This window comes from Aquarana catesbeiana, linkage group LG03 (assembly GCF_042186555.1).
Source record: "Aquarana catesbeiana isolate 2022-GZ linkage group LG03, ASM4218655v1, whole genome shotgun sequence".
Lineage (NCBI taxonomy): Eukaryota > Metazoa > Chordata > Amphibia > Anura > Ranidae > Aquarana > Aquarana catesbeiana.
Genome location: NC_133326.1, coordinates 246005600 through 246077688, shown reverse-complemented (window position 1 = coordinate 246077688; position 72089 = coordinate 246005600). Strand labels below are relative to the sequence as shown.

At 46.4% G+C, this 72089-nt stretch overlaps 1 protein-coding gene across 1 annotated transcript; it reads left to right on the top strand.

Moving 5' to 3' along the window:
* The first annotated feature begins 13055 nt into the window (after positions 1-13055).
* On the top strand, positions 13056-46353 carry ZCRB1 (zinc finger CCHC-type and RNA binding motif containing 1). The gene is made up of 8 exons (XM_073619938.1): positions 13056-13192; positions 33334-33422; positions 33529-33557; positions 38496-38607; positions 38691-38798; positions 38993-39102; positions 39190-39265; positions 46103-46353. The coding sequence occupies exons 2-8, from the start codon at positions 33339-33341 to the stop codon at positions 46232-46234; spliced, it is 651 nt and encodes a 216-aa protein (XP_073476039.1). The 5' UTR covers positions 13056-13192; positions 33334-33338; the 3' UTR covers positions 46235-46353.
* Positions 46354-72089: the final 25736 nt, after the last annotated feature.

The following is a 72089-nucleotide window of genomic DNA, read 5'->3' as shown; positions in this document are numbered from 1 at the left end:
CTGATGACAACACAGGGGAGCTTTTTTTTTTTTGTTTTGAAATCTCATGATGACTCAGCTTTCCCTAACCCTCCCCCTCCCCCTCCCCTTTTTTTTTTAATCCTTTCACCACCAAAACCAGTTTTCCCCTTTTTAACTTTTTCACTGCCAAACCAATTGTTTTTTTCCCCATTTCGTGCCCATATGTTAAATTATAAATAAAGGAAACATTGTTTATGGTTAGTGTTGGATGGAGTGGAGATGGAATAGACCCCCTGTCAGGTTTTTATTACTGTCTGCACCCGCTTTAGGGAGATTCATTCTCTCTATTTACCATTGCCAACAAAAGTGAAAGAAAATTCCAGATTTTGGGTTGTCACCAGAACAGGAATTAGAGGGGAAATCTTCCAATGGGGAAAATAGTTCAGGTGACACCCAGGGATTATGTCACTTTGGGGGATTTCGCTCACTTCTTTTTTGGCTATGGGAAAGGAAGTGAAGAGAAATCCACCCAATGGGGACACAGATGGCAAAGAAAAACTGACAGGGGTTATAGCCCTCCCTTACTCTATTGTAAATTAAAAATAAATGTTTGTCTTTAGTTCTGTTTTATCTTTTAGCTGGTATGCGGGGGATGGTGGGTGCTCAATCTAAAAGAGGGTGCAGCATATTACACATGGGGCTATGGGGGGGGGGGTGTAGTGTCTGCAGACACGAGCAACTGTCACTGCTAAAGGGGGGGAGGGTTGAGCATTCAGATTATTTAGAGAGTCCTTTGAACCCTTTCACTGTTGGACATGTTTGCACCTGTGCTTACTGCTGATTCCTGCTCTCCAAGCATTCCATAGTTTGTGAAATGATGAAGGCCCCAGTCAAACCTCTGACATATACCTGGATGGCAAACACCCAACAAGCATAGAGCAGCCCATTAAAGAGGAGGTCCGCCAAAATTTTTTTTAAAAAGGTAGCAGCTACAAATACTGCAGCTGCTGACTTTTAAAATATGGACACTTACCTGTCCAGGGAGCCCGCGATGTCGGCCCCCGAAGCCGCGGGTGCTGCCGCCGCCATCTTCGATAAGGGAATCAGGAAGTAAAGCCTTGCGGCTTCACTTCCCGGTTCCCTACTGCGCATAAGTGAGTCGCGCTGAGCAATCCAGATGGTCCCTGCTGTCTCTGGGATCTGTGTGTTTCCCAGCAGACAGTGGGGGGGGGGGGGGACAGGAAGAGGCATAGACTCCCGTGGGAGTTTATGCCCAGAAGTGGGTGCAAATACCTGTATTATACAGGTATCTGCACCCCCCTCCCCCTGAAAGGTGACAAATGTGACACCGGAGGGGGGAGGGTTCCAAAAAGCAGAGGTTCCATTTTTGTGTGAACCTCTGCTTTAATTTCAGTGCACTGCCATATGCGCCACAAGCGTGGCAAAGTAGCTTGTTCAAAGTGGTGCGTTCCAGTTGGTTTTATTTCCCATGCATTTTGCCACATTTGTTGTATTGGCGTCTCACATTTGGGGGGACATTTACAACAAATGGCACTACAAGCGTGAGGCACATTTTTTTGCATGTTCCAGGATTGCGTGCATTTCTGTGCGCATTACTGGAACGCGCAGATGTGAACGGAGACTGATATGGTGGAAATTTGTCGCAGCGGCATGAGGTGTTCCGCCATATTTCCATTTTTTTTATCGATTACCACCATACAAAAACATCTGCTGGGCTTTTTTTTAAAAGCAGGCAGACATGTGTAAAATAAAATGCCCATGTTTTCTTTGGATGGAAATGTTGGAGGAAAGTTCTTTATCTCCTTTACTCCTGATTATGAATAGCTGTAAAATGTGGCGTGAATGTGAGCAGACAGGGAATGTCTATGGCTCTGATCAATTAATATTGGACCTCTACAGATGAGTTCCTGGAAACCACAAAGCTTCCCAAAGCTGCAGAAGATGGAAGGGGGGCATTTTCTAAGAGGTGGCACCCCACAATTTCTGGGTTATGTGGGGTCTCTGGCACACTTTCTGTTCACTGTGGCTATGGAGATAAAGGGTCTTGCTGTGTAATTGGTGTATCTGTTCTTTAGCTTCACAGAGGGCCGTAGAAGCCCAGAGGACCCCCGCCACCAACAAACCTGTCCAGGGGATTGGCAGGAAACCTGCAGGTATCAGCAACAGAGAGGACGAGTCTGCAGAGCCAATCCAACAGGTAGGTAGGATTCACCCGAACAGTCCAGGTTTTGAAATTATGTGTCCGGTTTTCAGTCTGCCTGAAACCCGGACACATTATTCAGACTGGGCTGTGGCTTCCCAAGTAACTTAGATAGTTACACAAAAATCTGTTGTCATTCGGGAGCTGCGGGCCGCTGTCTGGGGGCAGGTTCGGAATCAATGGGGCACAAGGGGGGGCTGTGATGATGTCAGCAAGAGCTGTTTAGCCGCATCCACTGTTTGCCGTAGCGCGCTGCATTACCACTCTCCTTGGGACACCCAAAGATGTACCAGGTCTTTTATAATCCTATAGTGTATACTATGAACAAAAATGTGCTCTGTGCTGCTAAAGTGTATGGCTTGAAGAAAAGGTGGCAACCCTACCTTTTTGCCTCCCTCCTCCTAACTTAGAAGCCATTCTATCTATGAATGAACATTGATCTATGAATGGAGGGGCGGGACCTTTCGAAAAACCCAGATCAACTGCCTGTTTCTACTGCCCCTTTGCTGAAGACGTGAAACGGCCCTTCTATGACACCATCATTTCCCAACTTTCCTGTACTGTGTCAGTTTTTTTCCCAGATGCCCAGTGCCCTTTAGACTAGGGTCACACTAGTGCAGCTGCTGCTTGTTCCCATTTCAGTGTGATTTTATAGTGCAACATTGTCCATTTTTGATGCATTTTTGACACGCTTTTAATGTTTCATACATTTTTTTGTAGGAGAAGGACACTGGATTTTATTCACAAAATGCTGCCAAAAAACGCACTAGAACTCATGTACATATGTTTATATGTGTTTTCGGTGTGTTTTCATTGAAGTCTATGGGGCCAAAATTGTGTTACAACAGCACCAAAGTAGCACCTGAGACATATTATGTCTCTTCTGCATTTAAAGCGGACCTTCAGTCATTTTTTTAAACTTTCCATCTATTAAATCTTCTGACCTTATTTTAACTTTTGGTAGTAAAACATTTTTTTTTCTGCCAGTAAATACCTTATACAGCCCACTTCCTGTTTCTTGTCTGGACATTAGCCTAGGCTTGTGACATCATGCACAGCTCTCTCTCACTCTCATTAGAGCTTGAAGGGAGGGTCATAAGAGTGCCAATGAAAGCTACAGGGCTGCAGAGCTGGAGGTGTGCCTCTGTGTGTCTGTGTAAATCCAGGAAGTGAACAGACAGCAGCTTCAGCTGCCCACGGTTAACATGGATGCAGCCAGACTTAGTGGAGGGAGATTTCTGCATCATATTTGGCAAGTACAGAATTACAGTATATATAAAATAATAAGCAAAGTGGTTGGAGGGAAGCTTCAGATAGGCAAAGATGTTTTTATTACAAATTATGTGAGCAGACTGCAGTTCCTCTTTAAAGTGATGGTAAACGATCACCTTGTAAAACAACCCATTCAGTTAAAAAAGAAATGAAAGGCAAAACATTTTTGTATAGATAGTAAATATATTATATACCTTTTTTCTCTTTTTTATAAGTGATCAAATTCCCCTTGTTCTCAGCTGCATAAGAGCTGGGGGAGGAGAAGCAGTGGCACACTGAGCTTCCCAATGAATTGCTGTGCAGCAGGGGTGCATCAGAGCATGTCTGATCATTGGAGGAGAGCACACTGAGTTCCCAGCATAGCTAGAGAATTGACCACAGTGTGCTATCTTGCTTAGTGTGGTCAGTTTTTAATAGGAAAGCAGAGGGACTGACAGGAATGCCAGAGATTTCACATAAAGGAAGCAATACAAAGAGAACAGGATACTTTCTCATACAAGTACATGGTACAGCAGGCACATATCAGGAATAGGGTTGTCCCGATACCACTTTTTAACCACTTCCCGCCCGGTCAATAGCATATTGACGTCCGGGAAGTGGTTGAGTTATCCTGACTGGACGTCATATGATGTCCAGCAGGATAACATGCCTGCGCGTGCCCGCGGGAGCGCGTGCCCGCGGGAGCGCGCAGCGTGGCGATCGGCGGCGGCTCGTGTCCCTCGGACACAGCGCTTCCCCGATCTAGGTAAACAGCCAATTCTATTGGCTGTTTACCCCGTGATCGGCTGTGTCAAAATCACAGCTGATCACCTGTCACAATAAACTCGGCGGCGCGCTCCCTGCGCGCCGCCGAAGGCATCCAGAGTAGTGATCGAGGAAGGCGAGTGTCGCTTGGACACAGCGCTTCCCCGATCGGTAAACAGCCAATGAAATTGGCTGTTTACCAGGTGACCGGCTGTGTCCAATCACAGCCTGTCACAAATGTAAACAAAAAAGTTGCTGTTACTATCTGATCCCTGCTCTCTCCTCACACACCGATTGTGAGAGGAGAGAGCAGGGATCAGTGAGTTATTCAGTGTCTGTCTGACAATACTGTTTGTACTGTACTGTGCACAACACGACCCCTCCCAATAAAGAGGACCTGTCACACAGCCCAGCCAATCAGCCCATCTGTCAATCAGCCCATCTGTCAATCAGCCCATCTGTCATTCAGCCCATCTGTCAACCAGCCCATCTGTCACAGGCCCACCGCCATCGGTACCGCCACACAGGCTACCAGTACCGCCATTGGTACCGCCACACAGGCTACCAGTACCGCCATCGGTATCACCACCAGTAATGCCACTAGTACCCGCTACCAGTATCGCCACTAGTGCCGCCATCGGTACCACCACCACCCGTACCACCGTCAGTACCGCCATCGGTACCACCACCACCCATACCGCCACCTGTACCGCCATCTCCACCTGTACCGCCACCACCACCCGTACCGCCATTGGTAGCACCACCACCTGTACCGCCACCACCACCTGTACCGCCACCACCACCTGTACCGCCATCGGTACCACCACCACCCGTACTGCCACCGGTACTGCCACCACCACCTGTACCGCCACCGGTACCACAATCACCACCTGTACCGCCACCACCACCTGTACCGCCATCGGTACCACCACCACCCGTACCGCCACCGGTACCGCCACCACCACCACCCGTACCTCCATCAGTACCACCACCCATACCGCCATCTGTACCACCACCCAGGCCCGCCAATAAGGATTGCCATAATGTCCCAAAAGCTTTACACACCTGAGGAGGCATATGAGATTCTTACCATGTCGGATGATGGGAGCAGCGGGGAGCTCACATCATCTGGTTCGGAATACGAGCCAATGGAGGATAGTGGATCAGAGTCCGAGTCCGCTGAGGAAACCGTCCCTCCCAAAAGATTGAGATCAGGACCAAGATCAGGACCAAGATCAGGAGATCTGCCCACCACCAGCAGCGCCAGACCCCAGGAAGAGGAAGAGGAGCCCAGTACAAGCACTGGAATTACCACCAGCAGCGCCAGACCCCAGGAAGAGGAAGAGGAGCCCAGTACAAGCACTGGAATTACCCGCCCAACCCGAAGAACCCCGCCCCAGTCCTACCTTCCCGATGCCCTGGCAAACCCCTTATGGTTGCCTGCCAACTCAGGACTTGCTATCATCCCCCCTTTCACCGCGCAGCCAGGTGTGCAGCCCGACACTACGAATTTTTCTGAATTAGATTATTTTTCTTTATTTTTCCCCCAAGATTTTCTGCAGAATATGGTGGATCAAACTAATTTATATGCATCCCAATTTATTGCTGCTAACCCGAATTCTTCCTACGCCCGCATGTTTCAGTGGCGATGTGTCACACTGGATGAATTTAAAATGTTTTTGGGCCTAACTTTTAATATGGGGCTTACAAAAAAGAATGAAGCCCATGCATATTGGTCCACCCACCCCATCCAACACATGCCCATATATTCCGCTGTCATGTCCAGGACAAGATACGACATGATTATGCGTTTTCTCCACTTCAGTGACAATTCCCAGTGCCCTCCCCGAGATCATCCCAACCATGACAAATTGTTCAAGATACGCCCCCTAATCAATTCCTTTTCCCAGCGATTCAAAGAAGTTTTCATCCCAGACCAAAAAATTTGTGTGGACGAGTCTCTCATACATTTCATTGGCCGACTGCACTTCAAGCAGTATATACCAAGCAAGAGATCCAGGTATTGGGTGAAGTTAAATAAATTATGCGATCGAGCCACTGGATATATCTTCACATTCCGGATCTACGAAGGCAAAGATTCCCAGCTCCAGCCCCATGATTGCCCCACATATATTGGAACCAGTGGGAAAATTGTCTGGGAGCTGGCATACCCCCTATTTGACAAAGGATACCATTTATATGTCGACAACTACTATACCAGCCTGCCCCTTTTTCGTCACCTTTATAATAAAAAACCCCGGCCTGTGGTACCTTAAAAAAAAAACGTAAGGGATGCCCACGAAATCTGTTGGCAAAAAAATTAAGAAAGGGAGAATCGGGATTCATGAGGAACGAGGAGGTGTTGGCCATGAAGTGGAGGGACAAGAAAGATGTCCACATGCTCTCTACCATCCACAATGACACCGTGGTGGAGATCCAAAGAAGACGCAGCCCCATTGTAAAGCCCGAATGTGTCCACGACTACAATATGTATATGGGGGGGGTGGATTTAAACGATCAGATGCTACTAGACATGTGCACACTGAAATATTTCGTTTCGGAATTTCGTTTTCGTCTGAAAAATACATTTATTTAGTTACTCCCGAAATTCGTTTTTATTTATTTCATTTTTCGTTAAAAATTGCATTCGTCCGAAAATCAAAATTAAGGTCGAATCTGTCATTGAAGGCTTATGGTGTCTGTCGAATGTTCAAAGAAGATTCGATGTAGCAGCTAAACTGTACAACGCCGTATAGTTTACCTGCTCCGTCGAATCTTCTTAGAACTTTCAACAGACACCATAAGCCAAAGTACGTGTGTACTTAGTTCTAGCTATTTTACTGCTCCTCCTCTTTGGTTACAATCAGCCAATAACATTCATCATCATCATCATTATTTTTATTTATCTTTTCTCCCCTACGTCGAATCTTTCCTCCCCTACGTCGAATCTTTCCTCCCCTACGTCGAATCTTTTCTCTCCTACGTCAAATCTTTCCTCCCCTACGTCGAATCTTTCCTCCCCTACGTCGAATCTTTCCTCCCCTACGTCAAATCTTTTCTCTCTATGTAGAATAATCTTGGACTAATAGAGCTAAGGTTAGGCACATTCGACCACAGGTTTGATGGACACAGATTGTTATTGTCATCATCATGTCGAATCTCCTATCTATATCGAACTGTTGTAGCAACGAAAACGAAAATAAAGCATTTGTTTACGTTGGATCTTTCGTTTTTCGGACTCTGCACTTTCGTTATCGTTTGTTAAAACGATAACGAAAATACCTGAAATTCGGACGAAAATGCATTTGGACGAAAACGAATGCACATGTCTAGATGCTACAGCCCTACTTATCAAACAGAAAGTCTCGTTACTGGTACAAGAAAGTTGCCTTTCACCTTTTTCACATGGCCCTTTTTAATTCGTTTGTCTGCTACCAAAAAGCAACTCAAAACCAACAAGTCACCTACCTCAAGTATTTTGAATCGATCGTCACTGCCCTCATTTACCAACAAGGTCCCGCCCCAGGAAGCATTCGCTCGGATGCTGTGAGTAGACTTCACGAGCAACACCTTCCATATAGCATTCCCCCCACAGAATCTGGAAGAAGACGCCAAAAGAAATGCCGTGTATGCAGCAGAGGAGGAGTAGGAAGAGATTCCAGCTATTATTGTCCCCAATGTCCCTCCCAACCTGGCCTGTGCATCGGAGATTGCTTCAGAAATTATCATGCATTCATCCAATATTAGTTCCCTGTATTATTACCAGACTGCCATTTTCCCATTTGCCTGCTACCATGTTAATTAACTGACCCTGGCCTGTTTACCGACGATGTCTTTGCTTGCCGTTTCTGCACGTTTCTGACTTGCATGTGTACCAACCTCAGCCTGTTTCCAACGATGCCTCTGCCTGCCGATTTAAACCACGTTTCTGACTTGCACGTGTACCAACCTCAGCCTGTTTACCGACGATGCCTCTGCCTGACGATTTAAACCACGTTTCTGACTTCCACGTGTACCGACCTTGGCCTGTAATCGACCATGTTTTTGCCTGCCACTTGGACTGATCTTTTGGCCATCTACTTTAGTACACAGGGGTCTCACATATGTGAGGGGCTTCAGAATAGCGTTCTGAGTAGAGAAAACCAGTTTTTCGTTTTCTGTGCTCCCAGAACAGGGTCTGGTTGCCCGGAGGCTTCAAAGCGATTTGGGGGGGAGAAGCCTCTACCCCTGTCCCCCTGGCCCTAAGCTTGATGGTCCTTTCTGCTGTTTGGACCAATACTTTGGCTGTGTTGACCATATATCTGCCTGCTGCTCTACTGACTTTGGACAGTATTTCTGCCGGGACACCTCTGCCTGCTACCTGGACCTGTGCTCTGGCTGTGCTCTGGCTGTGCTCTGGCTGTGCTGACAGTATCTCTGCCTGTATGAACTATGGACAGTATTCCTGCCTGCTGCCTGGATGATTGCTTTTGCTGTCACTGACCTCATTCCTGCCTGCTGCCTGGACCGATGCTCTCCTCTGTGGACCACTGCACTTCTAAAACCACAGGTAATCTTTTGTTATTTGGTATGTACCTGCTATGTGTTAGAAATATGAAGGGCCTGCAAAAATGTGATCGGTAGTCAGAAAATGATATGTGTAATTAATGCTGCTAGAATGCCTGGAGGTGCTACTTGGATTTTGGGCCTCTGTATGTGGCCAGGCTGTGTAAAAGTCTCAAACATGTGGTATCGCCATACTCAGGAGGAGTAGCAGAATATATTTTGGGGTGTCATTTTTGCTATGTACATGCTATGAATTATAAATATCTTATAAATGGACAACTTTGTGTAAAAAAATGCATTTTCATTTTTTTTTCCACATTTTCCAAAAACTTCTGGAAAAAAATGAACCATTCAAAAGACTCATTATGCCTCATAGATTATACGTTGGGGTGTGTGCTTTCCAAATGGGGTCATTTTGTGGACAATTCAATTGTCCTGGTGCTCCAGCGCCTTCAAAAGTGTAATAGGTGGTTGAGAAAGGATATGTGCAATTTATGCTTGTAGAACGCCTGAAAGTGCTACTTCAGTGTTGGCCCTTTGTATGTGGCCAGGCTGTGTAAAAGCCTCACACATGTGGTATCGCTATACTCAGGAGGAGTAGAGGAATGCATTTTGGGGTGTCATTTTTGCTATGTACATGCTATGTGTTAGAAATATCTTATAAATGGACAACTTTGTGTAAAAAAAATGCATTTTCATTTTTTTTCCACATTTTCCAAAAACTTCTGGAAAAAAATGAACTGTTCAAAAGACTCATTATGCCTCATAGATTATACGTTGGGGTGTGTGCTTTCCAAAATGGGGTCATTTTGTGGACAATTCAATTGTCCTGGTGCTCCAGCGCCTTCAAAAGTGTAATAGGTGGTTGAGAAAGGATATGTGCAATTTATGCTTGTAGAACACCTGAAAGTGCTACTTCAGTGTTGGCCCTTTGTATGTGGCCAAGCTGTGTAAAAGTCTCACACATGTGGTATCGCTATACTCAGGAGGAGTAGCAGAATATATTTTGGGGTGTAGTTGCAATTATGCATATGCTGTGTGAGAGAAATAACCTGTTAATATGACCAGTTTGTGTAAAAAAAAAAAAAAAATCTTAATTTTCCCAAGAATTGTGGGAAAAAATTACAGTTTCAAAAAACTCCCATGCCTCTTAGTAAATACATTGGACTGTCTACTTTCCAAAAAGGGGTTCATTTGGGGGGTATTTGTACTTTCCTGGCTTGTTAGTGTCTCAAGAAATGAGATAGGCCTTCAGGTGAGATAGTACATCAGTTGTGTTCAATTTTCAGTGATTGGCACCATAGTTTGTAGACTCTATAACTTCACAAAGACCAAATAATATACATTTATTTGGGTTATTTTTACCAAAGATATGTAGCAGTATACATTTTGGCACAAGTTTATGAAGAAAAATGACTTGTTTGCAAAATTTTACAATAGAAACTAAAAAAAGTATGTTTTTTTCAAAATTTCGCTGTTTTTTTGCTTATATCGCAAAAAATGAAAAACCCAGTGGTGATTAAATACCACCAAAAGAAAGCTCTATTTGTGAGAAGAAAATGATAAACATTTTGTTTGGATACAGTGTAGCATGACTGAGTAATTGTCATTCAAAGTGTGAGAGCGCTGAAAGCTGAAATTGGTCTGGGCGGGAAGGTGCATAAGTGCCTGGTATTGAAGTGGTTAAAGACCGAGTACAAGTACGGATACTTTTTTTCAAGTACTTGCCGATACCGATTACGATACTTTTTTAATGTCATATGACAGTGACACTAATATGCAGCACTGATGATGCATGACTGTGTCAGTAGTTCTTTATTTTATTTTTTATTTTTTTACAATTTTATTTTTACAATTTTTATTTTTTTACTTGTATTTTACCATTTTTATTTTTTTGTTATTTTTTTTTTTTTTTACAATACTTTCTTTTTTTGGGGGGAAAGGTAGTGCATGGTGCCAGTGTGTTTTTTATTTTATTTTTTATTATTTTTACAATTTAACCATTTAAATATTTATTACAATTCTTTTTTTATTTTTTATTATCAGCCATGTTGGGGGGCTTTGATGAGATATCAGGGGTCTTAACAGACCCCTGACATCTCCCCTTTGAGACATGAGGGGTAGAGGAGCATGGAGGGGGGACAGGAGCACGGAAGGGGGACAGGAGCATGGAGGGGGAGAGAATCACGGGGGGGGGGGGAGCGGAGCATGGAGATGGAGAGGAGCACAGGGGGGAGTGGAGCATGGAGGGGGGACAGGAGAACAGGGGGGAGAGCGGAGCACGGAGGGGGGACAGGAGCAAAGAGAGGGGACAGGAGCATTGAGGGGAGAGGAGCACAGAGGGGGGGGAGCGGAGCATGGAGGGGGGACAGGATAACGGAGGGGGGAGCAGAGCACGTAGGGGGGAGCGGAGCATGGAGGGGGACAGGAGAACGGAGGGGAGAGTGGAGCACTAGGGGGGAGCGGAGCATGGAGGGGGGACAGGAGCATTGGGGGGGAGAGAAGCACAGGGGGGGGGAGCGGAGCATTGAGGGGGACAGGAGAACGGAGGGGGGAGCAGAGCACGTAGGGGGGCGGAGCATGGAGAGGGGACAGGAGCATTGAGGGGGAGAGAAGCACAGAGGGGGGGGAGCGGAGCATTGAGGGGGGACAGGAGAACGGAGGGGGGAGCAGAGCACGTAGGGGGGAGCGGAGCATGGAGGGGGGACAGGAGCGCGGAGGGGGGACAGGAGCATGGAAGGTGACCGGAGGAGGACACAGAGGGGACTGGAGAAGGATACAGGGACAGTCAGGGGTGATCGGTGCGGCGATGGGCAGAGTTACAAGCACCGATCTCCCTGTATAGATTTCAATATAGCAGCTAAAGCTGCTTTATTGAAATCTATACAGGGAGATCAGTGCTTGTGACTCTGCCCACCGCCACCCCGTTCACCCCTGACTGTCCAAGTATCGGGTCAAGCATTGGAAGCATTTGCGCGAGTACAAGTACTTGCGCAAATGCTCGGTATTGGTACCAATAACAATACTAGTATCGGGACAACCCTAATCAGGAATATGAAGTGTTTGGGGTAACAAGTGCTTTAAGCTCGTACAAACTATGAGAAAATCCAAAGAAAATAGAAAAATTCTGTACGAGGAAGGATCGTTCAATTTTCCTGTAGTGTGTACACAACTTTCGACATCTGATTCAGACTTTCCAAATGAAAATTTAGGAGGGACAAACGCCAACAGAATGAACGATTTTCGTTTAATGTGTACGGTTTTTGTATGAGAAAAATCAGATGTGAAAGACTGAGCATAGTCAGAAACAATAAAAAAAAGCCTTTGTTGTGCCAGAATCTTTGTACATTATTTCTTTCCTCGGTTCCGACTTGCTGTAAACATTGAAGAAAACCGGACTGGATGGTCTGCCTGATTTTCTCATAGTATGTACCCAGCTCCACACTTGGCGATTTGGAATCTGCCTGCGATTGCAAGTTGCTTGGCAAATCAATGCAAAACGGCACCTCAAACGTGGTGCGATCCAGCAGCGATTGTCAAGCGACAGAATCATGGCAAATCGTGAAGCTGCTCGCCTAAAAAGAAGCAGGAGCTTCTTTGGGGTAACAAACACATTCACAGCAATGCACTGCCCTATGTGTGAAATTTGACCGAAGAAAGGGTTAAAAACACCCGTGTTGCGGTTCTTCCAAAGCACTTTTCAGGTGCTTCCAAAGCGCTGCCCATTCGCTAGCTGACGAAGAAAGTGTTAAAAATGCCCGTGTTGCAGCGCATCCTAAGCACTTAAACAGAGCTGAAACGCCACCAAAACAAGCAGCGTTTTAGCGCTAACGCATGGGCGACCCCAGTGTGAAAGTAGCCTAAATCAGCCTCAGAACCTGTGTAATTCATATGTGTTCAGGTTTAAAGGATGAGGTAGCAACCCTAGTATAGCTCTGAGCAGCTGTATGTTTAGTGTTCAGGCGGGCGGGCAGAGGTTGGCTCAACCGCCTGGTTTTACTGCCACCGGCTGTATGTGTGAAGCAGCCCTTCAAGAAACATAAGGATAAAAAATGTCATGTATCTGAAACTGTTGTGCTGTGTAACAATCACTAAAGGGCAGGTTAATTCAATTATTACTGTAGTGTTCTCCATTACACCTCTCCTCCCTCTTTCCCTCACATTGCACTCAGCCAGGTTCTCGCTGATACTGAAGTGACCAGCCGGAGATGCACAAAGCGCCCCTTGTGGACCATGCTATCAACACGTCAGCCATTTTCTTGGAGACCTTCTATATATAGAACTAAAGGAAAATGGCTCCTGTACTGCAGACGGAAAATAAAGTTTCGTGTAACCCTTGAAAGCACTGCTCGCTGGAGGACTGGGCTGTAATACAGGAAGGCAAAGAGTAAAATAATGATGGTGCAGGAGTGAGCTCTGCATGGTGGAGGTCTTGTGGTAGAAACACTGGTAAGTGCTCACAGGTTTGAGGATCAGAGGGGGGAAATATGTTCTGACTGCATCTTGTTTTAGTCTGCCATGTATGATCACAAGCAGAGAGGATGTAATTACTATTGATGTTTACCTGATTGTTCTTTGTTCTGTCAAAGTGACATTTTAGTCCCCCCCCCAATAAAGGAAATCACATGCATTTATTAAATTATTGCAACTGCGATCTGTGTGTCTTAGGTTCTGTGTACAGGCTACAGCATTGTTTACTTCTCAGCCCCAGATCCAGTATGGCTCTATGCACCTTCACCTATGGGGCTGGCGGATGTGAACTATGGACTACAATGCTGAATTGGGATCTGATTCCCTCTGCTGCGGTAACAGGAGCGATTTGAGGGTGTGGGGGGTCTGGGAATGTGACCATGATTCATATAACAACTTAAGCCCAGGTTCCCACTTGTGCCATGCGGGAACTAGCGCAATCCCAGCACCGGTTCCCGCATTGCTTCTCTACTGCAGGCAGTTCACACTGCCCTCTGCAAACCACTGCAGGTGTCTATACAATGTTAATGACACCCCCCCCCCCAGATCGGTTCACAGATCGCAGTGCAAACTATGGATTCGTACAGGAATCGGATCGCATTTGTGAGAACACCCATGTGATCCAATTCCAATGCGAGGAAAAACAAGTCCCTGCACCTTTTTCTGTGCGAATCCAATGTGAGTTCAGCCATACAACTGTATGAACTTGCATTGCTCAGACATCGCATGTGATTGGCACCGCAGTGCAGGTGCGAATTGCATGCGATGCCTGAAATCGCACTAGTCAGAACCTAGGCTAAAGCGGACTTCCAGCCTGTATTAAAAAAAAAATTAAGTCAGCAGCTACAAATGCTGTAGCTGCTGACTTTTAATATCAGGACACTTACCTGTCCAGGGAGCTCAGCGATATCAGCATCTGAAGCTGTCCACCGGCTTCGGGTGCAAGCGTAGGCATCCTTGCTAAGAGAAATAGGAAATTGAGCCTTGCGGCTCCACAGCCTGTTTCCTATTGTGCATGCGCAAGTCGCCCTGCGCTTTCTTAATGGTCCCGCAGTCTTCTGGGACCTGTGTGTGTCTCCCAGAAGGCAGCGGGGGGAAGGAGGAGGGGCTGTAAATGACGTAGGTTGCCGCAGTGACCTTACATGGAAGTGGGATCGAATGCCTGTGTTTGACAGGTATCTCCTCTCCCCCCGAAAGGTGCCAAATGTGGCACCGGAGAGAGGGAGAAAGCAGATAAGCAAAGTATCCACTTTTGGGTGGAACTCTGCTTTAGGCTGGGTTCACACTGCTGCGGTGGCAGACATCGCATGTGATTCGCAGCGCACTGCTGTTCACATCACATGCGATGTCTGTGCTGTGCGATATCAGCCATACAGATAGTATGGCTGATATCGCACCGCATTCGGTCCAAACTCGCACAGGACCCTTTTTTTTGTTCGGACCAAAATCTGATCGCATGGGTGTTCACACCTATGCGATCCGAAAATGTCCGAATTGTCAGTTCGCATTGCGATATGCGGGCTTAACTGGGGTGTCATTAACATTGTATGACTCTCCCCAGCAGTTCGCATATGGCAGTGTGAACTGCCGTGCGAGCTGGTGCGATGCGGGAACCCGCAGTAAATTAGCTGCGTTCCCGCACCGCAGCAGTGTGAACCCAGCCTTAAGGCTAAGGTAGCTCATACTGTTTTTTTTTTTTTCTCCAATTCAACCAGCGGATTCTAATGAAAAAAATTATCCAATTTCCCTACTCCACACATTGATGTGGACAGGGGAATCCTCCCCCTGTGCTATTGTGTTCTGATGGCAGGGAGACTTCCCTTGTGGTCAGAATACACTGACCAGTGCTGCCAGATATATCCGGCTGGTGTGCAACGTACAAGTTGGAATGTGAGTTAGAAGGTGTTTTTTGAAAAATAGCAACCGGTACATTGTGCCAACGTGTTTCAGGGGAACAAGGATTCCCCCCTTCTTCAGGGCTGTTGCTTCATGCTGATAAATGGGAAAGGTTCCCAAATAGGTGTGTCAATGGCAAAAAAATCAGAGGGATAACTGTCAGCCCTGGTTCACACTTGTGCGATGTGGGAAACACAGCGAATCCTGTTTGTCTTCCACATCTCATTGCAATCTGCTGTGGGTGTCAGTGTTAGATTACGGACCCCCCCCCCCCCGTAACAGATTGCAAAACGCAGTACGATTGCATCATGTGCTGGGAAAAAAAGAGGTCCTGCACCATTTTGGTGAGGATGCGATTTGAGAAATACAAAAGGTATGCTTCAAATCGCACCGCACAGACATCGTATGTGATGTGCACAGGAATGTGGTGCGATTTCTTTGCAAACCACATGCGGTGTCTACATCGCACAAGTGTGAACCTAGGCTCAGAGTGTCTGCCTGCCTCTGCAAACTCAGCTGGCACTCTGACAGTTTTCCCTCAGATTTTTTTTTTTGTCATTGACACACCTATTTGGGAATCGTTATCAGCATGCAGCAACAGCCCCGAAGAATGGGGGAGTCCCTGTTCCCCAAAAAAAGCATTGATGTACCTGTTGCTATTTTCAATAAATGCCTTCTAACTCACATTCCAACTTGTATTGTACCAGGCGCTCATTTTTATTCACATTCCAAGTCAACATGCATAACCACCCTAAGCCTGGACCTGAAGGAAGCAGCTCTAAGAGGGCTTAAATTGGAAGGGATTTTTTCCCACTCGCCCACTTGATCAGTCACTGGTCACAAGTGGGTGATAAAGTCAGTCTAGCGCAGTCTCCAACCCTAACAGGCTATAGCCGGTGGCACTGATTGGGAGAAAACTGACCGGCTGGCTGTACCGAAGTTGATCTGTGTATATATATATATATATATATATATATATATATATATATATATATATATATATATATATATATATATATATATATATATATATATATATATATATAAAATAATATTCAGCTGGTCATATTTCAACCCATGTATGGCCTGCTGAAGTTCACACTTGCAAAAAATTTGAATGCTAACACAAATAAACGTGCTTATACCGCGCGTTCTTGAAACATTTATTTCACAAGCTTCAACTCCCCCCAGACTCGTCATGGAGCTTCATTTTTTTTTTCCCACACACATCAAAGCGACACAAACACTACATGTTTTTTTTTTCAAATGTGAACAGCTCTTTTCGAAGTCTCGGTTATCTGCTGTAAGCTGCTTTGCTAGCCATTTGGGGAGCGGCAAAAACACACCCCAAACACAGTGTCTAAGTGGTTAGCACTTCTGCCTAGCAGCCCTAGGGTCATTAGTTTGACTTTGAATCCCAACCACGGCCCTACCTGCCTGGAGTGCATGTTCTCCCTGTGCACGTATGGGTTTTCTCCAGGTACTCCAGTTTCCTTCCACATTCCAAAGACACATGCACATCTAAAGTACTCACGGTTAGGTGCATACAGCATTTAGTGTGTATAATTCTTTTTGAATTCAAAGGAACGGCTACACATTTATGCACATATGCATTTAGGCATGTTTCTAAGCGTTGAATCCTAAAATTTGCAGATTTGTGCGGTCCTGGATGCAGAGGTGTTGTGTGTGTGTATTTTTTTTTTTTTTTGTTTTTTTTATGTTCTCCACAGCTAAACGCAGCATAAAATTTTGCGGGTAGGCACAGCTATGTGTATGGGCTCATTGTTTACTATAGTGCTGTGTTTATATCAGGGCGGAAGAAAAAACGATTTTTTACATTTTTTTTATTTATCAAATTTATTTCAATAAAATGCTTTTGGAGTAAAAATCTATATAAAGATAGTTTTCTATTTAAGATGCATTAATAATCTTATTTATTCAGCATGAAATGGATTTTAGTTGTATGTAGCACGAGGCTATGTATTCTGCAATAATTACATCTTTGGTAAACTCATTCAATGAATCCAAGCTCTGCAAGCTGAGATAACATGCACTGGCAATTTTATTGTTTTAATTAAATAAAAGAATTTGAGTAGTTCTATGACTATGTGTGATTAACCTAAAATCGGTTCTGATATTGCTGTTTTACTAACCTGACAGCTTATTATTCTAAATAGGAAACCTTAATTTTGTTTGCAAATATTAATGATTTTAACTACCAGCTACAAAATATTTTCTAGGTGGTATAGGACCCCTGACAGGATACACAAATTTCACCCTAGCATCCCTCCTTTATGTTGGAGATGCAACACCGCTCATGGGTCTCTATTGCACATCTGGTGGGATTGCCCCTTAATCTAACCCTATTGGAAGGAGGTACATCGTCTTGCCTCACAAATCACAACGTACACTCCGGATTTCACGCCAGCCCAAAATCTTCTCCATCATACTTCCATTCCCCAATCGGCCTACTCAAAATCACTCACTCTACACCTCATCAACGCAGCAAAACTCTGTGTACCCACTCACTGGAGGACTACTCCCCCCCCCCCCCCCCCCCCCTAGTATAACCGAATGGCTCCGCAGAATCAGGAAAATAGCTGAGATGGAAGATTTAATCCATCAAGCTTGAGACACCAAAGCGAAATTCCATAAAACATGGGCTTGTTGGCTTCATTTCAAAGAATCAACAGACTACCGTACCATCATAACAGATTCCTCATAGCTTGACATGGGGCCTCACATCATTAAACATCTTATATAACGGACAAACATTTACGGTAAACCCGTCCTTCCCTTTCTCCCCTTACCCCCTCTTGTCATCACCCCCCCCATCCATCTACTTGTATTACAGACTAGGCTTAATGGACTACCACTGCACCAAGAACCTGCAATAATAATGGGACTCAAGCATATACCACGATATCCCACATACCACACGTCACATAACCGAGATACCGGCATGTTGGCAAAACAATATCAGATAGAAGATGCCCTCCCCACGTACAGTCAGTTCCCGATAGGGGTAGGTGGGAGACACGGCAATATACCCGGTATCCGGAAGATGTATATAGGATTCCACTACATTTCCCTTTGCTAGTCCACATGTCTTATCACGGTTCTAGAACCTTCTACAATTTTCAACGTTCTAAATGCTTGTTCTATGCATTGTTATGCTGTGGTTCATCTATTAATGAATCTTTTATTGTTCTGACCTCTGTACACCTCTTGCAGTCTTATTGCATACCAATGTTAACAATATACCCCAAGACTGTATTACTGCTTGGTTTACTGTTTAATTTTCTGTAACATGCAAATTTTTCAATAAAAATATTGAATTAAAAAAAGATGTTCACTACCAGCAAGAAAGATTCCTTATATTTAAAGAGCACCTGTCATTTCAGATCCATCATGGCAGCGCCTGCTAGCGGGCATCCACTCACCTGCTGCCGCCACATTCCCTCACCTTGTTGTGTCACTGCTGCATCACCAGCCGTCCCATTAACCACTTGCTGTCTGCCTACTGTCAAATGATGGCACTGTGTTGCTAGAACACGGCGCAACCCCGATCTGCATAAAGACCTGCAGCCGTGGATCTTTAACCATGTGATCAGCTGTGTCCAATCACAGCCAGTCACATGTAAACACGGAGATGCCGGTAATTGGCGTTCCTTGCCTCACGCTGACAGAGTGTGAGGAGAGGAGAGCCGATCAGCGGCATCTTCTCACAGGGGACAGCTAGGTATGTAATTGGGGCACTGATCATCAGTGCCCTGATTACAGTTAAGTGCCTACCAGTGCCAGCAATCTGTGGCCATTAGTGATGCAGTCAGTGCTTTCCACCAGTGCCGCCTATCTGTGCCAGCTATCAGTGCCCATAAGTGGCATATTTGTGCCGCCTCCTCAGTGCCCATCAGTGCTGCCTCCTCAATGCCCATCAGTGAAGGAGAAAAATTACTTATTTACAAAATTTACTGACAGAAACTAAGAAAATCTTTTATTTCCCTTATCGTCTTTCAGGACAGCACTTGAGAGAGTGACTCCTCCCCTTGCCAACAGGAAACACCTCTTCCACCAAACTTTAAAAGGAGGCTCCTTTCCACACATTGTCAGTTTTTGTGTTTCCTCCGGAGGGAACACTTCGTGGGGAAGTCAGGGCTCTCAGGTGCTGTCCTGGGAGCTCAGGTTCCTGGTTTTTTTCATCAAACACCTTTTACCTCATGAGAGCTGTTCCTCCCATTCCACAGCTGAGGTGAAGTGCTGCTGGCTGGGCTCCCTCTCCCTCTTCATATGGGCTCAGGGTGAGTCCGACTGTCGTGGGCATCGCTCCTAGGCGGCGGCAAGACAGGCGGTGGCCGTTTACTATATTTTTTTCTCAGGTCCACCGCCTGTTGCTCATTGCACCGCCGCCATATTGGGGATGGCAGCGGGGCTCCATCCGCCGGAAGTGAGGCATCCGGAGGGGGCGGCGCCCACGGAACAGGCGTGCGGCGTCATTTCCGCCGGAAATCGCAGAGGGAAAGGGGAGGAACGGGGCTGGTGCTTATTTAGCGGTTCTGGTCCGGCGCACTGGCGCTATTGGAGTCCGGAACCGGCGTTTAGCCACACAAACACAGCAAGCGCTCCTCGATGGAATCGATGGCGGCAGCGAGTGGGACAGGCACAGGCACCAGCAAGGCCCAGGTAAGGTGCAGTTGTATACTGTCTTCCCTGTACTGTGGGGTCTCTCTCTCTCTCTCTCTCTCTCTCTATCCCCCCCCCCCCGGTGGCAGGGGCCTGTCTGGGCACATAAAGCAGTTAGCTCTTACTGTGCACCTGTGGTGAGCATCCTTGGGTATAGGACAGGTTGTCTCACTGGGATGGTTTCTTCTTTTGTCTCATGGCAGGCCAAGAGCTCTGATCCAGTGGCAAAAAGAAAATGTCCTTCATGTAAATCCAAGCTACCTGAAGGATGGAAGAAGACGTTATGTCAAGCTTGTATTGATTTGCTAGTTAAAGAAGAAGCTTCTTCCGCTTGCAGCGACTTGATTGCATCAGTTAAAAAGGAACTTGATGCGACTATTCAATCATTTCGCTCTTCCCTAGCAAACCCATCCCTGAGTCAGCCTACTACCTCACAGTCCTCCCAAGGCTCACTTATAGTCCCGGTGATGGAGACCGAGGCATCTCCTACCCCAGAGGGACATTCCCCCTCTCAATCTGAGGATTCTGATGAGGGTGAGGAAGGAGAAAATTTACCTTCAAGATTTAAATTGTCTTTAGAACAGGTAGATGGTCTGTTAAAAGCAATCTATACCACACTGGGTCTGGAGGAGGAAAGAAAGGAGTTATCTCTGCATGATAAAATGTATGCAGGGCTTAGCGAGCACAAAAATCGCAATTTCCCAGTACACTCTGTTATTTCTGAAGCTATTAAGAAAGAGTGGGCAGAGCCAGAGAGAAAGCCTTTCTTTCCCAAAGCCTTAAAAAGGCGTTTCCCTTTTGATGAAGATCCAGCGGCGGTTTGGAACAAAAACCCCAAACTAGATGCCGCGTTTTCCCAGGTCTCGAGGTCTACAGATTTGGCATTCGAGGACATGGGGGTGTTGAGAGATCCCATGGATAAAAGGATGGACCAGCTACTAAAGAGGGCTTGGCAATCCATCATGGGAAATCTTAAACCTACTATGGCAACTACAGTGGTATCCAGAAATATGGAGTTCTGGTTAGAGCAACTTAAGGCCCATATCTCAGCAGACTCACCAAAACAAGAAATTTTGGATTCATTTTCAACTCTGTCTGCCGCTGTCGCATTTATATCGGATGCTTCAGCGGAATCAATTAAAATGACAGCTAGATCTGCTGCCCTAGCCAACTCAGCCAGAAGGGCTCTGTGGTTGAAAACTTGGCCGGGGGACGCGGCATCCAAAAACAAGCTGTGTGGGATACCGTTCCTGGGTGACTTGCTTTTTGGACCTGATTTAGATGCGGTTCTAGATAGAACTGCTGATAAAAAGAAGTCTTTTCCCATCAAAAAGAAAAAGCAGCCAGTTAAACGGTTTTTTCGTTCCCAAAGGGCTCAAGAACAAACCAAACCCCAGGAGAAAAGAAAAAATTGGGCATTGCAGAAGGGTAAAGGCAAAGGAAATGTCCTTTTCCATCCTCCTGCAGCCTCCGGTAAAGCACAATGACTTGTGCGTACCAGTGGGGGGAAGGCTTCAAAGTTTCCTTCCCCTTTGGGCCAGCATGACAGAAAGTCTATATATTTTGGACATGCTGTCCCAAGGTTACAGGATAGAGTTTTCGGATCGCCCGCCAGAAAGATTCTTTGTAACAAACCTACCAAGGGATCTAACAAAGGCTCTGGCCATGAAGAACCTTTTAAAGGATCTGAGGCACCAGAGGGTAGTGATACCAGTATCCCCAGAAGAACAGGGTCAGGGTTTCTATTCACACATCTTTCTGATAAGAAAACCATCCGGAAACTTCCGTCTTATCCTCAACCTAAAACCCCTGAACAAGTCAGTCCTATACAAAAAGTTTTGTATGGACTCAATTTTCACGGTCAGAAACATTCTGACAAAAGATTGTTTTATGGCATCAATCGATCTGAGGGATGCTTATCTTCATATTCCTGTAGCACCTCAGTCCCAGAAGTTCCTGAGGTTTGCGGTGAATATGGGCAAGGAGATTATACATCTTCAGTTCAGGGCCCTTCCCTTCGGCCTGTCGTCAGCTCCTCGTATTTTTACGAAGATAATGGCGGAAGCTCTCGCCCCTCTTCGACTCCAGGGGATTGCGGTAATTCCATATCTGGACGACCTCCTCTTTTTTGCCCCATCCAGGGAAAAGTTGCAGGAGGATTTGAACAAATCCCGCAGTCATTTGGAGTCACTAGGGTGGATAGTGAATGTTCAAAAATCAAATTTCATCCCAGCTCAGCAAGTACTGTTTCTGGGTTATTTGATAGATTCAGTGGAGCAAAAGATTTTTCTCCCAGAAGAGAAAAAGATCAAGGTCCAAAGGGTAATAACGGCACTACAAACAAATCAACTGATTTCAGTCCGAAAGGTTATGTCGGCTCTGGGGACATTAACCTCTTCAATGCCAGCCATCCAATGGGCAAGGCTGCATTTCAGGACTCTCCAGAGGTTCCTTCTAAGGACATGGAACCACAGGATGGAGAGTTTGGATACAAAAGTAAAGATTCCCACCAGAGTCAAACGTTCGCTTTGGTGGTGGAAAAGTCAGGTGGTACTGCAAAGAGGTCTTCTTTGGTCTTTTCCGACCGGGAAAGTGGTCACAACAGACGCCAGTTTGCAGGGATGGGGGGCCCACATGGGTCAAGCCTTAGCGCAGGGAACATGGTCCCAGTTCGAGGCCCAAAGATCCTCAAATTGGAGAGAGCTGAAGGCAGTTGCCCTAGCATTTAGCTTTCTTCTCTCAAAACCTCATAGGTTGCCATGTCCAGATTTTGTCGGACAATGCCACGGCCATAGCCTACCTGAACAAACAGGGAGGCACAAGAAGCAGGGCCCTTCACTTACTGTCAGTAGAGATTCTGGAGTGGGCGGAGAACCACTTACTATCTCTATCCGCCTTCCATCTAAAAGGCACATTGAACGAAGTAGCGGATTATCTGAGCCGACAAAAAGTTCAGGAATCAGAGTGGAGTCTGAACAGGAAGGTGTTTGCATTAATCACCAGTGTTTGGGGCCTTCCGCAGGTAGATCTGTTTGCTTCAAAACAAAACACGCAGCTCCCGAATTTTTTCTCCCTTCAGAGAGACATTTGCTCTCAGGGGATAGATGCTCTGGCACATCCGTGGGATTTTCACCTGGGGTATGCTTTTCCTCCATTTCGATTAATCCCTCTAGTGTTGAGGAAAATACTGAAAGAGAGAGTATCAATCATTTTGATTACTCCATATTGGCCAAAGAGAGCTTGGTTTTCCACGATTCTGCAGTTGGCAATCAAACCATGTTGGCATCTCCCGCTCAGTCAGGATCTGTTGATTCAGGGGCCAGTGCTTCATCCAGGGGTAGACAGGTTAAAGCTCACTGCCTGGTATCTGAGGAGCAATTAATGAGAAGCAAAGGCTTTTCAGAACGTTTAACTGCTACGTTGCTTTCCAGTAGGAAAAAGGTAACCAGGGATATTTACGCCAAAGTATGGAAAGTCTATGTTTCTTTCTGTCATTCCGAACATAGGGGGGTTAAAGACCTAGTTTCAGTGCTGGAATTTTTGCAAAAGGGTGCAGACAAGAATCTGGCGGTCAGCACTCTTAAGGTGCAGGTGGCTGCCTTGGGAGTTTATCTGGAGAGATCCTTCTCTTCAGAAACTCTGATCATGAGATTTTTCAAAGCACTTTCCAGGTCGAGACCGGTACCGGTGAAGCATTTCCCAAATTGGGATCTCTCGGTGGTTCTGCAGGCTCTGGCAAAAGAACCATTTGAGCCTTTACAGGCCATATCCCTAAAGAATTTAACTTTGAAGACTATTTTTCTGGTCGCAATTACTTCAGCAAGAAGGATTAGTGAACTGCACGCCCTATCAGTAAAAGAGCCTTTTTTGTCAGTTTTTCCTGATAGAGTTGTCCTTAAAGTAGATCCGGGGTTTTTGCCAAAAGTGGCAAGCTTTAGTAACAGGTCTCAAGAGATTACTCTACCAACCTTTTCTGCTAACCCTTCGGGTGCAAAGGAAGAGCAGTTTCACAATTTAGACGTAAGACGTATCCTATTACAGTATTTGGAAGTAACAGGAGGGTTTAGAGTTTCAGATTCATTATTTGTTCTTTTCTCTGGAAACAAGAAAGGCCAACAAGCATCAAAAGCATCATTGGCTAGATGGCTTAAGACAGCTATTTCTGTAGCCTATTCTCAAATGGGTTTATCTTCCCCGCTGGGAATTAGGGCTCATTCAACAAGAGCCCAGGCCACTACATGGGCAGAAAGAGCTGGTGCCACCCCAGATCAGATTTGTAAGGCAGCTACGTGGTCAAGCTACTTAACGTTTGTCCGTCATTACAGACTGGATCTCCTATCAGCAGGTGATCAGGCTTTTGGCAGAAAGGTTCTGCAGGCTGTGGTCCCTCCCTAGGGGGGTAAGTCTCTATTATCCTCTCAAGTGCTGTCCTGAAAGACGATAAGGGAAAATTCAAGTTAGACTTACCGGTAACTTGTTTTCCTTGAGTCTTTCAGGACAGCAGCATCCCGCCCTATTGTTTTTTCATATATATACTGTGACTAATCATATCTCGATTATGTGTTCCAGTTTGGGGCCGGAGGTTCTCTACTACTACTGACAATGTGTGGAAAGGAGCCTCCTTTTAAAGTTTGGTGGAAGAGGTGTTTCCTGTTGGCAAGGGGAGGAGTCACTCTCTCAAGTGCTGTCCTGAAAGACTCAAGGAAAACAAGTTACCGGTAAGTCTAACATGAATTTTTTTCCCCCCAAAAAATAAAAAAAACCAGGAGTGATAAAATACCACCAAAAGAAAGCTCTATTTGTGTAAAGAAAATGATAAAAATGTCACATGGTTACAGTGTAGCATGACCGCGCAATTGTCATTCAAAGTGTGACAGCGCTGAAAGCTGAAAAATGGCCTGGGCAGGAGGGGGGGGGGGGGGTTAAGAGCCCTGTTTTGAGGGGGCTAAAGTAAATGAGGCTGACGGTGAGTCAACAGCGGGTCAGAGGAGCAGCAGCTGTTGGACAGAGATGACAGTTGCTCTTTAAAAATTTATGATTTTAAATCAAGCTTTTTTACTAGTGATTTTTTTTTTTTTTTTTTTTTTTTTTTTTGTAAAATCTTTATTTAGCAACATTTTAGTAGAAAACTACACACATTTTAGAAATGCGGATTATAACACATATATAACTTGTCCAAATACCTGCTAGTGCAAATAAGTATTTCGGACCTACGGCAGCGGCACCATCTTTAATCTATAATACCCACCCTGAATCAGGATGAACATGCGGCGGTGTGCTGGTTTAACCCACCCACAGCCGCATTCAAAGTGCTAAATGATCAGGAGAGCCAGCGGGCGAGCACCCCCTGCCGACGGTTCGAACAGAGGGGGGTAAAAACCTCCAACAACCTCGTCCGTCCCATCGTGTCCAGGGAGGGCACACCCTTCACATCCCCCCCACCCACCAGAGGCGGACAATAAAAAGGTCCACCTCCAAGTGGAGGGTCTGTGCTCCCCTTTGTTGTCTGCCGCCGCCCGTGTCCAGGTAGTGCAACAACAGCATCTTATGACCGCAGCCTGGTAACTGGCAGCCGGTATGCAGTCTAAAAAAATAACATTAGAAGGGAGAGAAAGATAGGAAATAGTTAGTCAGGGGGGGAACAGGTATGAAAGGATGAGGAGGAGGGGAAAGGGTGAGAGGGGAGGGGGGAGTGATGTGGAGCATACCTCAGAGTCTGAGAAGGTCTTGTAAATCTGCGCCGAGCGATTTCCGCCACTATGAAAAATGTCTATCAATGGGCCTTATTACTGTTGTCCAAGCGGGATCTCAGGGTTGGTTCTGCTAATTCCAGTAGGGCCAGATCTAGGCTTGAGGGTATGAGATTCGGGTCAAACATAAAGTCACTCCATGGTCCCCATATGACCTCAAAACGTTCCAACTTTCCATTACAGGATGCTATCCAGTGTTCAGCTTCTCTAATATCATTGACTTTTTTAATCCAATCTTCTCTAGAAGGGACCCTGGATTGTTTCCAATAAATTGGGAGGAGGCGTTTAGCCGCATTTAAAAGGTGTGGTAGGACGCTTTTTCTGTATCTGCTAATCGGCATCTGAGGGACATGCAGGAAGAAGTAGGCTGGGTTCAAAGGAAGATCTAAGTCTAAAATTTCTTTTATTAGAGACTTGATATCCGCCCAGTATGGCCGTATCAAGGGACACTCCCACCAAATGTGAAGGAGTGTGCCTCTCTGTCCACATTTCCTCCAGCATTGATCCGATACCGAGGGGTATATACGGGCTAAGTCGGTTGGTACTCTGTACCAGCGCGACAAGAGCTTGTAATTTTGTTTCTTGGGTTCTAGATTCAATAGAGCTTGAGTGAGTGAGCTGATAAAGGTGTGTTAGCTGGGATGTGGAGAAGTCAAGTTGCAGGTCTCTCTCCCATGTCCGTATGTAGGTCGGTCTAAGGTTGTCATTAGTAATGCTTAATAAGCGATACATTTCAGATATCAAGTGTGGGATCGGGTCTTCCTCTACAAAAAGTTGTTAGAAAGGAGTAAGAGTGGAGATGTCTCTTATAGATTGTCTGTGAGTCTCGAAAAAGTGATGGAGCTGTCTATAGCGCCAGAAGTTTATTTTGGAGCCCCTGTGTCTACTATGTAGAGATTCGAAGCTCATCAGCTTACCATTGCTCATCAATTTCCCACAGCTGGCGTTGTCGTCATCCACCCAAGGGGCGAAAAAGGCCATTTGCTCACCCGGCAAGAACCATAGAAATCCCCCTAACGGGGCTAGCGGGGACATGGGCGGAGACAAGTTTAAGATCAAATTCAATTTGTCCCAAGTGGCGAGAGCATGTCTCGTCAGTGGGGATGTTGAGTCTGATAGCCCGCGATATTCACTTGGCAGCCAGGGAGCAAAGGCCAAATTCCTGCCAGCTAGCCATTTCTCAAGAGAGACCCATATTTTGGACTGGGTGTGGAAGCGCCAGTTGAGGATCCTCTGAAGAGCAATTGCTTTGTGATATTTCAATATATTTGGGATCCCTAGGCCACCCGCTAGTTTTGAGCGTTTCAATGTCCTCATGGCTATTCTAGGGTTACGTGCACTCCACACAAATCCCGTTATGGTGCTATTGATCTGGGAGAAGAATTTGGTAGGTAGTGGGATTGTTAACATTTGAAGAAAAAAGAGTATACGGGGTAGAACATTCATTTTTATAATGTTAATGCGGCCCATCCAAGTGAACGCAGTCTTGGTCCAGAGGGAGAGATCTTTTTTAATTGTACTAAGTAAGGGGGGAAAATTTGCTGCATAGAGGGAATCAAAACGATCTGTCAATTGAATCCCTAGGTACCGAATAGAGGATTTGGCCCAGGTGAAGGGAAAGGAGGCTTGTAAGTTACTAATCAGAGCAGGGGTTAGGTGAATAGGTAAAATTTCAGATTTGGAATAATTAATTTTGAAATTTGAAAGTGATCCGAATAGTTTCAGTTCCTTCATCAGGACTGGCAACGATATCAGGGGTTCTGTGAGGTGGAATAACACGTCATCAGCGTAGGCAGATAGTTTGTGTTCAGTGCTTCTCGCAAACCCCTTATGTCTGCATTCGCCCTAACCGTGCATAGTAATGGTTCAAGAACTAGAGCGAAGAGAAGGGGGGATAGGGGGCACCCCTGTCTCGTGCCATTCCGAATCGGGAATCTAGAAGAGAGCACTCCGTTCACCTTGACCTGTGCACAGGGAGTAGAGTAAAGTGCCAGGATAGAGGTCAACATGCGTATTTTAAGCCCTAGAGCCTCCAACACTGCTTTGAGGTACGACCAGTCAACTCGGTCGAAGGCCTTTTTGGCATCAGTAGAAAGAATAATGTAAGGTTTGGAATCAGGGCTAGTACGGGCCCAATGGATAAGTTGTATGGCCCTAATGGAGTTATCCCTTGCCTCCCTCCCCTTAATAAACCCAGTTTGGTCAGGATGAACTATATTGGGCAGGAGATTCCCGAGCCTGTTCGCTAAAATCTTGGCTAGTATCTTAACGTCAACGTTAAGGAGGGAAATGGGGCGGTAGCTTTGAGGGAGCGTCGGGTCTTTACCTTCTTTTGGCAAAACTGTAATATGTGCCAAGAGTGCCTCTGAAGGCATGGGAGCCCCTTCTGCTATGGAATTAAAGTAGGTGCACATGTGAGGCTTAAGGAGGGGTAGGAAGGTTTTGTAGTATAATCCCGGATAGCCATCCGGTCCCGGGCTCTTCCCTGTAGGAAGGGATTTCACTATCAATTCAATCTCCCCAGGGGAAATCGGAATTTCAAGGTCAGTACATTGAGCTACACTCAATGCTGGAACGCCAGCTGCGGTTAAATAGTCTCGAACGGCTGCGGACCTGGATTGCTGGGCATCTAGAGGGCTGTCAGGTTGCAAATTATAAAGGTGCGTGTAGTAGTCTTGAAACCCTGAGGCAATTTTGGAGGACCGAGCCGATACCTTCCCAGAAGGGGAGCATAGTTTTTGTATGTAAGTCTGCGCGTGCTTCTTACGAATGGCTCTAGCAAGCATCCGGCCACACTTGTTGCCGTGTTCGTAATATTTGTGCGATAATCGTCTGGCTTGTTTACGGGTCTGCCGATCAAGCAGGCGTAAAAACAAGTCTCTTAGCTCAGTTAACCTCCGCAACGCCTCAGGGCCTCCATTTTGTTTATGTTTGAGTTCCGTGTCCTGCAGGGCGGCCAGCACCCTTTCAAAGTCCGCCTGAAGCATCTTTTTAAGTTTAGACCCCTGGGATATTAACTCCCCTCTGATCACTGCTTTGTGGCCTTCCCACACTATGCCCATGCTGATATCGTCCGCCACATTTTCATTGAAATAATTTGTGATGGTCTCTGATACTTTGGCAACTGCCGCTGTATCATCCAACAAATTTTCATTCAATCTCCACGTCCAGGCTCCTCGGGAACCTGAAGGGAGTGTTAGGGTCACCCCCACTGGTGCGTGATCGGATAAAGTAATGTTCCCAATGAACGCGGAATGCACGAGCTCTAGTGTGGGGCGGTCCACGTAGACGTGGTCTATGCGGGTGTATACATCATGGACTGCCGAATGATAGCTGAAGTCTCTCTCTCCTTTTGGATGGAGGACCCTCCAGCTATCAAGTAGCAAGTGGGACTGGAAAGACTTTCGGAAATGTTTTAAGAAAGCATAAGAGTGTGAATGTCTAGAGCTGGAGGTATCTAGCAGAGGGTCTGGGCTAACATTGAAGTCCCCTCCCAAAATGACATAGCCTTCCCTAAAGTCTGCTAGTAGGTCGAGAGCACTATCAATAAAAGTAATTTGGTTAGAATTGGGCGCATAGATCGAGGCGAATGTATATTTTCTGCCCGCTATGATTCCTTTCAGAAATACATAATGGCCGAGTGGATCTATTTTGCTGTCCGAAAGCTGGAAGGGGCAATTCCTGTGAATCGCAATCGTAGTGCCTTTAGATTTAGACGTGGGGGAGGTGCTATGGAACCATTGGTTGAATAAATGGGTAGGTAATCTAGGCAAGGATTGATGGGTGAAATGGGTTTCCTGTATGAAAACCACGTGAGCTTTTAATTTCTTAAGTTCCCACCAAAGTTTGTTTCTTTTCCCAGGGAAGCATAGGCCTCTTATGTTGTAAGATATTACCTTAATAGTAGACATGCCGGAATAAATGGTAGGCAAGATGTCGAATGGTTTCACTCGCCCGGCGCAGCATCTGAGGTCTTGGGTTGCTCCTAGGAAAAAAGGAAGGAGGGGAACAGAGCGGGGGGGGGGGGGGAGAAAAGTGAGTGGAGAAATGAACAAAGAAAACAAACTGTTAAAGTAACATAAACAATGTGACAAAGCATTAGCAAAGTCCGTAAATAATACATCTATAGGTGGGAGGTCTCCCTCGGAAAAAAGAAGGGGGCCTCAGACCTTACCTATTGCCCCAAATAGGGACTGTACCCAATATAGGGTGGCCTACGTGGGGGAACGTGGGCCTAAGCACAGGGTGGAGAACGGGGCCCCGTCTCCACACACCGCATCTTAAAAGGTGTTAGGGGTTGGGAGGGGGATAAGCTACTGCAGTAAATTCTGGGGTTCACATTTTCCCACCCACTACCAAGACATAAAAAATATGTATATAAGGAAAAAATTGTTTGTTATTAGTCATGTCTCTTGACTGGTCTGCAGTCACAACCAACTGGATTTCAGCGAAAAGTAATAAGGCTGACATTGAAGGGTCTAAGTTCCAAATAAAAGAAAAGAGGGGGGCCATATCTTAACTACAGGGGATGTCCATGATCACTGTATGAGTCCGGAGGGACTACCCCTTCAATCACGGATAATGGAGGAACCGGGGGGGGGGGGGGGGATCTTGATTCTGAAGCTGTCTGTTCCTTCTACGGTTCCTACGGGTAGCAGTTGACCATTGTGTGGGAACCGGGATCCCAGATATGCCAGATGAAATTCTCCAATCCGGAAAGTCCACTGGGTCTAAGCCCAGGGAGGACAGAAACTGTGGGAGATCATCTTTGTTACGTAGCGTGACTTGTCTTCCTTCTTTAGTCGCCTGTAGAAAAAAGGGAAAACCCCAGCGGTAAGGAAGGCCAGCATCCTGGATCGCCGTCAAGAGGGGCTTCAGGGCTCTGCGCTGCATAAGAGTGCGTCTAGATATGTCTTGGTAAAAGAATAAACGTGCACCATCAAAATCGTAGAAGGGTTTGTTGCGCATTTTTTGCATGATGCTGTCTTTTAGGGTGAATTTGTGGAGTTTGCAGATTATGTCTCTGGGGTTGTCCACCTCCTGAGAGGGGGGTCTTAGTGCCCTGTGAGCTCGATCAATTTCTATTGGAGCCGAGGCAGGTAGGCCCAATATGTCTCTGAATATGTCTGTCAGCGTGGGGATAATGTCCCTTGGGGCTGTGGCTTCTGGGAGACCCCGGATCCTAATGTTCGCTCTTCTGCTGCGATTTTCGGCATCATCCAGCTGACATAATAGGGTTTCAATCTGCCGGTCTTGTTGCTGACATTTAGATTGCAGTAGAGCAATAGTGGGGAGAACCTCCTCCAGCTTCTCTTCTAAAGATTCTACCCTGTTACCCAGGTGGGAAGTGTCAGCCTTTAGTTGAGCAATGTCCTCTGTGAAAGCTTTCTCCACCCTGCTTGTAAAACGTTCAAGGTCTTCTTTAGTGGGTAATGACATAATATGGCGCCTGATATCCTCATCACAGAGGTAGTCAGATATTTCAGAGCGGCCATCTAATGAGGCAGGGGAGGCACAGGGGGCCGAATCACTCACCGACCCTGGGGATGGCACCGGAGATGCTGCTGAAGCTGAAGCTGTCCCCTTCAGGGTCCGGGCTGTGGCTGCTGCTGGCTGGGAGGATTTTGTGGCTTTCTGGGCCTTCCCGGGCGGCGCCATCTTGGAGGCTTCCCGGCCTAGTCCTCGGGCCCCGGAGAAGTAAGAATCCAGCTGCCCCTGCCGCGATCTGTCGGTCCTGGTCGGTTGGGAGCTTTGCCGTGATCGTTGTGACATGGGGGGGATCTTTTAGAAGTGAGTATCCCCCTGCTTAAAGCGGATTTTGTGCTGCGGTGTAGTGGAGCTGAGGCAAAGCACGTCCTCACTCCTCAATGTCCAGGACACGCCCCCCTTACTAGTGATTTTAATCAAATCCACCCTGGTTTAAATGCACACAAAACTATGTACAGTGCGCATATTAACTCAGCGTTTGTTTCCGCCCATGTAAATGAGCCCTTAATGTGGTTATAAAGGTTAAAAAACCCTTTAATAGCAACTCTCCTGTAGCCCCCCAAATACTCACCCGAGTCCGATCTCAGTCCAGCACTGTACACGTCTGCAGCAGCTCCTCTCCCCCCTCTCACAGGCTTGGCTGAGAGCAGCGGGAGCTGTCAATCAAAAGCTGAGTGGGGCCAAGTCGGGCTGTCAGTCTCTAAAGACGCAAGCAGCCTGGCTCAGGATCGATCATACATGAGTGCCCCCATAGGAAGTAGCTTCCTACGGGGGCACCCGGCAGGGTGGAGGAGCCAGGAGTGCCACAGGGGGACGGGACTGTTCTGTGCAAAACCATTGCACAGAGCAGCTAAGTATGACATGTTTGTTGTCATAATAAAAAGGGGAAATGTAGGAGTGTCAGTGTGAATGTGGCTGAGCCTTTAAGTGAAGGTTGATGTTGCTTACTTTTTAAAGTGCTAGTTGCCTGGTTGTCATCCTTATCCATTGGATTTAATACCTACTGAAGTGCTGACCAGAATCAAGTTTGCAGGTTGGGTAGTATGCCCCTGCACAGACCTCAGATGCAGCATGGACCCACTATCCTATACTGTGTTGGGCAGTGTTCACATCTGTTTGTCAGCCAGGTACCATGACTGCTGCAACAGCACACGTGTTCAGACAAAAAACAAGACAACTGTTTGAATTACAATGATCTAATAAAACAAATGTAGTCTAGTTAAGGTTTACATCTACTCTTTCTCTTTGGAAAAGTTGCTCAAAAAGGGCTTACCTGTAGTAGAAAACTGTATATACTTTACCTTTTTGGTGTCTGAATGCTGCTCTGATCATGAGAAATGGTCCACTGCAAAGCCAACACTTCTGTGATTGTTGATCTCCTGGGTTCCTCACATGTCTCACTGGTTTATCCTGCTGATCTCCATGTCGTAACTGTCTTCTGTGGTGGTGTGAAAGTCATCAGGAGGAACAAGTGACATCTTTGGGGGACCAAGAAGATTGATACTCCTGGAAATGTCGTCTTTTTTTTCAGTAGACCATTTCTCAAGATTGGAGTGGCATAGTAAGGGTAAAAGGGGAAAGTTTTTACAGTCTTCTGTTACTGTTACACCTTGCTTGAATAACTTTTTCTATAGCAAGATGGGCACTTCAGGTCATCTGCAGACAAAGTGGGATGCAGGATTCTCTAGCTCTGTATAGGATTATCTCAAAGTAGGTATCCCTGGAGCCCCCAGCTTAAAGTGTTTGTGAACCTCAGACATGAACATAGCATATCCTTCTATAGTATTTACTTGTCTCAATTAAGAGCGTTAAGTGTCATTTCTGTCTCTGCTTCGTTCCTCTGCCATCGGCATCGATCACTTCTGACAAGTTTTCCTGAGCGCAAGAGAAAAATGGTGACAAGGGAGGGACCTCCAGCAAATTGACAGCCTCAGCTCTGTTCCTGTGAGATGTTTGGGTGGTGTCTCTTCCCTCCAATCATCTCTCAGACATCTCCTCTCTGAGCTCTACATAGTGTAACTTCAGCTTTACACCAATTTTATTTTCTGAACTCTCAGAAAAGCTTTAAAATTCAGCACTTTGAATGGATGTAGAGAATAGAATACTGCAGATTGACAGGTACAACTTTTAATAATCATTTGACTTGCATTTGAAAGGGTAAATGCCTGTGAAGTAGGTTGTAGACACAATGGACTGCAAGCATTTTGGGATGCAGTGTCTTTTTTATTTATTTTTTATATGCTTTAGTTTTGCTAAAGCAATTCTACAATTTCTTAATCTGCATTTCTTTTTGTCTTTTTGTAGTTACAATGAGTGGTGGTCTTGCTCCCAGTAAGAGTACTGTGTATGTATCTAATCTGCCATTCTCTCTCACCAACAATGATCTACACAGGGTAAGTTTACAACCTGCGCTTGTCTGGTATCTCACTAGGCTTAAAAGCAAATGTATCACCTAGTTTTCCTTTTTTTTTTTTTTTTTTTTTTTTTTTTTTTTTTCAGATATTTTCTAAGTATGGAAGTGTAGTAAAGTAAGTATTTTTTTTTTACTATTAAAACTGTGTAAATAGAGACTTGTCAGTGTCAAATTCCAACTTTTTTTTAAGATTGCCAATAACATTAACCACTTGACCACTGGGCACTTAAACCCCCTTAATAACAGACCAATTTTCAGCTTTTGGTGCTCTCCCATTTTGAATGACAATTACTCAGTCATGCAACACTGTATCTATATGAATTTTTTGTCCCTTTTTTCACACAAATAGAGCTTTCTTTTGGTGGTATTTAATCACCGCTGGGTTCTTTATTTTTTGCGCTATAAGAGAAAAAAGACCGAAAAATCTGTAAAAAAATAAATTTTTCTTCGTTTCTGTTATAAAATTTTGAAAATTAGTAATTTTTCTTCATATATTTTGGCCAAAATTTATACCGCTACATATCTTTGGTAAAAATGACCCACATTAGTGTATATTATTTGGTCTTTGTGAAAGTTATAGCGTCCACAAGCTATGGTGCCAATATCTGAAAATTGATCACACCTGAAGTACTGACGGCCTATCTCATTTCTTGAGACCCTAACATGCCAGAAAAGTACAAATACCCCCCAAATGACCCCTTTTTGGAAAGAAGACATTCCAATGTATTTAGAAAGATGCATGGTGAGTTTTTTTTAAGTTGTCATTTTTTCCCACAATTCTTTGCAAAATCAAGTTTTTTTTTTTTTTTTTTTCTTTTTTTTTTTTTCACAAAATTGTCATATTAGCAGGTTATTTCTCACACACAGCATATGCATACCACAAATTACACCCCAAAACACATTCTGCTATTACTCCTGAGTATGGCGATACCACATGTGTGAGACTTTTACACAGCGTGGCCACATACAGAGGCCCAACATGCAGGGGAGCACCTTCAGGCATTCTGGAGCACCCATGCCAATTCTGACATTTCTCTCCTACATGTAAAAATCATCATTTATTTGCTAGAAAATTACATAGAACCCCAAAACATTATATATGTTTTTTTAGCAAAGACCCTAGAGAATACAATAGCGGTCATTGCAACTTTTTATCTCGCACGATATTTGCGCAGCAATTTTTCGAACGCGTTTTTTTTTGGGAAAAATGTTTTTTGCTTTAAGAAAAAACAAAACAGTAAGGTTAGCCCAATGTTTTTGCATAATATGAAAGATGAAGTTACGCCGAGTAAATAGATACCTAACATGTCACCCTTCAAAATTGCACACGCTTGTGGAATGGCGCCAAACTTCGCCACTTAAAAATCCCCATAGGCGACGCTTTAAAATTTTTTACTGGTTACAAATTTTGAGTTACAGAGGAGGTCTAGGGCCAAAATTATTGCACTCACTCTACCGATCGCAGCGATACCTCATATGTGTGGTTTGAACACCGTTTTCATATGTGGGCGGGACTTATGTATGCGTTCGCTTCTGCATGCGAGCACACGGACAGGGGCGCTTTAAAAAAAATTTTATTTTTTTTTATTGTTCATTTTACTTTATTTATTTTAGTTTGACACTTTTTTCCCCCAAAAAAATTTTTTGATCACTTTTATTCCTATTACAAGAAATGTAAACATCCTTGTAATAGGAATATGGCATGACAGGTCCTCTTTACAGTGAGATATGGGGTCAATAAGACCCCAAATCTCACCTCTAGGCTGTGCCTGAAATGATAAAAAAAAAAAAAAAAAAAAAAAAAAAAAAAAAAATCCTGGCTTCGATCGTAGCGGTGAGTCGGTAGAAGCACCGGAGGGCGGCGGGAGGGGGGGACGTCCCCTCTCGCCTCCCATAAGAACGATCAAGCAGTGTAACAGCCGCTATGATCGTTCTTATGGTGTAGGGAATCGCCGGCTGAAAAAGATGATATCTGAATGATGCCTGTAGCTGCACCCATCATTCAGATATCCCCGCACAAAGTCAAGGACGTCGTATGACGGAAGGCCGGAAGTGGTTAAAACGCTTTTTTTTTTTTTTTTAACACAAAGTTGTCCATTTATACAATATTTCTAACACATAGCATGTACATACCAAAAATGACACCCCAAAATAGATTCTCCTACTCCTCCTGAGTACGGCGATACCACATGTGTGAGACTTCCATAGCCTGGCCACATACAGAGGCTGGGTATGGCCGAGCATGGCCGAGTATGGCTGGGTATCACCGAGTATTGCAGCTTATGGCTGGGTATTGCGGGTTATGGCAGAGTATTGCAGATTTTTGCGGGGTATTGCAGAGCATGGCTGGGTATGGCAGAGTATGGCTGGGTATCACCGAGTATTGCAGAGTATGGCTGGGTATCACCGAGTATTGCAGAGTATGGCTGGGTATCACCGAGTATTGCAGAGTATGGCTGGGTATCACCGAGTATTGCAGAGTATGGCTGGGTATCACCGAGTATTGCAGAGTATGGCTGGGTATCACCGAGTATTGCGGGGTATGGCAGAGTATTGCGGGGTATGGCAGGGGTATTGTGGGGCATACCAGAGTACTGTGGGGCATTGCAGAGGGCATTGCAGGGCATGCAGAGTAGTGGGGATGGCTGAGCATGGATGTCTCTGTGCAGCGCTGTGGGCACTACACATGCAGCCCACAACGCTGCAGCCATCCATCCAGCCCCTCTCCGCTCACAGTGTACCGATCGGTACACAGAGGGGAGGAGAGGAACCGGCGTCATCAGATGACGCCGGTTTGTTTACATGTGATCGGAGCGATCACATGGTAAACGGCCGCGATCAGCGACCATTTACCGGGATCTGTGATGCGCCGGGTCCTCTGGACCCGGCGGTCACGGATGCTCTCGAGTGCGCGCCCTAGGGGGCGCGCGAGAGCAGAATTCTGGGAGGAAGTCCCTGGACGTCCTCCCAGAGTTACACAACCGCCCTGTAGCCGTCATTTGGCTATGGGCCGGTTGTTAAGTGGTTAAAATCTTAAGAATGATGTTGAAGCTCAACTTAAGGTTAAATATTATAGGTCTTGGAGCTTTATCTCCTTCTTGAGACGAACGCAGCCCATCGATGAGTCATTTTTGTTTTCATTTAGCCAGTGGGTTGAATGGAAAAAATAACCAGATTCCCCCATCCACACACTCGATGTGGATAGGGGGAATCCTCCCTGCTGAGCTATTGTACTTCCCCCACCATCAGAATACACTGATCGGCGCTGCCGACTATAGCTGGCTGCGCTGAACAAGTGGGAAAAGGCCAACAGGGCACTTGTGCAGGAGTCGATCGGTGGATGGACTTCTGTACAATCTCCCTGCCCATACATGGATTGAAATTTGGCTGGTTCCAGCTGAACCTGACACATTTTGATCCATGTTGCTTCATAATGCAACATCATCAGGTGTGTGGTTTTTATTTTTTTTATTATTATTTTTATTTATTATTTTTTGTTCTTTAAAGGAGAAGTATAGCCAAAGCTTGTTAGGCTGTACTTCTCCTATGGATCACAGGAGTGCAGTTCTTTTTTTCTCCTGTGACCAGTTTTCAGGAGAGAGCAGGCTGAAGTCCACTCTCTGCTGACATCCCAGAAGTCGGTCCAGGGCCCGCGTCGTCGTGACAATGGAAGTTGGGATCCTCCAGGTCCCTGGACCGACACCCGGGTCAGGCTCTCAGCTAGCCACTGAGAGCCTGAGCCAGCGGTTTACCACCCCCCCCCCCCCCCCCCTCCACAGCCCAGCACTCCAGTGAGTGTGGAGGGGGCAGAGCAGAGAGCTGTGACTAACATTAGCAGCTCTCTGCTCAGGGAGCTGTCAGAACTAAGCCATCGGCGGTGTTGGATCGCTCGGTTCTCAGTGCAGAGGTGCCTGGGGACAGACGAACCAATGCTACATCCAACTAGGTAAGTATTAATCTAGAAAAAAAATCCAAACCCATAATTCTCTTAAGGTTTTAGAGATCTGGAAAGCATTGCACCAGCAATCAGCAGATAAGTACATTTGTAACATGCTACATGTTACACCCTGAATATGGGTGTAACATGTTACAAAAGGTGAACTTATCCTTTTTTAGGTTTTCAAAAAATATTAAAAATAAGTTCTGTCAGAAGGGAAGGGACCACAAACAAGGCGCATAACAGTACAACATGAGAGAGGACATACACCAGTGGTGGCCCGTTAAAAAGAGCGCAGGGATGGCGACACCATTCCCAACCCCGCCCCCCCCCCCCCCCCCCAATCCATGCGCCCAGCCTCTAATCTACATGCAGGGCGCCGGACACATGTATTTCAATGGGTTTTTTTTTAATTTGTAAGCAATTTGGCTTAAAAAAAAGGTGTCCTTAGACCCGATTGGCCAGGGAGTCCTAGGATCGCCACCTTCCCTTCTGTCCCCTATGGGGGGTGGCATTGGTTTCCAAATATTGAGCACCAGCCGCCACTGATGTACACCAGTCACATCAAATTCCGGGGGAGGTAGAGCGGGTGAACAAATGTCCGAAATTACCACTCTTTGGTATATAAGGCAAGTAAAGGGACCTAAAGAGGCAAACATAACTGTCAGGGAGTGAGTATATGCTCTCAGGATATTGAAGGGAAATGGGTGGGGTTGTGAGGAGGTTCTTGCATTGTTCTGCATGTATTGGATCTTGTGGGATCTGGTGATACCTCTATGCAGAGCATTTTACTGAACCCCATGCCTATAGCATCAGAAGACCTTCACAGGCCAACAGTTCTCAGGGGAGATTAATTTTAATTACCATTGCTCCTTTCAAGATAAGCTGGTGCCCCTACTGTCAGCTTGCCCTCTTCTCATCTTCTGTTAACATGCTTGCTTAGATGTATTGGGGTGACCCAAGCATGCATGTTCTTGAAACAGTGCAGAAAAACTGAGAGAGAGTGACATGTTTTAGAGATTGGGTCCCCAGGAGTTGAACTTTGCCTTGTCTCTATGTCTAACGAGTCTCTTAATTTGTAACGCACAAATTTTTGTGTTTTTCTCCATCTTTTAGAGTCACCATTTTGAAAGACAAAGAAACCCGGAGAAGTAAAGGAGTTGCATTTGTCTTATTTTTAGATAAGGAAGGTGCACAAAACTGTTCTAGGGCATTAAACAATAAACAGGTAAATTTCTGGATAATATTACCACATACAAGTGCTAATTGCCTTGCAGAGATCTAGACTGTAAATATGTACTTGTCATGCAGCTGTTTGGCAGAGTACTAAAAGCAAGCATTGCTGTAGACAATGGCAGAGCAGCAGAATTCATCCGGAGGCGAAATTACACTGACAAGTCCAGATGTTATGAATGTGGGGTAAGTAAAATCCTGAACATACAGTATATTAAAGCCGTGCTTTCACTTAGAAAACATGCGTTCACTGCTCTAAAAGATCCTTACAGTAATGATGTTTATATATATATATATATATATATATATATATATATATATATATATATATATATATATATATATATATATAATATGTTTTTTTTTAATTTGTGCTAAAGGATACAGGTCACTTGAGCTATGCATGTCCCAAAAATATGCTAGGTGATCGTGAGCCTCCGCCGAAGAAGGAAAAGAGGAAACGGAAGAAAGAAGTTGAAGTGGAAGAACTGTATGTATTCTCATCATGTCATTTGACTAAATGTACTATAAATATTGCATCGCATGCATTTTACTTAGGAAACGCATTACGTTTCAGACCTGAAGAGGACCAGAGTGAGGAAGAAGGTGAAGATCCAGCTCTTGACAGCCTTAGTCAAGCAATAGCTTTCCAGGTACATGTTGTTATTATACAGGATTTATATTGTGCCACCAGTTTGCACTGCGCTTTACAACATGAGGGCAGACAGTACAGTTACAATACAGTTTAATACAGGAGGAAGTCGAAGGACCAGCTCAGGCAGGATTGTCCTCGGGAGGCTGAAGGTCCGCTTTAAGCATCACCAGGCCTGGTATACCCATCCAGTTAAACCACTGTTAGGTGGAGTGTTTAGTCCATACTGCTATAAAGCTGCTACGCTTTACAGCAAGTGGGTATAGTGGTAGTCATTCATTACAATGCTTCTTGAGTGACATTGTACACTGCCATGAAATCCGGAGACGTGAGTTGCTATCTTTGCCTGTGCTCTGTGTCAATCTTTTGGTCAGCATCATTTCGGATTATGCAAAGATGCTAGGGTGGGAGGAGGTGAACTGAATATATGACTGCTGTATAGGTGAGAGGGGGACAACTGCATACAATACAGTATGTCTGATCAAAGCCTAATTTATTGTTTGGACCTGGGTCTAAAGCTAGGTACACACTAGAAGTGTTTTTTAGTTTAGTTTTTTTTTTTTTTTTTATTGTTTAACCCAGCGGCTGAAAAAAAAAAAAAACCTGAGAGGTCGCCCTACTAAGTGATGTTAATGCAGCGATCTCCCTTGCTGTGCTGATGTGTTCTTACCTACTCCCCCCACCAGAACACAATGTTCAGCGCTTACAGCCATTGGTTTCCAGCATTGATTGGATGCTGGTTTTCCAGTATGCCTGTTTAATAGGCAGTCGTTAGGCCAGCTTCTGTCAGATAGCCTGATGTGCACACTGGCTAAATGTCGGATGGTTTCTGTTGAACCAGCCGATACCTGCTTGTATTCGGGACATGTGTACCAGCCTTTAGAGTTTGGGAAGAATTGTCCAAGCCAGTGGCATGAGATGTGCATGAGGAAGCTAATTTTGACATTATTTTCCCTTTTTTGTATCCCCTTTGTCATCCAAGTTTGCTCTATTAATAGATTAAAATATTCAGAAAGGTATCACTTCAATGCTGCATCCCATGGCAATAAAATGATAATGAGCTACTCTCGTGTATTACATTTACTGTTTTGTGTACAAGACACTAAAAAAAAAAAAGAACCGAATGAGCGAACTTTACTGGTGCCACAAATTTTAAATTATAATATTATTAATATCATTTAGAAACCTTTTGGACCAATAATGGCCCTATAATATCACAAGTTGTTAGATTTTATGAATACATTTAAGTTGATTCCATTCCAAATGGAGAGCCTGTATCTTTTTCAAACTAAACATACATTGCATTTTTAAAGCCACGCAATTGGCAGCCCAGCATATGTTGCTTAGCCACTTGAGCCCCGGACCATTATGCTGCCTAAGGACCAGAGGTCTTTTTCCAATTTGGCACTGCATCGCTTTAACTGCTAATTGCGCGGTCATGCAATGCTGTACCCAAACGAAATTTGCGTCCTTTTCTTCCCACAAATAGAGCTTTCTTTTGATGGTATTTGATCACCTCTGCAGTTTTTATTTTTTGCGCTATAAACGGAAAAAGACCGAAAATTTTGAAAAAAAATGATATTTTCTACTTTGTTATAAAAAAAATCCAATAAACTAAATTTTAGTCATACATTTAGGCCAAAATGTATTCGGCCACATGTCTTTGGTAAAAAAAATGTCAATAAGCATATATTTATTGGTTTGCGCAAAAGTTATAGCGTCTACAAACTAGGGTACATTTTCTGTAATTTACACAGCTTTTAGTTTATGACTGCCTATGTCATTTCTTGAGGTGCTAAAATGGCAGGGCAGTACAAACCCCCCCCCCCCCAAATGACCCCATTTTGGAAAGTAGACACCCCAAGGAAATTGCTGAGAGGCATGTTGAACCCATTGAATATTTATTTTTTTTGTCCCAAGTGATTGAATAATGAAAAAAAAAAAAAAAAATTTACAAAAAGTTGTCACTAAATGATATATTGCTCACACAGGCCATGGGCCTATGTGGAATTGCACCCCAAAATACATTCAGCTGCTTCTCCTGAGTATGGGGATACCACATGTGTGGGACTTTTTGGGAGCTTATCCGCGTACGGGGCCCCGAAAACCAAGCACCGCCTTCAGGATTTCTAAGGGTGTAAATTTTTTATTTCACTCTTCACTGCCTATCGCAGTTTCGGAGGCCATGGAATGCCCAGGTGGCACAAAACCCCCCCAAATGACCCCATTTTGGAAAGTAGACACCCCAAGCTATTTGCTGAGAGGCATGGTGAGTATTTTGCGGCTCGCATTTGTTTTTGAAAATGAAGAAAGACAAGAAAAAACTTTTTTTTTTTTCTTTTTTCAATTTTCAAAACTTTGTGACAAAAAGTGAGGTCTGCAAAATACTCACTATACCTCTCAGCAAATAGCTTGGGGTGTCTACTTTCCAAAATGGGGTCATTTGGGGGGGTTTTGTGCCACCTGGGCTTTCCATGGCCTCCGAAACTGTGATAGGCAGTGAAGAGTGAAATCAAAAATTTTCACCCTTAGAAATCCTGAAGGCGGTGCTTGGTTTTCGGGGTCCCGTACGCGGCTAGGCTCCCAAAAAGTCTCACACATGTGGTATCCACGTACTCAGGAGAAGCAGCAGAATGTATTTTGGGGTGTAATTTCACATATTCCCATGGCGTGTTTGAGCAATATATCATTTAGTGACAACTTTGTGCAAAAAAAAAAAAAAAAAAAAAAAATTGTCTCTTTCCCGCAACTTGCGTCGCAATATAAAATATTCCATGGACTCGACATGCCTCTCAGCAAATAGCTTGGGGTGTCTACTTTCCAAAATGGGGTCATTTGGGGGGGTTTTGAACTGTCCTGGCATTTTATGCACAACATTTAGAAGCTTATGTCACACATCACCAACTCTTCTAACCACTTGAAGACAAAGCCCTTTCTGACACTTTTTGTTTACATGAAAAAGTTATTTTTTTTTGCAAAAAAATTACTTTGAACCCCCAAACATTATATATTTTTTTAAAGCAAATGCCCTACAGATTAAAATGGTGGGTGTTTCATTTTTTTTTTTCACACAGTATTTGCGCAGCGATTTTTCAAACGCATTTTTTGGGGGAAAAACACACTTTTTTAAATTTTAATGCACTAAAACACACTATATTGCCCAAATGTTTAAAGAAATAAAAAAGATGATCTTAGGCCGAGTACATGGATACCAAACATGACATGCTTTAAAATTGCGCACAAACGTGCAGTGGCAACAAAATAAATACATTTTTAAAAGCCTTTACAGGTTACCACTTTAGATTTACAGAGGTGGTCTACTGCAAAAATTACTGCCCTCGATCTGACCTTCGCGGCGATACCTCACATGCATGGTGCAATTGCTGTTTACGTTTGACGACAGACCGCCGCTTGCGTTCGCCTTAGCGCGAGAGCAGGGGGCGACAGGGGTGCTTTGCTTTTTTATCTTATTTTTAAACTGTTCCTTTCATTTTTTTTTTTTTTTTTTTTTTTTTTTTTTAATCATTTTTATTGTTATCTCGGGGAATGTAAATATCCCCTATGATAGCAATAGGTAGTGACAGGTACTCTTTTTTTGAAAAAATTGGGGTCTATTAGACCCTAGATCTCTCCTCTGCCCTCAAAGCATCTGATGACACCAAGATCGGTGTGATAAAATGCTTCCCCAATTTCCCAATGGCGCTATTTACATCTGGCGAAATCTAAGTCATAAAATGCTCGTAGCTTCCGGTTTCTTAGGCCATAGAGATGTTTGGAGCCACTCTGGTCTCTGATCAGCTCTATGGTCAGCTGGCTGAATCACCGGCTGCATTCTCAGGTTCCCTGTTGAGACAGGAGAGCCAGAGAAAAACACGGAAGACGGTGGGGGGGGGGCATTCCCTCCCACGGCTTGTAAAAGCAGTCTAGAGGCTAATTAGAGCAGAACAAGAGAGAGAGAGAGAACAATAAAACGACAACTATTTTTTTTTATTTTATATATTTTTTTTTTTTACACTTTTTTTGTAACTAACTTTTATAACTGTAACCGGTTCCAGGTTCGGGTCTCTCAAAATGCGATGGCATCTTGGGAGACCCTGTGAAAGTGTGCCTAGTCTGTGCAATGCTGTACCCTACGCTAATACTCAACTAATGAATGGTAGCGTTCAAAACATTCACCAATGCAAAGACCAGGATTGTCAGGACAGGAGGGACAATAATAGCAGGTGTCGCGCCTATATCCGCGCTTGCTGCAGACACGACATCTTTTTTGGGGGTTCGTTGGGTAGGGGTACTCGGGAGGACATAAAGAAAATGCCTCTCATGCAGCCGACTGCATTTGGTTGGGGATGTGAATGGGGGAAGTACGGGCGCTGCAGAAGTGGTGGGTTCCCAATTAGGATTGGCGAATGCAGCAGGAAGGGCACTATGGGCACGACGGGCCTGTGTTTGTCTTCTTGGTGGCAGCGGGACACTACTTGTGCTTGCCACCTCAGCAGCTTGAACTGCACTTATGGGATTCGCCACGTCACCAAGTGTTACTGCAGTGCTGGTTTGACTACGACCAGGGTGTACTAGGCCGCTGGCGCTTGCCAGTTCAATAAAAAGCTACCAAAAAAACTGTTAGCGATCGCAGGGATCAGGCCTGACTCTGCGAACACTGCAGTTATACGTTTAGTGTTTTGTAAGTGACAGTGATCGATCGATACTGCACTTGGGTGGGCTGGGCTGGGCCGGGCGGAGGGGCAAAATGCAGGTGCTAGCAGGTATCTGGGCTGATCCCGCTAACACTGTGTTTTTGGGAACCCTAAACTGCTGGGGACGCTAGTATAGATCTGATCGGATCAGATATTGATCCGTTCAGATACTATACCAGTAAGGGAGGTGTATGGTGCGTGCGTGGGTGTTAGCGCTACTGGCGCTAACCTGACGCTGCCTGGGGATGGTGCTTGCCAGTTCACCAAAATGCTACCAAAAAAATGTTAGCGATCGCAGGGATCAGGCCTGACTCTGCGAACGCTGCAGTTATGCGTTTAGTGTTTTGTAAGTGACAGTGATCGATCGATACTGCACTTGGGTGGGCTGGGCGGAGGGGCAAAACGCAGGTGCTAGCAGGTATCTGGGCTGATCCCGCTAACACTGTGTTTTTGGGAACCCTAAACTGCTGGGGACGCTAGTATAGATCTGATCGGATCAGATATTGATCCGATCAGATACTATACCACTAAGGGAGGCGTATGCTGCGTGCGTGGGTGTTAGCGGTACTGGCGCTAATCTGACGCTGCCTGGGGCGACGCATATCACCGCCGGGCGATCAGGGGGCTAAATCTTTATTCGGTAATAAACGGCGGGTGCCCTGACACTAAAAAAAATAAACAAACTAACCAGCGTCACCCGTAACACTTATACGGTGATCAGTGGTGAAAGGGTTAACTAGGGGGGCATCAAGGGGTTAAAACATTTATTAGGTAGTATATGGGGGTCCCTGTCGCTATAAAACGCTGACGGCGAACCTAAATATTTAGGTCCCTAACTAGCGTCACCAGCGACACTAATACAGCGATCAGAAAAATGATCGCTTAGCGACACTGGTGACGGGGGGTGATCAAGGGGTTAAAACTTTATTAGGGGGGGTTAGGGGGGTATCCTAGACCTAAAGGGGGCTAATATTCACTGTCCCAACACTGTAACTGTCACAAACTGACACCAATGCAGTAATCAGAAAAAAAACAAAAAAACTGCTGGTGTCAGTTTGTGACAGGGAGGGGGGGGGGGTGATTGGGGGGGGATCGGGGGGCGATCGGGGGGGGGGGGGGTCGGGGTGTTTTGTGTGCCTGGCATGTTCTACTGTGTTGTGTAGTGTTGGTGCACTCACAGTGAAGTCTTCTCTCCTCGGCGCTGCAACGGAATACCGAGCCGAGGAGAGATGACATCATTTCCTTTGCTGCTGTTTAGCATACAGCAGCAAAGGAAGTGATCTGATTGGCCGGCGGAGATCGCGAGGGGGGGGACCATGAACGGATGGCCTCCCCCTCACCTCTGATCGCCGCTGGACAAAAGACGACCGCCTCGGGCACCGGGGGGGGGTCCGATCGGACCCCCCACCCGCGGAAGGCAAATCACGTATATGTACGTGATTTTGCCTGTCCGTGCCACCTTGCCGACGTAAATCGGCGTGAGGCGGTCGTCAAGTGGTTAGAGAATTAGTAAATGATGGGACAGCTTTCCATAAGATTGAGTTTTTTCACAGATAGTCCACTTCCTCAGAATGGAATGGTATTGTGCTGGACAAAATTCAACAATACACAAATGAATATAATGTATTACCAACAGAGTATGAAGAAATATCTTAAATGGTTAATACATTACAATAGCACAGATACATATGTGGTTATATGTCCTATCTTGTGTGTGTGTGTGTGTGTGTGTGTAAAACAGCCAGTGCAGACACAGGAGTAGAGCGAGAACAACTGGGGATAGGAGCCCAAAGCAAAAATATCCCACTCTTGGTTAGAAAAATAATGGTGGCAGGTAAGTATAGGCCACCAATAACACAACAACCACATAGACACTATACACATACCCATTGCGGTCTGTATATTTGCAGTTTGAGGAACTTGCAATTCCAGAACACAGGTAGTACTAATGACTACTCCTGCCAATAGTAATTGCTAGAATAAAAGTTACATGATATGTACAGGTATGTTGCATCCCCAGTGTATTTAAATGGCCAATTCCATGTTTGACTAAATTGCACGTCCTAATACTGTAATGTCACGCCATTGCTTGTACGTAATTTCCACAACACACAAGTTTTTTTTTTTTCCCCTCTTCATTTTAGCAAGCAAAAATAGAAGAAGAAACAAACAAATACAGACAGACCACAGGGGATGCCTCTACATCTGAAGATTCAAGAAAACCAAGAATAAAAAAGAGTGCATACTTCAGTGATGAGGAAGAACTGAGTGACTGAACTGGTGTACATTTATTGTGTAAATAGTTTTTACTAAGGAATCTACCATTGGCATTAAATAGGCCTTGTGGAACATGACTTTATGCACAGAAGCAGATTTCTTTACATTTTAGCTGTTTTGCTTAGGTGTTATTTATTAACGGATGACACTGCTGTCTGCTTTGCTTCCTTTTTTTTTTTTTTTTTTTAGATATTGGACATAGCTCAGTTTTTACATTTCCTATGTCACCTATAAAACTAATATCTGGCTCTTGTGGGCAACATCACACTCTGGTCTGTTATTTTTTTTTTTTTTTTTTTTTTTTTTTTTTACCCAGTATTGTATAATCCTCCAAATTTAGAAACAGTAATATGGATTATATTAAAGTGTCTGTACAGTATATCCCAACAAAGAACTTTGCTCCTTTTTTGTTTGGATGAATACATATAATATTGTTAGCATTTTGTTATATCTATTCAGGAAGTACAAAAAATACTTGTTGAATAAGAAATTCAGTGCTGTCTGTCACCTCTGCTTCTCAAGCAGTCTTATCCCAGGTAACCCCACAGAGCTGTCCACTGAGTACTGCAGAATACCCCACATATGTTATTGAGATATGGATGCATTCTATAGTCTCAACACACTTGGTCCTAAGGAAAACTGATGTTTCCCCATATTTACAATACTCTTAAAGCGGAGCTCTGCTGAAAAAAAAAAAAATAAAAGTCAGCAGCAACAAATGCTGCAGCTGCTGACTTTTAATAATCTGACACTTATCTGTCCCAGGGTCCAGTGATGCGGGGGAGGGAAGCCCCGCTTGTCTCCCCCTCCTCTCTGCGGTGCTGGCATTGTAAGTGTGGGCACCCGGCTGTGGCTTCCACTGCGCATGCGCGAGCTGTGCCGTGGCTGGCTGGGCAATCATCTGGGACCTGTGACGTGTCCCAGATGATTGCCGAGAGGAAGGGGGGAGAGGTGATCTCCCTTCCGGTGCCACGGTGCGCCCGGAGGAAGTGAGGGTCCCGGCTCCCCCCTCCCCAAAAAAATGGCATGCCAAATGTGGCATGTCAGGGGGTCACCTCCCTTAAAGCGGAAGTTCCATTTTTGGGTGAAACTCCGCTTTAAATATTTTCACCCTCGCACAAGATGTGTTACTGGCAGGATGAGCAGCAGAAAAGCGAAAAAGAACAGCCATGATGACATACATGAAATTGCTATGCATGTAATTACTCCAGAATGCAGACTTTGGGGTGCCTTTTCAATAGGGTGCAGTGATAGGTGTTCTCCTATGAAAATTTCATCATCACTCCAAAACAATATTTTCCCCAATTATCTTCCAGGACAGCCACATGAGATGATTGACTCTCAATCCAATAGATTAAAAAGCCCCTCTCATCCCTCAGTTTAGTGTGCATTTCTTACCATCCAGGAGTACATAACATTATTTTTAGTGTCCGTGGTAGAGATGTGAAGGCCTGGAAAAAAAAAAAAGGTTACAGTATATTATATTTATTATTTTTTTTTTTTTTTTTTTTTTTAGTATTTATTTTCAAAGCTGTTTTTTGTTCTTTTTTCAGAAAAATTGGTATTCAAATTCTATAACATGAAGACCTTAATGAAAGATTTCTGAAAATGTATGTAAAGTCTGAAATTATTGCAAGTTTACTCAGCTGAAGACAAGCAAATCCTAGCATACAGTTCAAGTAACACTGTACTTCTAAATACAGCTCTCAAACAAAAGAAATATGCATTTCTGACACTAGGGGACACTGCAGGGGAAAAGCTCAAGTTTAGTTTGCTTGTGTGCTCGATCTTGTACCTCCATACAGTTGGGTAAGTGTTGGGATACAGTACCTTGTACCTCCCTACAGTTCGGATACAGTAAATGGTAGTTTTTGTCCTCTCAGACCTTAATTGACAGATGAGAGGGTAAATATGTCTAACAAATTAGTTCATCTTTATAACCTTTAATTTATAACTAATGTTCTCCAACATCACAGCATAAGGTTTCCTTATAGTCTGGTCTCTAAAATAGATTTTTTTTTTTCTACTCTTGGTAAAATGAGACCAACAGCTAGAGTTTGAAAACCTTTCCACAGTGCAAATTCTGCTAAGAACAAAGCGGTAATTTTGCAAATATTGTGAGAAGGAATATTATTTTCCAAATGCTGCAAGGATGAGAAAACACATGCCCTAAAGACATTAAAAATCATTTTATGGAATAAAATGATGAGGACCAGAATGAAAGTGCGAGTGGCTTTTGCCTTAAGAGTTCTCATTCCAGAAACGCACTTTCTGCTGCTTCTGGGTCATCACAAAGTGTTTCTTCACCGGCAGCATATTCAAGTAAGGAAGTGTTACAAACCACCGGCCTCCCAAAAATACACAATGCCTTCATCTATAGAGAAAATGATACCTGAAGATCAAGAGAACATTCATCAAGCTCTTGCAAGAACAATATATGCCTCTGGATAGCATTGTCAATAACTGAAAATACATATTGGCAGGAAGCTTTTAAATTATGAGGGAAAGGGGTGGGTTACTGTAACTTATGTATAGGCGACATGTTCTTAACATATACCGTCCTTTTTTTATTTTGTAATATTTGTAATAAACAATTTTTTTTAAAACAAGTTTAGTTTAATTACCGAAAAAGCTGCACTTCTTTTATTTAAAGCATTATACTTTTATATACAATGCATTTCACATTCCCAGTGCAACAAAATGACTTTCAATTTGTAAAATTACTCTACACTATATTTTTTTTTTAAATTTTTCCGAAAATTTCCATTTTTTTTTTTTTCATGGCTTCAGAAATTCCAGAAATGTTATCTCTCTATTCAGTGGTCTTCCTCTGGTCCCAGACTTGCAGTTGCCTGTTTGGAGGTAGGCCGGAGCTGTTTCACTTTTTCATTCTGGCCATGGGCCTTTTTTCTCAGGATGTTACCCCCAAAAGAGTTTAGGGGTGACTCCTGAAGCCCCCAACATTTTCCTTTGTGTGGATTCTGCCACCCCTGGATTTTTGTTGAGAGCAGGTCTGAAATGTTTTTTTGTGTTCCTCTGGTCTTGTATTGCTCTGGCGTCAGTTTGTGGAGTGCCACATGGCTCCACGGGTGGCACTGTTGAGTCCAGTAACTGTTTCCGGTGTGGGCATCAGTTCTGGTACCTGTCTACGACCAGGGGTGCCATGGCCTCACCTTCAGGAATGACACCACATCCGCTGAGAGTCTGGAAGGGGCTTGAGGATGCATGTCACTTCCGGATCTGGATCCTGAACACCATGGCCAGATCTAGGGGGGTGCTGGGAGGGATGCGCGACCCCAACCCCCCTAATATCAGTTGTGCCTTCTGCCCACCCTGGATGCTGTGCCCAACCACTGAGATTCTTTCCCATCCCATCACACAGCTTCTCCTCCCCATATCATATATAGCTGAGATCACATTCCTTTACACACAGCTATGATGTGCACAGGATGTAGTTGGCTACTGCAGCTACACTGCCGTTCCTGGCAGGGAATTTCACAGGTCAGAACTGCAACATAGCAGCCAGGCAGATCGTGGCTGTGTGTACAGGGATGTGATCTCAGCTGTATGGAATTTGGGGAGGAGCCATGTGCGGTGCTGGGATGGGAAAGGAGCTCTGCCGAGTTCCCTAAGGTGATCCCTGTACTGTGCCTCTCCAGCAGTGATCCCCATGTCTTGCCCTGCCAGTGGTGAACCCTGTCCTCTGCCTCTCCAGCGGTGACCCCTATCCTCGGCTGCACTGACCCTGGTCCTCTGCCCCACTGACCTCCTGTACACTGCCTCACCAATTCCTGTAAATCCCCTGCTAACACACTGTACACTACCCTGCTGACATTTTTTACTGCACCTCCACATCAGACAGTCTAGATCTGGCCCTAGTGGTCACATAAGACTGGTGCATTTTAGAGGTCATGACCCTTATTGAGGGCTGGCCCCCTCGCTTTGGATAGCCGAACAGCTGACCACAAGAAGTTGCAAGGCAATAAGTAGGGACAGACTGGAGATTAAGGCTGCTTACAGGAGCAGATTGGATTCCAGTGAGTACTGTTTTCCCATTTTGTTTTTATGGTCTGCCTTAGCAAGTTGTTTTGAAGACTACAAGTGTTTTTCTACAAGGCAGAAGGGAATCAAATTCTATCGTCTTTGGCTACAGCTTGGGCGGAAAGAACAGGAACATCTGTGGAACAAATTTGCAGAGCTGCCACTTGGTTGAGACAAGACCTCTTCATCAAGCATTATAAAGGTGCTCCCGCATCAGGACCTAGCCTTTGGCAGGAAAGTCCTACAGATTATAAACAAATAAATAAACAAAAAGAAGCAGCGCTATGATTTAAATAATGTAGGTAGAATCTCAAGTAGTGAATAGTGATAAATAAAGCTCATAAACAATCAAGTGACAAAATAAAGTCCAATAAATGGAAGAAAATCTTCAAAGGTGCAATGGATAAACCGGACAACTGAGTCCCTTATAGGCAAAAACAGATGGGGCTGGATGGACCTTCACCACACCACAGTGTTACGAATAAAATGGGCGCTTACCAAATGGCAAGCTTAAAAAGCTTGTGACCTTAACCCGGTCGGGGCCTTTAGTGAGATGGGAACACAGTTTAGACACTTCCTCAGACCGTGGATGGCTCACTATCCTCCACAAAAGAGACCAGGATGCAGAGAGGGCTATGCCCATAACCTAGAGTTGTTCTCACAAACAATGCCCCAAAAAAGAAGGAAGAGCAACATAGCATAATCCTGGATGGATATTTATTTAAAAGACATTAAAAATACACTTACAGTGTGTAGAGTAAAAAACAGCATGGAAAGCCGGCCGGCTAGCACGAACACCCGTCCTACAGACGGTGGATACGGCACGTCAGCACGCCCGACGTACGTTTCGTCACACTTCTGACGTCGTCTGGGGCACGGGCGACGCACTGACGTGTCGCTCATATGTAGCAAACAGATATAACCAAGCCTCGAAATCGACAAAGGCCGGAAATCACCTTGCGCTCCGCCGAGTAAGGGCGGAAGATATAGGAACGCCATCTTAACTAAGGGATCCCATATTATTATTACGGATACCAATTTAGTTAGTGTGGTAAACATTGTAAATTGATGGGAATGGAAAGGGGAAAAAGGAAAAGACAAAGAGAAACCAAATAAACTCACCCGTATCACATATGGAAACGGATGCCAATTTAGATTAAATCAGACTTAAATTTAGATTAAATTCATTGAATTGGTTTTACGAGGGCCCAACTCACTCCCGGTAAGGGGCACACCCGGGCACAGCCAAAACGCCAAGATCAATGAATATGATGATTGATCCAATTAGTGTTGGCATAATCAGGGGGCACCACAAAGGGACAAAATTCTAGATAGCACAGCCGGAGGGAAAGATGATTTCTCAGCCTTATATACCAAACAATTTGGAAATAATAAACAGTACTCCATTATTATTAAATAAATACATATGAAAAGCAAAAATAAAAACACAAAAATATATTATAAACATGGTGGATGGCATAGAACCCACATCACGTGGAATTGGGGACAGAGCTTATGGTAAGTGCACAAACACCAGAACCAGCCCCATTGGGATGTGAACCAACCCAAAGAGAGCTTGAATCAAACAAGTGAGATATAAGGGGTCAGGGTATAAGGAAAATACATAAACACCAGAACCAGCCTCATTGGGATATATAACAACCCAAAAAAACTCTAAAGGGAGGTATAAGCTAATAGTGATATATACACCAGTGGTTATTAGTCAATAGTAGAACCAATGGACTAAACCAGGGGGTTTTTTTATTATGAGTTGTCAATAAAGGCATTGGTATCAGTATCGACATTAAGTCCATGTGGGACGTAACACCTGATTTTATGTATCCACAGCATCTCAAGTTTAGAAATGCTCCTAGTCAGGGAACTCCCCCTCCAGTGAGGCCGATACCTATCGATCCCTAAAAACAAAGTTTTAGAGGGATCTTTGTTATGAGAAACCAAATAATGCTTTGAAACAGAGTGTTTAGGAAAGCCATTAATAATGTTGGTAATATGTTCATTCAAACGAACAGAAAGGGGTCGTCTAGTCCTACCCACATATTGTAGGCCACAAGGGCACTGTAGTAGGTAGACGACCCCCTCTGTGGTACAGGTGATAAAGGGTTTTATGTCATGCTCCTCTTGTGTACTGGAGGAGGTAAATTTAAGGGTACGTCTAGATGGCACAGAATTTAGCCTACAGACCCGACACCTCCCACATTTGTAGTACCCTTTCAGGTTATCAAAAAGGCCTTGAATACCCCTAACGGGGGGATCAAGAGCATTCGGGGCTAATCTATTCCTAAGGGATGGTGCTCCCTTAAAAATCACTTGTGGCTTGTCTGGGATAACCCCTTTTAGGATGGGGTCATTGGCCAATAAGTGCCACTGTTTATTGAACAGGCTTTTAATGTTATCATGTTGGATAGAATAGGTGGTAATAAAGGGCAAAGTAACAGAATTCTCTCTGGGAACCACCCTCTCGCTCAGAAGTTGTCTCCTATCTATAGCTTTTACCCCCTCCAAAGCATGAGTCAGAGATTCTCTGGTGTACCCCTTTTCCACAAACCTATTGATCAAAATTCCGGCCTGTTGTAAAAACTGGGAGTCGTCGGAACAGTTGCGTTTAAGTCGCATGAATTGACTTTTAGGTATAGACCGAAGCCAAGACCTATGGTGGCAACTACTTAGAGGGATATAGGAGTTACGATCCGTTTTCTTAAAAAACGTAGAGGTCATAAACTGGTCGTCCTGTATGGTAATATTGAGGTCTAAAAATTGAACATTAGATTGGCTAGCCTCGAAATTAAGTACAATGCCCCTATTATTCTGGTTAAGTTCCTCCATAAAGAGGTCAAGATCATTGCGGTTCCCATCCCAAAGGAGGAGGATGTCGTCAATGTACCTAGCCCACAGCTTGAGCTGGGGCCTCTGGCAAACATGGACGACATCCTCCTCCCACAGGGCCATAAACAGGTTCGCAAGACTGGGGGCATATTTAGCCCCCATCGCGACTCCACGGTCCTGTCGGTAAAAACATTGGTTGAACCAAAAATAATTGTGGGACGCAGCATATCTTAAAAGTATCATGATGAAATTGATTTGTTCATCATATAAACCTGAGTCCCTTCTTAAATAGTATTCAACTGCATATAGGCCTAACTCGTGGGGAATGATCGTGTATAGGGACGTTACATCCGCTGTAACTATCCACATGGTAGGGGTGGGAGTATATTTGGTAAGTAAATTGATAATGTATTTGGAATCTCTAACATAGGAAGGCATTTTTCCCACTAGGGGTTGTAGGAAAAAATCGATATACCTGCTCACCCGGGACGTAAGGGAATCGATTCCACTTACAATGGGGCGTCCCGGGGGGCAGGTGGGGTGTTTATGTACTTTCGGTAGGTAGTATATAAGGGGAGTACGGGGGGCCTTGGGAACTAAATAGGTCTTTTCTTTTTTATTTAGAATCCCTTGGCTATAACCATACTCAACCACCTTTTTAAGTTCTTTAAGATATGGAATTTTGGGGTCTGATCCAAGGGGGGTGTATGTCTCTCTATCTCCAAGAATCCTATACATCTCCTGAAAGTAATCTTCTCTGTTAAGGACCACAATGCCACCCCCTTTATCCGCAGGTCTAATAACCAAATCCTTGTTATTGCAAAGGGAATCCAGGCCAGTAAGAAGTTCGCGATCTAATTTAGCTCTTTTGATGGGCATCTTCTCTAAATCCCTCAACACCACCTCTTTAAAAACTTTGATGGAAGGTGCCAGGGCTCCTGGGGGATTAAAAAGGGAGGCATTAGCCAATCCTGAATGCTGGTAGTCACTGGGAAATGTATTTCTCTCTTGAACTGGGTTAGATAGCATATATCTCTTGATATTAATTTTCCGAACAAATTTGTGGATATCCATATAGGTCTCAAATTTGTTTAACTTCCTAGGTAATGCAAACTTTAAACCTTTATCTAGCACCAGTTTCTCTTCCTGACTGAGAACCACGGTAGATTGCTTAGATTAAAAATTCCTGTCCCTGCTAGAGCTTTTTTCTTTTTTGCTCGATTGCGTTTGCCTCCTCTGGTACCTCTCCCCGCTCTGCCAGTCGTTTGGTGCCTTGGCCTGGCCTGTGAAAACCCTGGGGGTTAGGACCCAGGGGGCCTGGATAATAGGACGATCCCATCCTGTCAAAATAGGCTGATGATGGACCAGGGGTACCTCCTTCCCCAGGATAGGGGGAATCAAGTAGACCCTCATCACCCTCTGATGGACCAGCGAGATCCCGTAGAGGGTAAAACCGATTCTGGGTAGTACCCCCATAACCAAAATAGTTATCAGTGGTGGGACCAACCAATGAACCATTCGTAGGAACTCCTGTCATATGGGAGTACCGATCACTGTGGTGGGTGGGATAATCCATATTATTATGGGGGGGAGGAACCTCTAACGTTCTCCCACCAGGGTAGTTCCCCGACCGGGGTGGGGGGCCCCCTCTGGGGTTATACCCTCCACTCGGTTGTGGGGTGTCTAAAGGGTAAGGACCCCAACCTTGATTGTAGTTGGGCCCCCACTGTGTATTGGGTGGGTTCCAATAAGAATTACGTTGAGGGGCATTGTGATTACGACCACCTTTCTTATTATTGTAAGGTTTGAAGGAACCCTTAGGAGGTCCTGGTTGATAATAGGGGGGTGGTGGTGGTCCCCCTCTATTGAAGTATTGTTGTCTCTGAGGGGACTGACGAAACCCTTGTGAGCTAGTGTCTCTAGTCCTCTGTATATTATTAGGTACAGGCAATTTATTTACATTGGAGCTGACAGACGACCCCTTTCTGTTCGTTTGAATGAACATATTACCAACATTATTAATGGCTTTCCTAAACACTCTGTTTCAAAGCATTATTTGGTTTCTCATAACAAAGATCCCTCTAAAACTTTGTTTTTAGGGATCGATAGGTATCGGCCTCACTGGAGGGGGAGTTCCCTGACTAGGAGCATTTCTAAACTTGAGATGCTGTGGATACATAAAATCAGGTGTTACGTCCCACATGGACTTAATGTCGATACTGATACCAATGCCTTTATTGACAACTCATAATAAAAAAAAACCCTGGTTTAGTCCATTGGTTCTACTATTGACTAATAACTACTGGTGTATATATCACTATTAGCTTATACCTCCCTTTAGAGTTTTTTTGGGTTGTTATATATCCCAATGAGGCTGGTTCTGGTGTTTATGTATTTTCCTTATACCCTGACCCCTTATATCTCACTTGTTTGATTCAAGCTCTCTTTGGGTTGGTTCACATCCCAATGGGGCTGGTTCTGGTGTTTGTGCACTTACCATAAGCTCTGTCCCCAATTCCACGTGATGTGGGTTCTATGCCATCCACCATGTTTATAATATATTTTTGTGTTTTTATTTTTGCTTTTCATATGTATTTATTTAATAATAATGGAGTACTGTTTATTATTTCCGAATTGTTTGGTATATAAGGCTGAGAAATCATCTTTTCCTCCGGCTGTGCTATCTAGAATTTTGTCCCTTTGTGGTGCCCCCTGATTATGCCAACACTAATTGGATCAATCATCATATTCATTGATCTTGGCGTTTTGGCTGTGCCCGGGTGTGCCCCTCACCGGGAGTGAGTTGGGCCCTCGTAAAACCAATTCAATGAATTTAATCTAAATTTAAGTCTGATTTAATCTAAATTGGCATCCGTTTCCATATGTGATACGGGTGAGTTTATTTGGTTTCTCTTTGTCTTTTCCTTTTTCCCCTTTCCATTCCCATCAATTTACAATGTTTACCACACTAACTAAATTGGTATCCGTAATAATAATATGGGATCCCTTAGTTAAGATGGCGTTCCTATATCTTCCGCCCTTACTCGGCGGAGCGCAAGGTGATTTCTGGCCTTTGTCGATTTCGAGGCTTGGTTATATCTGTTTGCTACATATGAGCGACACGTCAGTGCGTCGCCCGTGCCCCAGACGACGTCAGAAATGTGACGAAGCGTACGTCGGGCGTGCTGACGTGCTGACGTGCCGTATCCACCGTCTGTAGGACGGGTGTTCGTGCTAGCCGGCCGGCTTTCCATGCTGTTTTTTACTCTACACACTGTAAGTGTATTTTTAATGTCTTTTAAATAAATATCCATCCAGGATTATGCTATGTTGCTCTTCCTTCTTTTTTGGGGCATTGTTTGTGAGAACAACTCTAGGTTATGGGCATAGCCCTCTCTGCATCCTGGTCTCTTTTGTGGAGGATAGTGAGCCATCCACGGTCTGAGGAAGTGTCTAAACGGTGTTCCCATCTCACTAAAGGCCCCGACCGGGTTAAGGTCACAAGCTTTTTAAGCTTGCCATTTGGTAAGCGCCCATTTTATTCGTAACACTGTGGTGTGGTGAAGGTCCATCCAGCCCCATCTGTTTTTGCCTATAAGGGACTCAGTTGTCCGGTTTATCCATTGCACCTTTGAAGATTTTCTTCCATTTATTGGACTTTATTTTGTCACTTGATTGTTTATGAGCTTTATTTATCACTATTCACTACTTGAGATTCTACCTACATTATTTAAATCATAGCGCTGCTTCTTTTTGTTTATTTATTGTATAGTGTGTGTATCTCACATATAAGCGGCTGCTCTTTTTTCAATTGCCTGTCAATTATTTATTTGCTTGATTGTTTTTTTGTATAGATCATATAGCGCGGTGATTTCCTCCTTTATAAGTCCTACAGATTGCCGTCCCACCCTAAGTTATGAGCTATGAGTTATGAGTTTATTTGATCATCCTAGCAGAAAATTCCCTGTAATGCCCTGTACACACGATAGGATTTTCCGACAACAAATGTTGGATGTGAGCTTGTTGTTGGAAAGTCTGACCATGTGTATGATGCATAGAACATTTGTTGTCGGAATTTCCGCCAACAAATGTTTGAGAGCAGGTTCCTAAATTCCGAGCGGGTGTACAATATGTCTGACGCATGAAAGTCCACGCATGCTCGGAATAAAGCAGAAGAGCCGCACTGGCTATCGAACTTCATTTTTCTCGACTCGTACGTCACCGCGTTCTTCACGTTTGCAATTTCCGACAACATTTGTGTGACCGTGTGTATGCAAGACAAGTTTGAGCCAACATCCTTCGGAAAAAAATCCATGGTTTTGTTGTTGGAAAATCCTATCGTGTGTACAGGGCATTAATCTTACCAATAACTATTTCTGGGAATCTTCCAGGACAGCATTCCTAATTCTCACCCTATATTAATTCTGTAGGTGTGTGTTTTTTTTTTTCCCCCCATGGTGTAGTTACTCTACTTTAAACTCTAATGAGGGGCTTTTTAATCTGTTGGCTTGTGTTTCCTGTAGAGAGAAGAATCAATCATTTCTCACATGGCTGTCCTAGAAGATTCTTAGAAATACCATTACCAGTAAGACAACCAGGGAATTTTAAATACCATGGGTGTTTTTAAAGTGGACATAAACAGAATAAACATTCAACAATAGTCCTGGGTCTTCTTTGTTGTATTTTTTGTTATAATTGGTGAAAGGTCTGGACTGCAGACAGGCCAGTTAAGCACCCAGGCTATTCTACTATAAAGCCATGCTGTTTTCATAGATGCAGTATGTGGTTTAGCATTGTTTTGCTGAACTATGCAAGGCCTTCCCAGAAAAAGATATAATCTGGACGGGAGCATATGCTGCTCTAAAACTTGGATATATCTTTCAGCATTGATGCTGCCTTTCCAGATGTGCAAACTGCCCATTCCATATGCACTAATGCACCCCCATACCATCAGAGACGCAGACTTTTGAACCAAGCACTGATTAGTCCCACTCCACTTTAATTTGTAGGACGTGGCACCCATGATTGCCAAAACATATAATGTCATATTTCAATTTGTCTGACCACAGAACAATTTTCCACTTGGAAACAACCCATTTTAAGGCCTGGTTCACATCTATGCATTTTTAGTGCATTTAGCAGATTTGCATTGCAGTCCATTTACAATGGTTTCCTATGGAACATGTTCTGTAGTGCAAATCTGCAAAATGCAAAAAGCACTAAAAATGCATAGGTGTGAACCAGGCTCAGACCCAGAGAAGACAGTGATGTTTCTGGATCACGTTCAGTTATGGCTTCTTCTATGCATGAATGAACATCACCTTGCATTTTTGGATGGCACAGCAAACTGGTCACAGTGATTTTTGGAAGTATTCCTGAGCTTATGCGGTGAAGTCCATCACAGAATCATGCCTGTTTTTAATACAGTGCCGTCTAAAGATATATTTAAAGTCAATTTTATGTTTAGGAACACTATTCTGAAATTTTACGCTGAGGAACATTATTCAGAAATTATTCAACAATTTTTAGACAAAGCTTTTCACACATTAGTGAACCTCTGCCCATCTTTATGTCTGAGAAACTCTGACTCTCTAAGATGCTCTTTTTATACACAATCATGTTACTGACCTGTTGCCAATTAATATAAAATTGCATATACTTTGGCAGCTTTTTGTTGCACTGTCCTAACTTTTTTTTTGGATGTGTTGCTGCCATCAATTTAAACTTACATTATTTTCTTAAAATGGTACGTTTTCTCAGTGTAAATATTTGATATGTTTTCTATTGTGAATAAAATATGGGTTTATGAGGTTTTTAAATCATTGCATTCTGCTATTATTAGATTTTGCAGTGTCCCAAAATTACCTTTTATGTATTCTTTGGAGTTTATTTGGCAAGTTTAATACAGACAGTACCACTGTAGGTGAAATAAATATGGGGTGGTTTTGGATTCCCCTATTTATTATAAATATGTATTAACTTGTCTATTCCTATAATTAGCTAGTCTATCAAAGCTCTAATAAAGTTAATGGTGATTGTACAATAACAAGGTTAGCTATAAAAAAAATAAACACACTGCTTAAATAAGCAAGGATCTTATTTATTTCCCAAGAAAGTAGGAATGCTAACATCAAACACTAAAAAAATATTACAGAGCATATAAAACAAAAGAACAGAAATTATACTTTAAGTGAGGTCGTCCTCTGTATTCGGTAGCTTTCAGCTGGGCTCAATGGGACAAGAGGAATCACTCCAGCTGGCCAGTACTTTTAAAGCCCATTCAGACACCACAAACACCCACTGCCAGCCTATCTAGCATTCTGACAAATGAAAATCGATCAAGAGGGCGTCCTCTTCTTCTCTTGCCGTTCTCCAGGAAGCATACTGTAATCTCCACTAGGGGCAGCAAATAGTCCATGAATCACTGATTCTGACCTGGGTCATCTTTCAGTAACAGCTGGCTTTTGATGTTCTGTAACTTAGGAAATCAGTAACAGCAGCTGATCTTTGAAGCTTTGTTTGCAGTCATGGTAATCGGGCACTTCAATCTTCATTACACCAGGTAGTTTGAAGCCGTTCTACTCCCCCGCCAGGGGGTATTTGCAATTCCTTTCTTCCAGATGAAAGTACTGATGTGCATTCTTCAGTTGAATATCCCTGCTGGGTAAACCTGCTGTACTGGCATTCCAAAATGACATTCCAATTTAGACCAAATGGCTGTATCAACCAGGCAGTAAAACTTCAGAAATATGATATTAAACCATGTTGCCTTCCAACAGTAGGAGACGACGATGAGAAAGAAAATCACAGTGATAATGACTGGTGGTAGTAAGCTGAAGGATATCACTATACATGTGAGGCAAAACATTATAATAGGATGTCACAAAATATAACATTATCAAAAGCCGTCGTAGTACCTTATGTCATGGGTCTGTAGGGGACCTAAAGCCTAATAGAAATGCATATCAACGGCAAGGTATCAAGGAGACATATGTACAGGAAAGGTCACCAGCTTTCCATTGTACAAAGACGGAGGGGTCAGAAGGAGGAAATAGGGTTAAGGGTCTGGGACGAAGCAGGGAGGAGATACAAATAAAGTTGGGAGAACAAATAAAGGGAGACAAAGGGGGTGGGTGGGAAACAGAGGGGTGATAGATGGGTACACCAGACAGAAGAAGGTTGCGAACACCATCCTGCTTGAAAAAGTCAAAGGAGAGAGTGAGAAAATGTCCTTTTTATTGTAAATGTCTAAAAACATTCACAAGGTATAAAAAAAATAGGATTGATTGTCATAATCAACCTACCTCAGCCTTAAACCCAACGTTATATAAGAAAACTTCTTACTGCAATATACTGTAAGTACGGAGGTTTGAGGAGATTCTGTATAGTAGGTATTGTCTGCAACAAAAATCTAAGACAATCAAGTTTAATTCTTTTTTCAGCCTTTTGAATGGCTGAGCCACATTGATGTCACTTCCGCCCATGGACGTCCCTTCATTACAGCACAGAACAGGAGCATAAATGTACTCTGATCTATGCGTGCACGGCTCAGTGTACATTACTGCTGACAGGTGGGGGGAAACATTTATAGGTCTCTTCTGTCAAAAAAAAAAAAAAAAACCCTGCCTAACAGCAGTTTTTGAAATTTTGAATGCAATGCGGCTTTAAGTTTTTTTGTAGCACGTCCTAGAAAGTCCCAAATGAAAAAAGCTGTAACTTTAGTGTAAATGAGAGATGGTGTTATGGCCAAACAGGTCAGCCCAGATGGACAATCATTATCTAGTTTATGTTTTTTGAGAGCTGATCCTGCCTATAAATTGGTACAATAGACAATGGTCTTACAGTAAACCAACTTGAAGGCAAGACAGCTATAAAAACGTAAACTTGACCATACATTGGTTTATGCAGACTACCAGTTCTTAGATGTGATGGCTGCAATAGATTTCACTGTAGCAATGTTTTTAGCATGTACAGAATATGTCCACTGATTTTGCTGGAAATGCAGTATCCTTGTCATTTTTTTGTGAACTGAATTGAATTTTTTTCTGAAGGAGCCTGGAGATTTATTTATTTATTTATTTCAGGTACTTATATAGCGCCGTCAATTTATGCAGCGCTTTACATATATATATTATACATTCACATCAGTCCCTATACCCTCAAGGAGCTTACAATCTAAGATCTGCTTTAATTCCCCCTATCAGTGTTAGCCATCTATCCCTTACTGCAGGTAACTACTCGATACATAGCTCCCAACTGTCCCTGATTTGGAGCAATGTCCTTTTGTCCTTCATTTTGGTCTGATCTATATAGCTGTATATAAAATGCACTTTTTATCTTTCAAAAAGTGTTTCCCAGTGCTAAATCTTTCATCCAATTTCTAAATTGCTGTATTTGTAAATTTTAAAAGCCAATATAAAGGAATAGTAGTGGTAAAAAAAAAGCCCTTGTGGATTAAATTAGCCTATTTTTTGGGGTTAATTCTCCTTTAAGGGGGCGTGGCAGGGGGTGTTTCCTATGCCTACATACATTTGCTAGTAGGTTCCCATCTCAAAATGTTGGGAGGTATACTCCATGTGTGGGATACATACGAACAGCAGAAGACAGCCGTGCCACCCACCATTCATCTTGTTATTGCTTTGTATAGTTTTCTGGGCCACACCTCTAATTCCAGCTTTAGGAATCCGCTGTTTGGCCCTAATTACACGTGAAAGAGCCAAAAAAACAATGTTACCTTGTTTGTGTGGACTACTTATCATATCATTCTCTATGTAATAGAGGTGACTAAACAAGCAGACATGTTAGAAGTCCAGACTGTGATAGCCATGGCTGCCTCCATAGACACAATAGAGAAATTAGTGTAAACATGAAGTGTGTTATTTGCAGCATTACCAGGTGAAAATAAGGAGAAACAATGCCTGAAAAAAGTAAACTAAGGGCTTGAAAGGGTGGAAATATTGCACAACTGAACTGTGAGCCTAACCTTTGGCTCACGGTTACAGCACAGGCCCCACTGAATTGAATTGGTTGCATTTGGCAGCGGCATTGCTCCCCGAATGCAATGGGGGGGGGGGGGTAATTTTTCCCATGCTGCAAGGCAGTTGTGTGTACAACTGGCTGCCTTTTCAGCTTAAAGGGGGCTGTAAAAAACACAGCTCAACTGCCTAATTTTACTCACCCCTGGCTGCTAGGACCTGTTTACACTTATGTTACCCTCTGAAAAGTGATCTACAGTGGTTTACTTTCCAGAGGGTGTTTTTAGACAGACGGCAGGGAAGTGATATGTGGCCTTCTCACTTGCTGTTTTAACCCTGTAAAGCCCACTCCACAACCATGTGCATGGCAGAGCAGTCGCCATTCACTTGACTAAGTTGCGCTCAGTGGCACTACTGCCTGCTGGATGCGACAGGGGTATAATTTTGCTCTGGCATGGGAACAACCCCCTCCGGCTGCTATGTTAGATTTAAGTTGCTCATAGATGGATGGAAATGTGGCCAGTTCAGCAGGAACCGGCCAAATTCCGATCCATCTTTGGGTAGGCTGGGTGCACTGACATTGATCTATCGATCGACTTCAGTACATCCAGCCTGTCATGTATTTTTCGTGCGATCAATGCAGGCGGCAACAGCCGCAAGCAGTGATGATTGTATTCTGATGGCAGGGAAACCTCCCACTGTCAGAATACAATAGCGCAGCAGGAGGAATTCCCCCATCAACACAGTCAAGCAATTTTCTTTCCTCCAACTCGTGGTTGAAGAAACAAATGCTGCATAATCTATGGCCAGCCCGAGGGAATCCATGGAATGCCCAGGGTATCACGGCCGCAGGAATCTGTAAGTTACCCATCGTATCCCAGCTACAGGAATTAATAGAGTGCCCAGTGTATCCTGGCAGCAGGAATTGGTAGAGTGCCCAGTGTATCCCGGCAGCAGGAAGTGGTAGAGTGCCCAGTGTATCCCGGCAGCAGGAATTGGTAGAGTGTACAGTGTATCCCGGCAGCAGGAATTGGTAGAGTGCCCAGTGTATCCTGTCCACAGGAATCAGTAGGTTGTCCAATGTCCATTGTATCCCAGCGGCAGGAATCAGTGGAGTACCCAGTGTATCCTGGCTGCAGGAATTGGTGGAGTGCACAGCATATCACAAGAAACATGAATTGCCTGTGGGACTTTGAATGAGGCCCAGCATATCCCAGAGGCAGGAATTAGTAGGTTACCAAGTGTATCCCGGCTGCAGGAATCAGTAGAGTACCTAGAGTATCCCAGGTGCAGGAATCGGTGGAGCGCCCAGCGTATCCCAGCCACAGGAATCGGTGGAGCGTCCAGTGTATCCCAGCCACAGGAATCAGTGAATCCCAGCCACAGGAATCGTTGGAGCGCCCAGCCTATCCCAGCCGCAGGAATCGATGGAGCCCTAGTGTATCCCAGCCGTAGGAACCGATGGAGCGCCCAGGGTATCCCAGTCGCAGGAATCGATGGAGCGCCCAGCGTATCCCAGTCGCAGGAATCGATGGAGCGCCCAGCGTATCCCAGTCGCAGGAATCGATGGAGCGCCCAGCGTATCCCAGTCGCAGGAATCGATGGAGCGCCCAGCGTATCCCAGCCGCAGGAATCGATGGAGCGCCCAGCGTATCCCAGCCGCAGGAATCGATGGAGCGCCCAGCGTATCCCAGCCGCAGGAATCGATGGAGCCCCAGCGTATCCCATCCGCAGGAATCAGCGGAGCGCCCAGCGTATCCCAGCCGCAGGAATCGGCGGAGCGCTCAGCGTATCCCTGCCACAGTAATCGATGGAGCCCCAGCGTATCCCAGTCGCAGAAATCGATGGACCCCCAGTGTATCCCAGCCCAGCGTATCCCAGCCGCAGGAATTGGTGGAGCGCCCAGCGTATCCCAGCCGCAGGAATCGGTGGAGCGCCCAGCGTATCCCAGCCGCAGGAATCGATGGAGCCCCAGCGTATCCCAGCCACAGGAATCGATGGAGCGCTCAGCGTATCCCAGCCGCAGGAACCGATGGAGCGCTGTTAGGGAAATTTGGTTGTACGCAAAGCACACAGCCATATCTCCTGTTTCTAATCATAATAACAATTTCGTCTAATGATATAAACGCATCTCACCTTTTGATCATATGTCTCTCCTTCTGATGTAGCCCCTCCTCTGGTGTGTGTGCCCCATGCTCCCCCAACTAGACAAAACACATCCTCACAGTTCCAGTTCCAAAACACATCCTCACAGTTCCAGTTCCAAGCACACACTGCCTGCTCAGCTGTGTGCTCACTCTTTATTAGCATAACAGGAAGTCCCCAAAGCTCGAGGGTTCGGCCTCCAACAGCCAATAACACCTCTTACAAAGCTTGTGACCTCACAGGATATGACCTCACAGGATATCAATGACCATATAAGGATTTAACAACACAGAACACAAAACAACCAATTACTACAGGACATGATACAATATATTTAATGACGATAACTAAAGTTCCTCGTGCATGGGATATTATCTGCAGATGTATGTCATGGCACCCCAAACATGTTGATCAGGCATACCAGGGGTGACAAGAGCAAACCACCGCTAAACCGATAATGTCTTTGCAGAGTGAACGCATCCCCACCAGACGATCATTCTGTGCAGGGGTCCTTTGCTGGCGGACATGTCCTCTCTTCGCAAACACCTCTCTCCATACACCAGGAAGTTTTCCACTACCTAACAGGTCTCAGCCAGCGTTAGTGTGCCCCAGTCAGCTCTTTAGAGGGGGCTGTGATTGAACACACACTGGGAGACTTATGACAATATATTAATATAAAATTTTCCACAACAACGCCCAGCGTATCCCAGCCGCAGGAATCGATGGAGCGCCCAGCGTATCCCGGCCGGAGGAATCAATGGAGCCCCAGCGTATCCCAGCCGCAGGAATCGGTGGATCGCCAGCGTATCCCAGCCGCAGGAATCGGCGAAGCGCCCAGCGTATCCCAGCCGCAGGAACCGATGGAGCGTCCAGCGTATCCCAGTTGCAGGAATCGGCGGAGCGCCCAGCGTATCCCAGTTGCAGGAATCGGCGGAGCGCCCAGCGTATCCAGGCCGCAGGAACCGATGGAGCGCCCAGCGTATCCCAGCTGCAGGAATCGGCGGAGCGCCCAGCGTATCCCAGCTGCAGGAACCGATGGAGCGCCCAACGTATCCCAGCTGCAGGAATCGGTGGAGCGCCCAGCGTATCCCGGCGGCAGGAATCGATGGAGCCCCAGCGTATCCCAGCCGCAGGAATCGGTGGAGCGCCAGCGTATCCCAGCCGCAGGAATCGGCGAAGCGCCCTGCGTATCCCAGCCGCAGGAACCGATGGAGCGTCCAGCGTATCCCAGCTGCAGGAATCGGCGGAGCGCCCAGCGTATCCCAGCCGCAGGAACCGATGGAGTGCCCAGCGTATCCCAGTCGCAGAAATCGGTGGAGCGCCCAGCGTATCCCAGCCGCAGGATTCGGTGGAGCGCTCAGCGTATCCCAGCCACAGGAATCGATGGAGCGCCCAAAGTATCCAAGCTGCAGGAATCGGTGGAGCCCCAGCGTATCCCAGCCGCAGGAATCAGGGAAGCGCCCAGCGTATCCCAGCCGCAGGAATCGACGGACGCCCAGCGTATCCCAGCCGCAGGAATCGGTGGAGCGCCCAGCGTATGCCAGCCGCAGAAATCGATGGAGCCCCAGCGTATCACAGCTGCAGGAATCGATGGAGCGCCCAGCGTATCCCAGCCCAGCGTATCCCAGCTGCAGGAATCGGTGGAGCGTCCAGCGTATCCCAGTCTCAGGAATCGATGGAGCGCCCAGCGTATCCCAGCTGCAGGAATCAGTGGAGCGCCCAGCGTATCCCAGCCCAGCGTATCCCAGCCCAGCGTATCCCAGCCGCAGGAATCGATGGAGCCCCAGTGTATCCCAGCCCAGTGTATCCCAGGCGCAGGAATCGATGGAGCGCCCAGCGTATCCCGGCCGCGGGAATCGATGGAGCGCCCAACATATCCCAGTCGCAGGAATCGATGGATCGCCCAGCGTACCCCCGCCGCAGGAATCGATGGTGCCCCAGCGTATCCCAGCCGCAGGAATCGATGGAGCCCCAGCATATCCCAGCCGCAGGAATCGATGGAGCCCCAGCGTATCCCAGCTGCAGGAATCGGTGGAGGGCCCAGCGTATCCCAGCCCAGCGTATCCCAGCCGCAGGAATCGATGGAGCCCCAGTGTATCCCAGCCGCAGGAATCGATGGAGCGCCAGCGTATCCCAGCCGCAGGAATCGATGGAGCCCCAGCGTATCCCAGCTGCAGGAATCGGTGGAGCGTCCAGCGTATCCCAGCCCAGCGTATCCCAGCTGCAGGAATCGATGGAGCGCCCAGCGTATCCCAGCCGCAGGAATCGATGGAGCCCCAGCGTATCCCAGCCGCAGGAATCGATGGAGCGCCCAGCGTATCCCAGCTGCAGGAATCGGTGGAGCGCCTAGCGTATCCCAGCCCAGCGTATCCCAGCCGCAGGAATCGATGGAGCCCCAGCCTATCCCAGCCGCAGGAATCGGTGGAGCGCCCAGCGTATCCCAGCCCAGCATATCCCCGCCGCAGGAATCGATGGAGCCCCAGCGTATCCCAGCCGCAGGAATCGATGGAGCCCCACCGTATCCCAGCCCCAGGAATCGATGGAGCGCCCAGCGTATCCCAGCCGCAGGAATCGATGGAGCCCCAGTGTATCCCAGCCCAGTGTATCCCGGCCGCAGGAATTAATGGAGCGCCCAGCGTATCCCGGCCGCAGGAATTAATGGAGCGCCCAGCGTATTCCAGACGCAGGAATCGATGGAGCGCCAAGCGTATCCCAGCTGCAGGAATCGGTGGAGCGCCCAGCGTATCCCAGTCTAAGGAATCGATGGAGTGCCCAGCGTATCCCAGCCGCAGGAATCGGCGGAGTGCCCAGCGTATCCCAGCCTCAGGAATCGGTGGAGCGCCCAGCGTATCCCAGCCGCAGGAATCGATGGAGCCCCAGCGTATCCCAGTCGCAGGAATCGATGGAGCCCCAGTGTATCCCAGCCGAAGGAATCGGTGGAGCGCCCAGCGTATCCCAGTCGCAGGAATCGATGGAGCGCCCATCGTATCCCAGTCGCAGGAATCGGTGGAGCGCCTAGCGTATCCCAGCCGCAGGAATCGGTGGAGCGCCCAGCGTATCCCAGCCACAGGAATCGATGGAACCCCAGTGTATTCCAGCCGCAGAAATCGATGGAGCACCCAGTGTATCCCAGCCACAGGAATCGGTGGAGCGTCCAGCGTATGCCAGCCGCAGGAATCGATGGAGACCCAGCGTATCCCAGCCGCAGGAATCGATGGAGCGCCCAGCGTATCCCAGCTGCAGGAATCGGTGGAGCGCCCAGCGTATCCCAGTCTAAGGAATCGATGGAACGCCCAGCGTATCCCAGTCGCAGGAATCGATGGAGCGCCCAGCGTATCCCAGTCGCAGGAATCGATGGAGCGCAAAGCGTATCCCCGTCGCAGGAATCGGTGGAGCGCCCACCATATCCCAGCTGCAGGAATCGATGGAGCGCCCAGCGTATCCCCGCCGCAGGAATCGATGGAGCCCCAGCGTATCCCAGTCGCAGGAATCGATGGAGCGCCCAGCGTATCCCAGCCCAGCGCATCCCAGCTGCAGGAATCGGTGGAGCGCCCAGCGTATCACCATATCCCAGCTGCAGGAATCGATGGAGCGCCCAGCGTATCCCAGTCTAAGGAATCGATGGAACGCCCAGCGTATCCCAGTCGCAGGAATCGATGGAGCGCCCAGCGTATCCCAGTCGCAGGAATCGATGGAGCGCAAAGCGTATCCCCGTCGCAGGAATCGGTGGAGCGCCCACCATATCCCAGCTGCAGGAATCGGTGGAGCGCCCAGCGTATCCCAGTCTAAGGAATCGATGGAGCGCCCAGCGTATCCCAGTCGCAGGAATCGATGGAGCGCCCAACATATCCCAGTCGCAGGAATCGATGGATCGCCCAGCGTATCCCCGCCGCAGGAATCGATGGAGCCCCAGCGTATCCCAGCCGCAGGAATCGATGGAGCCCCAGCGTATCCCAGCTGCATTAATCGGTGGAGCGCCCAGCGTATCCCAGCCCAGCGTATCCCAGCCGCAGGAATCGATGGAGCGCCCAGCGTATCCCAGCCGCAGGAATCGATGGAGCCCCAGCGTATCCCAGTCGCAGGAATCGATGGAGCCCCAGCGTATCCCAGCCACAGGAATCGATGGAGCGCCCAGCGTATCCCAGCCCAGCGTATCCCAGCTGCAGGAATCGGTGGAGCGCCCAGCGTATCCCAGCCCAGCGTATCCCAGCCGCAGGAATCGATGGAGCGTCCAGCGTGTCCCCGCTGCAGGAATCGATGGAGCCCCAGCGTATCTCAGCCACAGGAATCGATGGAGCCCCAGCGTATCCCAGCCGCAGGAATCGACGGAGCCCCAGCCTATCCCAGCCGCAGGAATCGGTGGAGCGCCCAGCGTATCCCAGCCCAGCATATCCCCGCCGCAGGAATCGATGGAGCCCCAGCGTATCCCAGCCGCAGGAATCGATGGAGCCCCACCGTATCCCAGCCCCAGGAATCGATGGAGCGCCCAGCGTATCCCAGCCCAGCGTATCCCAGCCCAGCGTATCCCAGCTGCATGAATCGGTGGAGCGCCCAGCATATCCCAGCCGCAGGAATCGATGGAGCGCCCAGCGTATCCCCGCCGCAGGAATCAATGGAGCCCTAGCGTATCCCAGCTGTAGGAATCAATGGAGCCCCAGCGTATCCCAGCCGCAGGAATTGGTGGAGCTCCCAGCGTATCCCAGCCCAGCGTATCCCCGCCGCAGGAATCGATGGAGCCCCAGCGTATCCCAGCCGGAGGAATCGATGGAGCCCCAGCGTATCCCAGCCGCAGGAATCGGTGGAGCGCTCAGCGTATCCCAGCCCAGCGTATCCCAGCCGCAGGAATCGATGGAGCGCCCAGCGTATGCCCGCCGCAGGAATCGATGGAGCCCCAGAGTATCCCAGCCGCAGGAATCGATGGAGCCCCAGCGTATCCCAGCCGCAGGAATCGATGGAGCGCCCAGCGTATCCCAGCCCAGTGTATCCCAGTCTCAGGAATCGATGGAGCGCCCAGCGTATCCCAGCCGCAGGAATCGATGGAGCGCCCACCGTATCCCAGTCGCAGGAATCGGTGGAGCGCCCAGCGTATTCCAGCCGCGGGAATCGGTGGAGCGCCAGCGTATCCCAGCCGCAGGAATCAATGGAGGGCCCAGAGTATCTCAGCCGCAGGAACCGATGGAGCGCCCAGCGTATCCCAGCCGCAGGAATCGGTGGAGCGCCCAGCGTATCCCAGCCGCAGGAATCGATGGAGCCCCAGCGTATCCCAGCCGCAGGAATCGATGGAGCCCCGGCGTATCCCAGCCGCAGGAATCGATGGAGCGCCCAGCGTATCCCAGCCCAACGTATCCCAGCCGCAGGAATCGATGGAGCGCCCAGCGTATCCCAGTCCAGTGTATCCCAGTCTCAGGAATCGATGGAGCGCCCAGCGTATCCCAGCCGCAGGAATCGATGGAGCGCCCACCGTATCCCAGTCGCAGGAATCGGTGGAGCGCCCAGCGTATCCCAGCCGCAGGAATCGGTGGAGCGCCAGCGTATCCCAGCCGCAGGAATCAATGGAGGGCCCAGCGTATCTCAGCCGCAGGAACCGATGGAGCGCCCAGCGTATCCCAGCCGCAGGAATCGGTGGAGCGCCCAGCGTATCCCAGCCGCAGGAATCGATGGAGCCCCAGCGTATCCCAGTCGCAGGAATCGGCGGAACACCCAGCGTATCCCAGCCGCAGGAATTGGCGGAGCCCCCAGCGTATCCCAGCCGCAGGAATCGCTGGAGCGCCCAGCGTATCCCAGCCGCAGAAATCGACGGAGCGCCCAGCGTATCCCAGCCGCAGGAATCGGCGGAGCGCCCAGCGCATCCCAGCAGCAGGAATCGATGGAGCGCCCAGCGTATCCCAGCTGCAGGAATCGATGGAGCACCCAGCGTATCCCAGCCGCAGGAATCGATGGAGCCCCAGTGTATCCCATCCCAGCGTATCCCAGCCGCAGGAATCGGTGGAGCCCCAGCGTATCCCAGCCGCAGGAATCGGTGGAGCGCCCAGCGTATCCCAGTCGCAGGAATCGATGGAGTGCCCAGCGTATCCCAGTCGCAGAAATCGGTGAAGCGCCCAGCGTATCCCAGCCGCAGGATTCGGTGGAGCGCTCAGCGTATCCCAGCCACAGGAATCGGTGGAGCGCCCAGCGTATCCCAGCTGCAGGAATCGGTGGAGCCCCAGCGTATCCCAGCCGCAGGAATCGATGGAGCGCCCAGCGTATCCCAGCCGCAGGAATCGACGGAGCACCCAGCGTATCCCAGCCGCAGGAATCGGTGGAGCGCCCAGCGTATTCCAGCCGCAGGAATTGATGGAGCTCCAGCGTATCCCAGCCGCAGGAATCGATGGAGCGCCCAGCGTATCCCAGCCCAGCATATCCCAGTCTCAGGAATCGGTGGAGCGCCCAGCGTATCCCAGTCTCAGGAATCGATGGAGCGCCCAGCGTATCCCAGTCGCAGGAATCGATGGAGCGCCCAGCGTATCCCAGCCGCAGGAATTGATGGAGCGCCCAGCGTATCCCAGCCGCAGGAATCGATGGAGCCCCAGTGTATCCCAGCCCAGCGTATCCCAGCCGCAGGAATCGGTGGAGCCCCAGCGTATCCTAGCCGCAGGAATCGGTGGAGCGCCCAGCGTATCCCAGTCGCGGGAATCGATGGAGTACCCAGCGTATCCCAGTCGCAGAAATCGGTGGAGCGCCCAGCGTATCCCAGCCTCAGGATTCGGTGGAGCGCTCAGCGTATCCCAACCAAAGGAATCAGTGGAGCGCCCAGCGTATCCCAGCTGCAGGAATCGGTGGAGCCCCAGCGTATCCCAGCCGCAGGAATCGATGGATCGCCCAGCGTATCCCAGCCGCAGGAATCGACGGAGTGCCCAGCGTATCCCAGCCGCAGGAATCGGTGGAGCGCCCAGCGTATTCCAGCTGCAGGATTCGATGGAGCTCCAGGGTATCCCAGCAGCAGGAATCGATGGAGCGCCCAGCGTATCCCAGCCCAGCGTATCCCAGCTGCAGGAATCGGTGGAGCGCCCAGCGTATCCCAGTCTCAGGAATCGATGGAGCGCCCAGCGTATCTCAGTCGCAGGAATCGATGGAGCGCCCAGCGTATCCCAGTCGCAGGAATTGATGGAGCGCCCAGCTTATCCCCGCCGCAGGAATCGATGGAGCGCCGAGCGTATCCCAGCCGCAGGAATCGATGGAGCCCCAGTGTATCCCAGCCCAGCGTATCCCAGCTGCAGGAATCGATGCAGCTCCAGCGTATCCCAGCCGCAGGAATCGATGGAGCGCCCAGCGTATCCCAGCCTAGCGTATCCCAGCCCAGCGTATCCCAGCTGCAGGAATCGGTGGAGCGCCCAGCATATCCCAGTCTAAGGAATCGATGGAGCTCCCAGCGTATCCCAGCCTCAGGATTCGGTGGAGCGCTCAGCGTATCCCAACCAAAGGAATCGGTGGAGCGCCCAGCGTATCCCAGCTGCAGGAATCGGTGGAGCCCCAGCATATCCCAGCCGCAGGAATCGATGGATCGCCCAGCGTATCCCAGCCGCAGGAATCGACGGACTGCCCAGCGTATCCCAGCCGCAGGAATCGGTGGAGCGCCCAGCGTATTCCAGCTGCAGGATTCGATGGAGCCCCAGCGTATCCCAGCCGTAGGAATCGATGGAGCGCCCAGCGTATCCCAGCTGCAGGAATCGGTGGAGCGCCCAGCGTATCCCAGTCTAAGGAATCGATGGAACGCCCAGCGTATCCCAGTCGCAGGAATCGATGGAGCGCCCAGCGTATCCCAGTCGCAGGAATCGATGGAGCCCCAGCGTATCCCAGCCGCAGGAATCGA

What these genes read in the sequence shown, in the direction of transcription:
- ZCRB1 (XM_073619938.1), top strand. Translation starts at nt 33,339, where the DNA reads ATGAGTGGTGGTCTTGCTCCCAGTAAGAGTACTGTGTATGTATCTAAT. An exon ending in CCAGATGTTATGAATGTGGG is followed by an intron (nt 38,799 to 38,992) that starts GTAAGTAAAATC and finishes TTTGTGCTAAAG; the next exon opens with GATACAGGTCACTTGAGCTA. An exon ending in GTCAAGCAATAGCTTTCCAG is followed by an intron (nt 39,266 to 46,102) that starts GTACATGTTGTT and finishes TCTTCATTTTAG; the next exon opens with CAAGCAAAAATAGAAGAAGA.